Source organism: Microcebus murinus, chromosome 1 (assembly GCF_040939455.1).
Source record: "Microcebus murinus isolate Inina chromosome 1, M.murinus_Inina_mat1.0, whole genome shotgun sequence".
Taxonomy (NCBI): domain Eukaryota; kingdom Metazoa; phylum Chordata; class Mammalia; order Primates; family Cheirogaleidae; genus Microcebus; species Microcebus murinus.
The window spans coordinates 117,333,533-117,405,189 of NC_134104.1; the positions used below are offsets into that span (position 1 = coordinate 117,333,533).

Sequence of the window (71,657 nt, forward strand, 5' to 3'; positions counted from 1 at the left end):
TCGGGTTTCCAGTCCTGGTCCGCGCTCAACAGCCCTAGGCCACTGTGGTCCCCAAAATCTGGGCCTTATGCCACCGCACCGCGGCGCCAGGTAGGCTAAGGTCGGTTTGGATGGCCACGTTGCCTAGGAAACTGGGGCGGGGCTTGGAAACACCAGCTCTGAGCGGTTTTTGCGCAGGCGCGCAAGCCCTTGGCCTCCAACTATCGCGAGAATAGCCTCCCGGAAGTTCCACGTCAGTCAGCCGGTCAGCGGATCGGTGGGTCTCTCAGGGCCTGCGTCTCTGGTAGCAAGTCGGGGCTTGCGGGCTCGGACCGAAGCAGCCATGGTAAGTCCGGACCCTGCAGGAGGGAGCGGGGGACCTATCGGCTACGGGTGATTCCTGGGGCTACTGGACTGAGGGCTGCGGTAAGCAACGGTCTGGGCTCCTGCTACGGCCGTTGCCACTGGCCTTGAGTCCTGGTCCAGTTTGAGTGGTGGAAGGGAGGAAGCGGTGGGGCCCAGGAGGCCGGGATGGTTTGGGAAGGCAACGTCTGCAAGTGAGGGGTCCCTGCCTCTCCTGGGGCTTACGGCGCTTACCGGAGCTCCTGCGGTCTGCAACGGAGTCGCTGGTGTGGGGAAATACTAGAGGCCGAAAACGCTGAACTTGGTAGGAGGCTTTGGCTAAACTACTTCATTTTGCTCTTAAAACAGAGCTAATCATGTATTCCTTTTGGGCTTGGTTTTGGAATAGTGTGCGCTGACCACAAACTGCGAACTTAAACAGAGATGCCCAAGAAAAAATGTATATGGAATCAAAAAAATGGAATTTCAAATGTTTTGGAATCTCAGCTTAGGTTTCTAGGGAGAAAAAGAGTAGCAGGGGCTGTTTGTAATACTGGCTGGTGTGCTTTTCTGCATTTGCAAATACAGTGGGTGGAATAGGAGTCATGACAGCACGTCTTTGTTATCACCCTCACTCTCAAAAATGCCCTAAAATACTTTACACAAGAGTGCTATGATAATAAAAAAATATATGATAATGTGAGAGTATCTTTTCAGCATTTTATATTTAAACATTTTCCTACCTTTTCGAGTTTGTTGTAAAACACAGAATCCAAGATTTTGGAACTTGAAAACCCTAGGGGTTAATAAATCCAGTCCCTCATCTGCAGTTTAAAAAAAAAGCTTTAAGTTTGTATAAGGCTAATTGCAGCAAAGTTGGAACTAGAAACAGGTTGATCCCTTGGGGAAATTTATGAAAGTTATGAATATCCCTAGAAAAATGCCACACAGAAACACACCTTTTCAAATAAAATTTAGTGTGTTTACTCACAGACACCTCTCCCCACCCCTGCCTCATCCATGGACTTTCTCAGGCCCCCAGGTTAACAGTACCTGAACAAGATGGCAAGTCTCTTAATTATACCACTTCATGTTACTAACGACCTGCTCTAATTTGGAGCTGCTGTTCAGTAATGAACATTTTTGAAAAGGCCCTTGGATCTGCCTAATTTCATTTCTTTTGCAGTCTTTATATTCAAAAAATGCATTTTAATAATGCATTGCCCTTTGAAATATTGCCCTTAAATCTTTTATGTAAAATACAAATGTTAATTTGCTCCTTTACCATAGAATATTTACTAGGTGCTATGCACTTTGCTAAACAATTGCCACCTGATTCTCTCAACAGCTGGGGGATAGAGTTACAATAATGCTTATGACTCTAGTCCTGTGTTGTAGTGTCTGTGCTTAAACCTCCATACCCAAATATATAAGGTGCTGTGAAGATAAAGACATGTATAAGTAATGACCATGCCTTTAAGAAGCCACTCTAGAAAGAAAGAAGACATATGCACATAAATGTATCATCCATGGTTAAAATGAAATCTTATAGGATCCCCTAGGAAAGACTACTTCAGGCTAGCATAATCAGAAAGGTCTTATTGGTGGCAGTAGCATTTAAGCTGAGTCCTAATGTACCCAGCTTTTGGAAGATGTAAGGAGATATTTAGACTATGAGCATCTTAATTCTTGTTGTCTCAAAGTGCCTAGGACATTGCCTTATTCAAAGTAGTCACTTAAATGTTGGGAGAAGTATCATCACAAGAGCGCTTGCCTGTGCTTTATAAGCTGAGATTTATACTTTAAAAGTATGTAGTTGTACTGGTGTTGCTTAGAGTTCCCTGGCCCACCTTCCAGAACATCACTTTTACTCAATAATCAATTATTTAAAACATGTATTAAGGGTAAAATGTACACAGTTTGTAAGTGTCCAAGAGTATGAGATGTGCTTGGCTTATATGAAAACTCCCTGGTAGTTCCTGGCACATAATATACATTTTATATCTGTCAGCTCTGAGAAGAAAAAGAAGTTAAAATTTGTGATAGTAATTAATGGGGCAAAATTCAGAAATTGATGAGGTAAAGAAGTAAAATCTCTCACTTCCCTAAACTAGCAAGGAATGCAAAGATGATGGTTTGAAAGTAGAAAATTTGAGATGATAGGAAGAGATAACAGTGGAAACATTTTTGAGGAAATTGATGAGAAGAACCAGAGAACTCTGATCTTTTAAAGTAAGAGAGGTAAAGATTGTTGCTAAAAGTGAAAGACGGGGATAGAAGTAAGAACAGGTTTGAAGTAGTCGAAGACCCGAATTTGATAGAGATCCAAAAAGAGATAGGTAAAAGCCTTGTGAGGTGTTTGCTTTGTCGTAGGAAATTATCTCTGCTAGATCTTCATTTTATGTTCAAAAGTAACCTTAAATTTCTGTCCCATTCATGATCATCACAGAAGATTATGACAGTAAAGATTTGACAGTAATTTAACTTGCCAAATAAGCTTTTAGGTTGTATTCCCCCTGTTGAGGGGGAAATATATTTTAAATTAGCTTTTCTCAACCTGCCTCCAAGGGAGAATTAAGCCTACTTCCTTAAGGCATCATTTTATATAATGAATTAACTTTTGTCCTAGAGTGGCATCCTTGGGAGAATGGAGAAGAAAACTATTAGTTTATTCTGACTTGAGAGAATATTTTTGTTTTTGTTTTAAATTTTTCCAATTTCATTAGGTTTCTGTAATGTAAATCCATTAAAATATTTCAGACATTCCCATTTGACTCCAAAGGCCTTCACACATTATTATTGTGATCACACATTACATTACTGAGGCGTTTACTAATATTTTTGCCAAAATAAATCTACTTTTCTCTGAAGAAATCAATTTAATATTATGGTTTAGGGTTACTAGGACTTCATGAATAACAATTCTTCAGAATATTTCCTGATATGACACCAATGACATGAACACAAAATTGTGATTTAATAGATATTTTAAATATCTATTTATAGTAATAAATAAATAGTATATTTATTTAAATAAATACTATTTAAATATATTTAAATAGTATTTACTAGATATTTTATAAACCACAGGTTTTCAAAGTGAGGTCTATGATCCCTTACAAGTCTCTGATGCTCCTTCCAGAGCTCCACAGATTAAAACTGTTTTCCTAATAGTAAGATGCTATTGGCTCTTTTCGCTATGCTATATTTTGCACTGGTGATGTAAAAGTAATGGAAGATAAAACTGCTGGTGCAGTGGCGCCAAATTGTTCTAACAGTATGTTCTTCATTGCTGCATAAGTTTTTTAAAAGCTAGATGCAGTGGCTCATTCCTGTAATCCCAGCACTTTGGGAGGCCAAGATAGGAAGATTGCTTAAGGCCAGGAGTTCCAGACCAGCCTGGGCAACATAGGGAGACCTTGTCTCTAAAAAGCAAAACAACACAAAAAATAAACTGTTCCATTTAAGAATGTTATTGATGAAAGAGTAAAAGTTATTAATTTTATTACATCTCTACACTTGAGTATGTATCTTTTAACTATTCTGAGTATTGAAATGGGAGTATTCATAAAGCAGTTCTGTGGTGGTTTTCTCAAGGAAAAACACATCTGTAATTAAGTTGTGAGCTTTACTTGAGACAATGAGAAACGGGTTACATTTGATTATTTGGTAAACATTTTTTAAAAACTGAAGGAAGTTAGTTGGTCTCTGATAGTATTTGTTACTGATAATAAAATTAGAGATTTCAAGTAAAAATCAGAAGTTTAGAAAACTATCACTGAACTTTATAGATTTCCAGTGCCTAATGGCTTATCAGTTGACATAGCTGGTGATATTAATGCATGTAATATTTTTTATAAAATGTAGTGATGCATCAACATTTAGAAGTTCTGCATAACTCACTGAATCAGCATTTTCCAAATGACCAATGCTTGATGTTACAAAATCATGCATGAGTGAAAGGTCCATTCAAAGTACAGAATAGACCAATGGATTTTAATCTGAAAAAGTATAAGCAGTTTATTGATTGATATGGTTTCAGATTTCACATTGCAAGTAACTTTTAAGAAACTACCACTTCTCAAGCTTCAAAGAAGAATACCCTATTATTTGAAAAAACTATTAGAATATTCTTCTCTTTCCAACTACATATCTATGAGGCTAGGTATTTTTTTGTTATATATCAACCAAAACATCATATCACTACATATTGAAGGCAGAAGCAGATATGAGAAACCAACTGTCTTCAATTAAGTCAGATTTTAAAGAGTTTTACAGAAATGTAAAATTTTGCCACTCATCTTACTAAATTTCTTTTGAAAACATTTTGCATAAAAATATGTTATTTTAGTTAACATGTAATGGATTTATTTTTGTTACTTGAAAATAAATTACTACATAAATACTTTAAAGTTTTAGTTTTAATTTTTAACATGGTAAAATGTCAGCTATACATACATAAAAGTCACATTAGCAGAAGCTCTTCGGGGTCCTCAAAAAATTTGAAGAGTTTAAAGGAGTCCTTGAACCAAAATGTTTTAGAACTGCTATAAATTTTAAAATTTTAAAGTCTCATTTTTTGTACGAATGAGTAAAGAAGTAGATGTGTTAGACTTGAAACTGTCTGTAATTTAGCAAAGTAAAAGCTGAATTGTTTTGTAGGCCCATGAATGCACTGTTTTTAGTTAACATCTTAAACATGTTTTATTTGGCTTAGCAGTTTAATTTTTTTCATGTTGTTTTTTCTTAGCCTCTGAGACTTGATATTAAAAGAAAGCTAACTGCTAGATCTGACCGAGTTAAGAGTGTGGATTTGCATCCTACAGAGCCATGGATGTTGGCAAGTCTTTACAATGGCAGTGTGTGTGTTTGGAATCATGAAACACAGGTAGGACTTTTTAAGGACCTCATTGGAAATAAAATACTGTTAGACTGTTCATAAAGAAAGAGAAGAAATATCACAGAATCCCATAGTTATTTGCAAACTGCTTTCTCAAATAAATTCGTACAAAGTATTTTAAATATGGAAGAACTAACATTTATGGGGGGATAGTTTGTAGGATAATTTGTTCTAGGTATATTATTAAATATCTAAATAAAACAACTCTGATTTAGGTAGTATTTGCTCTCTTGAAATTGAGGAAACTGATCCTAATAAAAAGATTACTCACTCTAAAGTATTTAATAGTTAAATTTCCATTCAGTGCATATTCTATCTTAAATGTGAGATTTTTTATTTATTTTACCCCAAGTACTCAATGTAACGATATGCAGGTAACTCTCAACCAGCCATACAGATTATAGATTATATTAGGGAAATATTTATAGTCAACTTTTGATTACATGTGAGAGTTTGCATCTTAGAGATTATCTGCCTTAAATGCTTATCATGTTCTGTTTCACCTGAGTAAATAACATATCCTTCAAATTAGTTTATCTCATATTTTCCACAGTCTTTCTAGGTCATCTTTAATCTTTTTCTTTCAGAGTATAAAGCATAAAGCTAACACTATACCATACAGGTTTGTGTCTGCTTATATAGCAATTATCCTCCAAATCCAAAGTTAAGTTCTTGAAATCCAGATAAAATTCACATTTGAGGAATTTAAAATGGCAAAAATAGAATTAGGAAACTAAGGTCAGGAGTAAACCTAAAAACTCCTTTACACTCTTATACTCACTATAATGAAACAATAATGGCTGTGCATAAAACCAAGACCCTATCAGTGACATTTTATCATTTTGCTTTCTGCTGTATCCCAGTACCTATAACATAACCTGGCATATAACAAGTACTCAATAATTATTTGTTGAACTAATCAATAGTACACATTCAATAGTTCAGAATTTCTTTCTCTGCAACTTTAGATCATGTGAATTCCTTTTGCTATGATGCAGATAATATACATACCAATTGGCTTTTTTGGTCTAGTCCTCTATCCAGATGTTTAAAACCTTTTTGATTTTATGTTTTACAGATATGTTGCTGTCCTCTCCCCTTAATTCTTCTTAGGGATTCCCACTATTAGCTCTGTTTGCCCATCTCTCAGCTCTGTCACTTGACTATCATATGCTCTCAGGCCAGGTATATCTCCCTTATCTTTCCCTAGGCTTTACCGTAATACAGCTCTGCTTTGTTTGTGTCATCCACTTTGCCTCCTTTTTCTCTTTGTATGTTTCCATGCCCTTTTACGAGACTATCTGATTACCCTTTCATAATTCATCTCATTGGTAATTTTGTGTTTAATCTCCTTTCCTTCAAGAATGGAGGTTCTGTAAAAACAAGGATTCCCCTAGTCTCATTTCCCACTGTCGTTCCAGTGCATGGGGTACCACCTGACACAATGTCAGGCTCATGGTAGATAGTAAGTCCTTGTTGAATGGTTGATCTATTTTTGGTTCTCTCTGCTTTTTTCCTGTATTTATCACCAACAAGAGTTATTTACCATTCATATATATTGAGAGCATAATTCGTGAGAGAGCCAAAGAGGTTTTTGGACTTAAATTCACATGTGTTTGAATTTCAGATAAGGAGATATATACTGTTTGAGGTGATGGATGCAGAGGGTTTTTACAAAAGCCAGTATTTTATAATTTGAAGCCAACTTGCTGATAAAATTATGTGGGCAGCTGATCCCACATTTAATCCCATTTATTTATCTAAGATGAAGATGAAATTTTTGTCTTCCTTGCATCACAGGATTGTCAAAGGGGTCAAATAAAACTAGATAAAATTGTGTGTGAGACCTATAAAGTACTGTACAAGTATTAGTCATTACTTTCCTAACGTACATTGGTTATTTTTATGTACTGAATGTGTGTAGCTTTCCCTGCTCTTTAGATTGTTTGGCTTCTAGAGCAGGGAGATCATTTCTCATGTCATTTGTATCAGCCATAGAACATATATGGTGTGGAACCAAGACTGTTCTGCTGCTGCTCTGTTGTTAATGCTCAGCAGAACTTTGAATTTGTTGGCTCCTCATGAGCTTTCATGGATTTTTCTGCTCTCTTATGGATTGCATGTTCTGTCTGATCTCCTTGTTGGTGTCATGGTCAGCTGGCAGTAGTTGTACAGGTCAGAGCTGATGTCCCCGTTCATTCAGTCTTTGAAGAATATTTACAGTCTGGCTTGGAAAGTCAGAGTAGCCTCATCAGTTTTGACCCAGCTCCTATTCTTTTTTTTAGTGTATGTGGTTAATCAGTAAGATTGTATTGTGTTCTTAGTTATTTCATTATTGCCTTCTTGTGCAAAAAAGAGGGATTGAAAAATGATAGTTTGAGTGTCAGAATTTTAAAGAGCAGACATCAAAAAGGGAGGACAAAGAGATTCATTTATCTTTGGTCTTTCTAGGGGGGATCTCCTAGTTTTCTGCCTTTATCCTATGTATATAATTCCACTCTGAACATCTTGAAGGAACATATAAATCACTGTGTTTTTATATTTTACTGAAAAGAAATAAATAGCATTTGTATGAAATCATACTGTTAAAGCATGGAAAAGAATTTTACCTTGTTTAGGAGCCATTTCTATGAGTTTTATTTTAAAAAAGAAGAAACTAAGGGCCAATTCATTCAATAAATACTAATATTTATCATGTACTACTTGTGTGTCAGCCATTGTTCTAAGCTCTGGGTATACAGTGGTGAATCAGATTCTTGCCCTTGGCATAGCAGGAAAGATTGACATTAAACACATAATTATGAGTTACTACGTTCCAAAAGGGGAGTACAGTTTTCCATGAGTGGGTTTTCCAGGCAGAGGAAACAGGAGTAGAGGTGAGGCTGGGAATAGCCAAAGATGAGAGGCTAGAGAGGGAGGGAAGGGCCAGAGCACTGAGGGTCTGGGATAACATCTTGTGGACATTTGCTTTCTCTTATCTTCTAAAAGTGTTTTAATTTTAAATCTATTAAAAAAAAAGATGATTGGTGTATTTTTTTTCTCATTTTAATGTTGCGCTTTCATATTTTAGCCTGAGAATATATCAAAATTATAAGTAATCTAAATAATTAGATGCATTAAATGTAGCAGAATAGATTTTTCAGATATTCTCTCATAACTCAATGTGTATATTCTTATTAAAATTTAAAGACATTGGTGAAGACATTTGAAGTGTGTGATCTTCCTGTTCGAGCTGCAAAGTTTGTTGCAAGGAAGAATTGGGTTGTGACAGGAGCGGTGAGTAATTATATGAATCTCTAATCCCATTTTCTGAATTGCTCAGTGATTATGTAAATTAGTTGCAGAATTTTGATTCCTGATTTGTTTTATTAATTAGTGCAGTAGTTTGAAATATGCACTTCATTCCTTGAGCCTATAATATAGTTTTTCATACAGTTTACTTCATAACAGTGATGATGGTCTTAAAATTTCCATTCTAGGATGACATGCAGATCAGAGTCTTCAATTATAATACTTTGGAGAGAGTCCATATGTTTGAAGCACATTCAGACTATATTCGCTGTATTGCTGTTCATCCAACCCAGCCTTTCATTCTAACTAGCAGTGGTAAGAGATGACTTCTTTTGGTCATGTGCATCTCTTTGGGTAATTCATTTTCATCCTGTGAGACATGATATTCTCTAACTTCTGTTATAAGTAGTGTTCTAACTCCAGGCAGCCATTAAACTATTTAGATCCATTACTGAGCTATTGATGCTGCTTGCTTATCAGTAAAATATCAGCTATACTTAGGATTTGTATAGCAGTTGCTCTGTCAAGAAAGACCTGAAGGTCTAGATGTTTAAACATCTGCTAAACAGAAAGCTCATTTGCATCCTGATGAATGAGTTTTTGGCAGGTTGCCTAGTCAGTTTTATCTTTATATTCAAGTTAGTTTGCTCCCTAGAATTATGTATAAAACAGTGGACCTTTTGGAAGGCAATTAAAACAAGTAGCACTGAATTGGTAATAGCTCTTTGAAACATTTTTAAATTAGAAATTGAGATATAATTCAAAACTTTTTAAAACCAATCTTATAAGAGGAAATGCTTGTGCTCTAGTCATTGCCATCATTATTCAGTCACACTTAGATTCTAATCAAACTTTATGTTACTCTTTTGTCATTCTTTAAAGCTCACTGAATTTTTCTTAACGTTTTTCACAAAATTTTTATATTTATTTTATTTATCTCCACTTTAATAGAGGGTTAAGTTTATTCATAGGATAGATAAGGATTTTGGAAAATCTATTTAGTTTTAATTCTATTTCTGCAAGTCATGGAATGTATGATTTGTGTTAGGTTTGCTACCTTAAAAAGCACTAAGACTCTGTGTCTTAGTTCTGAAATGAAAAAAAATAGAAATTGCACCACCTAACTTGAGACTTTCTTTTGGCCTAGATGATATGCTTATTAAGCTCTGGGACTGGGATAAAAAATGGTCTTGCTCACAAGTGTTTGAAGGACACACCCATTATGTAATGCAGATCGTGATCAACCCCAAAGATAATAATCAGTTCGCCAGTGCATCTTTGGACAGGACCATCAAGGTAGGGTGTCTACTCTTTGTGTCAGTTATCATTGTTAATAAAGTATAATTGTTTTAGGCATTTTACCACTGGCTGGCCAGACAGTTACTCTTATCTTAGAAGTTTTTCTCAAAAGCTTATTTTGAGAGTTTTTCTCAAAAGCTTATTTTTAAGTTCCATCTGTCTCCATTCTCTCTTTCTTACTCCAGTTTCCTATATTGCTGTCATTATCTTTCTAAAACATAGATTCTGTCTTGTCAGATCCCAGTCTAAGGATAAAGTCCAAATCCCTTAGTATGGAATACAGGGATTTCCAAGACTAGCTTGGGCTAATATTATGAGATATCTAAAACCCTGGTCTACTCATCATCCTCTAGAGATGCCATGAGTGTTCACAGAACCGTACCTTATTTAACTGTTTCTTCTGCATTCTCTTTATTTTCACATTTTGATTTATTTTTCTCTGGAGAACTACTAAGTTTCAAAGCTTAGCACAAATATTTACTCCAAGAGGCTCTTATCAGACATCTACTTCACCTTTAGATAGAGCCACTTATACTCATCCCATTCCTTCCATTGCTTTTTGCCTCTATTACAGCCTTTCTCACATTGAATTTTTTTTTTTTGTTTGAGACAGTGTCTCACTCTGTTGGCTGGGCTAGAGTGCCATGTTGTCAGACTAGCTAATGGCAACCTCAAACTCCTGGGCTCACTCAAGCAATCCTACTGCCTCAGCCTCCCAAGTAGCTGGGACTATAGGCATGTGCCACCATGCCAGGCTAATTTTTTCTGTATGTATTTTTAGTTGTTCAGCTAATTTCTGTCTATTTTTTTAGTAGAGACGGGGTCTCCCTCTTGCTCAGGCTGGAGTTCCTGAGCTCAAATGATCCACCCGCTGTGGCCTCCCAGAGTGCTAGGATTACAGGTGTGAGGCACCACGCCTGGCCATCACATTGAATCTTAATTAATATGTTTTTGGAAATCATTATCCTCTGAAATGTTGGATGTTTAGGACAGGAACTGTGTGTCACTGTCTTCACCCAAACAGACGTTCAGTAGCACACAGCACAGTGTCTTGCCTGTACTAGATGCTTAATATATGTTGCTGTGAGTGCAGTCATATTCCTTTCAATCATAATTTTTAAAATATCTTGGCTGGGTGTGGTGGCTTATACTTGTAATCCTAACACTCTAGGAGGCTGTGGCAGGAAGATTGCTTGAGCTCAGGAGTTCAAGACCAGCCCGAGCAATGGCAAGACCCCATCTCTATTAAAAAGAAATTAATTAATTAATTAATTAAATAAAATATCTCTATATGTGTAGATTTAAAATCAAATTAATTTTTGCTTACACATGTTTGATTACTTCTGTATAACATTTTAATTAGTTTTCTTTTAACTTACATAATATTTTATGTTTGAATGCGTTAGGGTTTTGACCTTACTTTTTTTCCTTTTCTTAGGATTGTCCTTACTTTTGACATAGGTTGGAAACTTTGAACTTAGTTTTAAACTTTCTTCACTAAATTAGGCTTATCTTAAGAATAAGAATTATTTTATCTTTGGTTCCAGTAGTTTATTGCATACAGTAAGTGGTAAACATTTGTTTATATATACTCTCCAGAGGGCCTCATGTGGTAGACACTCAGTAAAAATGATAAAGCTCAATTCTGTGCCGTGGGAACTTTTGACTGCTTTTCTATATTTTAAATTTTTTAATTAGTAACTTTCTTTTAATATATCTTACTAAATATACTTCTATTAGCTCTATATTAATGTCTCATAAAATCATTTCTTACCCTTAAAGTAGGGTTTTTCAAAGTCTTATGCATCTAAGTTTCCTGGACTTCACTGTAGATCAACTGAATCACAATCTCTAGGGATAAAACCTGGAAATTGGCATTTTTAGAGAATAGTATAGTGATTCTACCCCCTGAAATTAAGTAAAATAAGAAAGAACAAAAACAGGTGAAAAAAAATGAATATTTCTTAGCTTTTCTTTCCTGGGCTTTGGCATTTTATATAATACTTCAGAAGTGTGGTGGATCTGCCTTCTGAGAAGCAAGGCCCTGTATTGACTGGCATTTGCTATTGTTCTCTGAAGGTGTGGCAATTGGGCTCTTCCTCACCAAACTTCACTCTGGAAGGACATGAGAAAGGCGTGAATTGCATCGATTACTACAGTGGTGGCGACAAACCATACCTCATTTCAGGTGCAGATGACCGTCTTGTTAAAATATGGGATTATCAGGTACAGTTTTTTCATAACCTTACATGCCATATGTTAGACCTAGTGTTTCTTACTATTTCTTACAGGACAGTTAAAACTTGGGTTGTTGAACTCTGTTCATAGCATAATAATTTAAAGTCTTAAGAATTTGTAGTTAAACTGTGCTGCTAGAATTATCCATAAAAATGAACACATGCATATCAAGATTTGAAAAATAAAATGCCAGCATATTTATTTTTCATTTATTAATAGAAATTAGAAATTTTAACATTTTAATGTTAAATTATACATCAGCTAGTATCCTTGTTGGCATACTTCCATTTATATTTGAAAACTAGCAGATCAGTAAACAATATGATGATATAGCTAGGGTACAACCATTTTGCCACGTAGAACTCTTATAAACATAGTTACGAACTCTTGTTACCATGCTTCTTATCTCTAAGATTTTCTTATAATTTCTTTGTTTCTGTTTCTCACATAAAGAGTTTCTTTAAGCAGTTAATAAAATGAGGCCTAGAAAACAAGTTTTACCCTTAAACTTTTTCAGATTTTTACTAAATACAGAATAAAAATATTGAAAGCTAAAACAGCACTACTTAGTCCACAAATGGCAGGTGTGAGTATAAAGGGAAAATTTATTATCCTAAGAATTTGGGGGAATAATAGACGAAAACTTACTTGTTTTTTTTTCTTTAATATACACTTATGGTTATCTATTATGTGAAATAATTAGAGAAAAATTCACATATATAACAAGATTATTCTATTTAAAAATTTTTTTTCCATTGGATACTATTTAAGTTGTGATAACTACTATCATTTATAATGTATCTATGCACTGAAAAAATTAAAGGTGGGCTGGTTACTGGTTTATCACTAATAAATAATGTTTTCTGTGTCTTACAGAATAAAACATGTGTGCAGACCCTGGAGGGACATGCCCAAAATGTGTCTTGTGCCAGTTTTCATCCTGAGTTGCCAATTATCATCACAGGTTCAGAAGATGGTAGGTTAGAAGTGTATGTTTATTCCTGTGCTAGTAATTACTCAGTAGATATTTAAACCAGGCAGTGTCTCTGCATTGTAATTGAAGGTTTCTAAGGATTTTGATATTTTTATTAGAGTACTAGACTGAAGCTATAGAAGAGTAAATGGGCATTATTATTATTAATATCATCATCATTCTAATGTGTTTTGATTTTATACATAAATAAGAGGACACCTAGATGTCCTTGAGAAAAACTGAAAAAGCATGTGTTTCAGAGTCAGACAAACCTGGGTTCAAATTCAGGTTCTGCCACTTCATGAATGTGTGGTTTGGGAAAATTATGAAATGGAAATACGTATATTCACTTTATAGCATTACAATGAGAAGGCAAAAAGAAATCATGGGTAGAAAGCATCTGGCACATGGGAAGCACTGTACCCAGGAAATCCTGTTATTATTTCACACTTAAAATCACATTTCTTAGTTTTAGTTTCTTATACATTTTCTATTATTATGTTTATATTGCTTTATAAAATCTTTTAGAGACTGTAGATCAAAAACAGTCACAAAGCTGCCAGGAATTGTTTTTATTTCAATAGAAAGACTTCCATGTGGCTTATTCACCTGACACAGTTCATTGTTGGATGTTTGTATCAAAAGGGAATATTCACATTGTTCTTTTTAGGAACAGTGCGTATTTGGCATTCAAGCACCTACCGGCTTGAGAGCACATTAAATTATGGAATGGAGAGGGTATGGTGTGTGGCCAGTCTAAGAGGGTCCAACAATGTCGCTTTGGGCTATGACGAAGGGAGCATCATTGTTAAGGTAATTATACTATCTCTCTAAGTAGAGGGACATAGGCAAAGCAATTTACCTTGTATTTTAACACTGTCATCTTCCAAGTTACCAGTTTCATTAAACTGGCACTTCTTTCATTAAGCACTAGAGATTAAGGAATGGAGATTTAATGTATTAGTTTATTAAATCTGAAATGTCCGATTTCCACAAGTACTAAGTTTGACAGTTGATGTCTCTGGCATTTCACTTTGACACTTGTGTTATTTTTATTGTGAAGGTACATCCTTATTCTTTCAAACACATGGTTTGGCTTGGATTATCTTTCAAATTTTTTGTTTAGACCAATATTTGTGAAGCCATGGATAAGTCAAAAATTCGCATTATTTTGAAATATGAGTTGTGTTGTGGAACCAATGCAGCACAGACAGCTCAAAATATCAAGTGTTTGGGAAGGATGTGGCTAATGAATGCACAGTATGTCGATGGTTTTCGAAGTTCCATTTTGGTGATTTTAATCTTGAAAATGAACCACATGAGTGACCTGAAACCAGGGTAGATAATGATGAGCTGAAAACTATAGTGGAAGCGAATCCATCTCAACCTACACATGAATTAGCAAGGTTTGATGTTATTATTCCCAACAATATCGGACCATTTGAAACAAATGGGCAAGGTAAAGAAGCTGGATAGATGCATACCACGTGAAATAAATGAGTATCAGAAGAGAAATTGTCTCGAAGCTTGCCTTTCCTTGCTGTCATAAATAACAAAAAGGTCAACTATTTCTACACCGTATTGTTACATGTGATGCAAAATGGATTCTTTTTTTGACAGTTGCAAGCATTTTGTTGGATAAACACTTGGTTAGATAAAGATGAAGTGCTGAAACACAGTCCAAAACTGAATATACATCCAAAAAAGCTAATGTTATCTGTTTTGATGTTCCAGCACTGGTATCTTCCACTACAACTTCATGAAACCTAGTCGATTGATTACAGCAGATCTGTACTATAACCAGTTGGACAAAATGATGAGGATGTTGCTGTTAAGCAGCCGAGATTGGTCAATAGAGACAGGCCAATCCTCTTGCAAAACAGTGCTCAACCATGTGGCCCACAAATAATGTTACTCAAACTATAGACTTTGGACTTGGAAATTCTCTATTATCCACTGTTTTCACTAGACCTTGCACCAATTGACTGCCACTTCTTCCAGGCTTTGGACCACTTCTTGCAAGTAAAAGTATTCTTTAAAAAAATGCCTTAGTGATTTCATTGTCACTCATTCTCTAGGCTTCTTTGCCGCTGACATAAACAAGCTACCGTTAAGATCACAAAACTATATCGATACTTTTGGCACATTCTTTGATTAATTTTACTGCTTCTTGTTTGAGATAAACTAAACTTTTGATTCAAAATCAGACATTTCACATTTAATGACCTAATAGAAAAAAGGGAATAGAGTTCTCTGTTAAGTGGAAAAAAAATATCTATTTTGTTGTGGTTTTGTTTGTTTCCTTTTCATTGCTAAGAGCCATTTGTCATTGTTTCAGCTTGGTCGGGAGGAACCTGCCATGTCCATGGATGCCAATGGAAAGATAATTTGGGCCAAGCATTCAGAAGTCCAGCAGGCCAACCTAAAAGCAATGGGAGATGCCGAAATTAAAGATGGGGAAAGATTGCCATTGGCAGTAAAGGATATGGGCAGTTGTGAAATATACCCTCAGACTATTCAGCACAATCCTAATGGGCGGTAAGCCATCACCAAAATCTCTCTGACCTTCTGTGAACAGGGTTTGTATATCCATGGTGTATTCTATTCCTGCCCTATGGTGGAATAGAATACATGGTGGATGTTTCTGATCATTCCCATTGAGCTCTTGCCTCGACCTCACAATCCTCAACACAGCCGCAGGCAGGCAGCCATGCCAATTGATCAAATTGGCATGTAAGGTGGAGCACATTTGCCCTCCTGGCCCTGTTGTCTGCCACACATTTTTGAACAGTTAAATAGTATTGTGTTTACTTTTATTTCATATGTGTTGGGTTTGTGTTCTTGTGTGCTCCTTTGAGAGCAAAGAGCATGTGTTATAAATGATAACCTTAAAGAGAGTTAGGTCTATTGGGAAAATTTTATTTGACTATGCAACATTCTCATTGTTTGAATGTTAAAACATCCTGTTTATTTTGATAAATTTAACAGTCATTAAAAACTAGATTAAGATATTTTTATTCATTCCAATCAGTTTTAAAATGAAGATAGTCTTTTAATAAGATAATGCCTTCATATGGTATAAATGTCATGAGCAAAGTGCTAAACATCTTGGTGCTCAACAAATACTAATTGAATAATTGGGAACTTCCTCCTATGCATCTCCAGCCATTCTTACCTTCCTGTCCCAATCTCTTTTGTTTATGAGAGAAGGCCATTGCCATAACATTTTCAACAATAAAGCCATATTTATAATTTGTTTTTGGACTTGTTGGCTAGAATATTTTTGTGTAGCTCTGTATTCAAAGAAATATATAACTTTAAAAGATATAAAACTGTATTAGTAATTGACTAAAAATAACACTTGTTGTTAGAATTATTTTACTGTAAAGATGAATTATTATTACTTAACATTGGTCCTCTGTACTTCCCTCCTTGGCTTTTGTAATTTCTAGGTTTGTGGTGGTGTGTGGTGATGGGGAGTATATCATCTACACAGCAATGGCATTGAGAAACAAGAGCTTTGGGTCGGCACAAGAGTTTGCATGGGCCCACGATTCTTCAGAGTAAGTTTTGTCTGTAAGATATCCAGCTTGCCTTGACTGCCTATGGGTGTTCTGTACTGTTCTGTAAAGGAGATTCTCAAGGCTTGGTGTGGGCTGTGTTTCTCTGTTAAAAAACAGTGCTCACCAAAGCTGCCCACTGGAAGATTATAGTTGGAGGCAACTGTGTAGCATGAGCTGTCTTTGCCCTTTCTGTGTTAAGTATTGAGCTGGCTCATTCAAAATGATGTAATAATCCCATTTAACTGGGGTCCAAGCACCCATTTCCTTGATGGAGCTCTAGGCAGGATCTGGCGCTTACCAGCTTAAAGCAAAGTAGGCCCTCAAGTGTACTTTGGCAGGCCTTGGCAGACCTTCCCTGTGACATGGTGTCCTAAGGTGCTGCTGCCTCTTTATGAGCTAATTAGGGGAGATGTTGTGGTTGATGTCATTTTGATGAGAACTTTATTGAATCTTTTTTAAAACTCATTTTTTGTGGTTACCCACCTCCCATATCTAACAAAATGAATTTCTGTTTGAATTCAGAGTGTTCACATTAAAAGCAAGAAAAACCAATTAACTCTGAATTGTTTCACCAGATAGTCATTGATTCTGGTTCCTTTTTTAATTCCTGTTTGGTGCATGTAATAAACATTATGGCTTTGGTGTTTTCAGACCACACAACTCTATTACATCTTCATAGTTTTCTTTGTTTTATTTTCCCCACATTTGTTGCCTCCTACCCCCAGCAGTGGGGTAACTTGGAGCTTCAGCACTGCATAATATGCATTTTTAAAAATTTTATAATAGCTAAAATTTACTGAGATGAGGAATTATTTTGATCTTTTTATAAATTTCCTGAATACACTCATATACGCGTCGTTCTGTATACTAAAAAGTACTTTGTTATCATCTTAAACATCTATTGTTCATTAATTGGCTCACTTCTGTCAATATACCTCTGTTTCGATAGTTCTCCTTTTCAGCTTTATCCACCCAAGACCCTGCTCAGCTTCTCTCCTGTCCTGAGCAAAGCTCTTACCACATCACCTACTCACACAATCTCGAATATCCAGTGACAGCCACAGCCCTTTTTTCCTAGGCAGAGGCCTGAATATAAGCAGTTTTGTAAGGTGGTGTTGAACATGGCTGACGAGTAAACCACTTGTCACAGGTTTTATTTTTTTAAGTCACTTTTAATGAGATATAATTTATACAGAACAGAATGTACCATTTTAAGTGTATAGTGGTTTCCCTTTATCTGTTATTTTTCTGCTGTTTCAGTTATCTGGGGTCAACCTCAATCCAAAAATATTAAATGGGAAATTCCAGAAATAATAAGTTTTAAATTACATCCCATTCTGAGTAGCATGATGAAATCTGTCATCCTGCTTGAGACATGAATCATCCCTTTGTCTAATATCCATGCTGTATATGCTACCCACCTATTACTGTATAGGAAAAAACATAGTGTATACAGGGTTTGGTACTATCCCAGGTTTCAGGCATCCACTGGGAGTCTTGGAACATATCCCCCATAGATGCAGGGGTGGGGGGATAATGTACATTTCAGTGGATTTGGACAGATAAATGTATACAATCCATAACCATGAACACAATAAAATTATGAGACATTTCTATCATCTCCCAAATAGCCCCTATTTCCCTTAACAGTCAGTCCACACTCCTCACCCATCTACTCCTCAGTCCCAAGCAAGCAGTCATCTGCTTTTTGTCACTATATAGATTAGTCATCTTTAGAGTTTTATATAAATGAAATCATATTGTATGCACTCTTGTATCTAGCTTCTTTTGCTCAGGACAATGTTTTCAGGGTTCATCCATGTTGTTGTCTAGATCAGTAACTGGTTCCTTTATTTGCAGAGTCATATTCCATTGTATAAATATACCACAATTTGTTTAATCATCACCTGTTGATGGACATTTGGGTCATTTCCAGTTTCAAAAATGTTTGTAAGCCCTAGTAATCTGTGTAATATACACTATGAAACTCATACTTATTTGTTCAACTGTAAGGAATTCACTGATCTCTTAGGGAAAAAGTACATCACTGAATCTTCAAATATTCATTTTATATATTTGCATAATCACTTAAAAATATTTGAAGATATTTCTAACATATGGTGAAATTGTAGTTTAGTATATAATATGCTGTTTTTGCCTTCCTTTTTTCCCCCCAGATATGCGATAAGAGAGAGCAACAGCGTTGTAAAGATATTTAAGAATTTTAAGGAAAAAAAATCGTTTAAACCAGATTTTGGAGCTGAAAGTGAGTGTTACTTATATAGGATACATTTTTAGAAGTTTTGTAATGGCTCAAAAACATCTAAGCAAAAATTTCTATGTTCTTTTCAGGTATCTACGGAGGCTTCTTATTGGGAGTCAGATCTGTAAACGGCTTAGCCTTCTATGACTGGGATAATACAGAACTCATACGCAGAATTGAAATTCAACCCAAACATGTGAGTTTTCCATCCATTGTTGTTTCTAGAATGTTTATCTTCGTGGTGAGTTCTGGGTCCCTCAGGTAAAGAAGTGTTCTTTTACCCTGCCGTCCCTGCTCCACTGTATTGGACACAGTGCCATTTACCTCAGGATTGCTCAGAAAATCAGGATTGTGGTATTTGAATGAGGCAATAGACATGGGATATTTTTGGAAGCATAAAAAGTTGTACAAAGTCCAAGTGCTATTTATATTTTAAATATATTTTTTAAAAGCATACTTTGAAGACAAGAAGTCAGGAAATTCTTAACTTGGAAAGGCCAGAGAAGCTCCCACACAGTTTAGAAAACCTTTTCCTATTTGACCTGATGATGGCTGCCTAAACATCAGGAGACCATCTCCAGTGACAAAGTATTCTACCTTTAGAACTGCCTGCTACTTTGACAGCTTTCACTGTCAGGAAATTGTCTTTGAAAACAAACCAGCCCCCCTGGGGTCTGGGTATAGAGCATGCATCCTCAGTGGGGGCAGTAGTGTCCCCAATGGGACAAAAATTGGTTCTTGGAGGGGGTTGGAAAAAAACTTACTCTGTTTATGTATAAAGCATAGAGATGTATATGTGTGTGTATCACATATGTATAAACAGATACCCACTGTATCTGTAGTATTAAAATTTCTTTGGGGGAGGTAGTTAGGAAAAAAAATATCTAAAGAGGCTCTTGGGGAGGCTGAGTAATAATGAAAATAAAGGGTGAGATCGACTGTTCTAGAGCAATGGAGAATAGGCTGCTGCTTCTCTAAATCATAACACATCCAGTGTTTCCTGACAGCCCTCCCTCCTGCGTCCCTTTGCTCTTTCTGTTACTAGGCTAAATAGAACAGCCCTGCCCTGTCTACCCTCCCAAATATATATATAAATATACTACATAAAATTGTTAAGTGCATATTATTATCTTGATATAAGAAGATAAATCTTTTAAGAAACAAAGTGTATGTAGTTTGTCCTATCCACTCAGAAATCCAAATCAGTTGTCTGTGTTTTTGTCATGTTGCAGATTTTCTGGTCAGACTCTGGAGAGCTAGTTTGTATTGCCACCGAGGAATCATTTTTTATCCTTAAGTATCTGTCAGAAAAAGTCTTGGCTGCACAGGAAACACATGAGGGAGTAACTGAAGATGGCATTGAAGATGCCTTTGAGGTAATTGCATCAGCACAACTTTAGCTTTGTTTTGAAATGATTTATATTCTTATAGCAGACTTCACCAATTTTAACATTTCATTATAAATTAGGTTTGGGGAGGCTAAGCATTTAAGGGGTTCTGGTGAAATGTGAAAATTAAAATGTTGGCTTGGAGATCAGAATCTGAAAGTAAATATATTTAAAAGAAATTTGTGCTTTGATTTTAGGGACTCTTTAGACATACTTTGATATCTTTCAGTAAGGAAATTTGTAGTTGTCTAGTCTGAAAACTGTTGAGCTATAAGGATTTAAATGAGCTCCCAAATGGTAAAGACAAACTATCCATTGTGGAGATGTCCTAGAAGATTTTATGAAATACTTAATATTCCAGTTTCATGTGAATTAGGAGGTTTTTGACCCAACAATGAGGTTTCACATTATAAATACTAACCTGGGAGTCTGTTCTTAAATGAAAAAAGAGAAATTCTAAGGAAAGATTATTCTTTCTTGAAATAGGATTTTACTTTGTATTATTTTGTATTTGACCTTATCACCCTTTTTGTTACTGACAGATCTCTAATTTTGGATAAGGTAATAATAATCTTTATTTTCTTTCTGCAGGTTCTTGGTGAGATTCAGGAAATAGTGAAAACGGGGCTGTGGGTAGGCGATTGTTTCATTTACACAAGTTCTGTGAACAGATTAAATTATTACGTTGGAGGAGAAATAGTCACCATTGCCCACTTGGACAGGTAGCTGAGTATGATTTTGCTTTTGACCTAAATTTTTAAAGTGTGCTTTTTAAACAAAATCTATTGCTGGCTTGTATTAATAGCAACAGTTGGGTGATTTTTTTTAGTGTTACAGTTTTAGTAGGTTGCCTGTTGTGAACCAAAATTGCATCAATCAAAGGGAAAGATTTTGAGCAAGAGGCAGGTTGGGGAGTGGTGTGTATGTGTGTGTTTAACTGCAGATTTGAGCTTACTTCTGATTTAGTGTATGTTTCTATTATAGGACAATGTATCTCCTGGGCTATATTCCTAAAGACAACAGGCTTTATCTTGGGGATAAAGAATTGAACATTGTTAGCTACTCCTTGCTGGTTTCAGTCCTAGAATACCAGACAGCTGTCATGAGAAGGGACTTTAGCATGGCTGATAAAGTCCTTCCTACCATTCCAAAAGAACAGAGGACCAGAGTTGCACACTTTTTGGAAAAGCAGGTAAGAGGTTTTTTTCTTTTCCTTTTGTTTTTAAAACTAGCAATATGAAAGAATGTTAGTATGGATTTGAAAAACTTAATTTCTTAATCACTACTGATTTCCTGTGGCAGTGGAATTTCTCCTGTAAGTTTAAGGCACTTGTTATAGCATATGGTGCACTCTCCTTATACACTTCCTTCTCCTTTCTCAGTGTTCTTAGTACCCACTTTAAATGTTGGAGGTGATTTACCAGTCTTCCTCCTCTATACACCTCTTTTCCAATGTCTTAGTATTTTCATTCCCTATACTACATTTTTCTCTCTATCCCATCTGCCTTTTTAAAATTGTGATAAAATAACACATAAAATTGATCATTAGCAACATGCCTTTTTCTTAGTGTTTTTAAATATAAGTTATATATGCACAAAGTGTAAAGTGAGTTCTGTAAGGCTTAAGGAAAAAGCAGCCCTCTCCTCTCTGCTTCCTACTCCCTAGAGGTAAATACTTTTAATTATTTTATTTAACCTAATTCTTTTGGTATTTATTTCCACATCTCTAAGTAATAACTTGCAATCTAACAAGCAGTATAGCCATTTCTTCATTTCTCAGCTTTGGCATTTCTTCTGAGTTTCTATTCCATTGAAGAAAGATTTAGCTTTCTTTTGCCTCACTGCCACTTTTATTCCCAACTCTGGGTTTATGAAACCTGATTTTTTTCTCTGTGGAAACTTCTTGGGTCTTGTCCCTGTTGTTTGGAAATGTTATAATGATGGTGGGTCTTGGTGTAGGGGTTAATTTTCATTCATTCTGTGGATATTAAGATGAGCTTTTTAAATAGGAAGCTCATGTCTTTCATTTCTGAGAGATTCTCATGAATCATTCTGTGATTTCCCTCCTTCGATTTCTATCTTCTCTTTTTCTGGAACCATTTTTCAAATGTTGAACTTCCTGCACTGGTTTTCTTACTTTGTTATTCTCTGACTTTTTAGCTCTTCTTGTTTGTCGATGAAAGTTTCTCTTATCTGATAATATGAGTGATTATTTGGGGGCAGGTTGTTTTTAAAGTTTTCTTTTACATGGTATGCGTTCTTCAGGTTCCTTTTATTGATTTGTTTTGATCTCTGTCTTTCCTATTAGAGATTTTCCTTAGGATCTGATTATCCTTGGGCTCTTATTTAAGAGTGGAGGTCTAAGAAGCAAATTAAAAGATCTGAATTTGTTGGGGGGGGTGGAGGCATAGACTTCACAATATATGATGTGGTTGGGCCATTTGATTAGGGATCCTCAACTTCAATATTTTCATTAAATGTATTTAATGATCACTTAATGTACCAGGCACTGTTCTAGCTGACATATAGCCCTCATGGAGTTGTCACTTTAGTATTTTTAGGTCTCTCCCCTTGGGTTGTTTAGATTTTACAGAGAAGCTCCCCAATCAGCATCATTCTGGAGGCTGAGTAGAAGACAGCTTGGAGTATTTAGTATTTCATTTAGTTTATATATCCATTTTCATAACTCCTATTTTCCTTTTGATACTCAATATTCTTCCCTCCAGGTGTGCTGAGTATCTCCTAGACTGGATACCCCCTAGTTTACCCTCTCCAAAGAATAAGCCTGTCTTTGTGTGTAATGGGGTGGGAGAAAGAGAAGTGGATCTGGGTTATTTAATTCCTTGTAGGCCAGGTTTTTTTGTTTGTTTTAGTACTATCCTTCATCAGATACCTTTGGGGGTTCTGAGGTATGAATCAGGTTGTTGCTATGCTGTCCTCACTCCTGATTTAGGATTTTTTTCTCTAGTATTTTAACAAAGTGTTTATATTCCTCTACCAGCCTTCCAGCTTCCAAAATTTTGATAGTAATGTTTCCTCTCCCTTTCTGTATATCCTTTGGGAGTTCATGCCTTTAAAAAAAATCCTTTTACTGTGATTTTAGTGGGGACTTAGGGGAAATCAAAAGTGTGTAAGTTTAGCCCATTTTATGTCATCTGCTTTCTGCTTGCCTATACTTGTCTAGTTCTAAAAAACTTCTATCTTCCGTTCTTGGGTTTTATGTTGTCTGCACCAGTGTTAGTGAAAGAAAAAAGGAGTAACTCAGATTATTTAGAATCTGGGAAGTTAGTACATTTCTCACACAGTGATAAGTTGGTCCAAGGCTTGTGGGTTACTGTTAAGCTGATTTAACATTTCCCCTCACAACCATGCTTTACTAGCTTAAAAAAACACACACATTCTCACACACACTGAAAAAGCCATCTTAAAGATCCAGTCAAACAGAACTCTTGAAAGCTGTCCAGCTACTCCATCCTGATCATGTCATTGCTGAGCATTCTTCCTCAGTCTGATGAGAGGTAAACTAGCCCTGAAATTTTCGTCTAACACACTACAATCCTACAGCTGAAAAATTTGCCCATAAGGCAGACTCCATCAATAGTTTGTCTTATGAGAAAAGCTAATTTTAATTATTATGATAGTTGGTTTAAAGGCTTATTCTTGTTAGCTTAATGGAGCATGGAAAGGAAATTTTAAACATCTTGTCCTTTAGGTTAGGATACTTGCTAATAATAAACTGATCATGAGATCAAAAAGGCATCATCGGTAATGACAGCTGATCAGTGTCTGGACCTGAATACAAAATGTTTGCCAAATGACCTATAGGTAATAGAATATTGCAGAATTTCATATTTGACTTCCTTTTTTTTTGCCCATTTACTGCCAGTAACCTCATCTGTAAAGTGAGGGACTGGATTAGATAATCGCTAAGGTCCAGATGAGTAGCTTACCAACAGCTAAGTTTACACCTCTGTGCCTGGTTTTCTTCTTTTGAAATGATTCTTATTCAATCAACTTTCTAAAATCCCTTTCTTATTTCTGTTTACATTTCCAATTTTACTAGTTGTTTTACTTGAGTTTATCTAGCATTGGTCAGTTTCCATTACCCTAAAAAACAGTAAGCATTATGTGGCTGAATACTTTTTCTGCCGGGTTTGCTCTTACCATTTAATTTAATGACTTTAAATTTTTTCTGTTTTCTCATTAAATAGTATTTTGTTAACTGTCACTTTTGTTTAAGTAGTAGGGTTTCTATGTCAGCTAGGTATTTTTAGTTTTAGAGGGAAATGGAGGATTTGCTTTGTAGATGTGTGTGTGCTGTATATACCTACTATTAATACATATACACAATTTTGTGTGTATATATATATATTTTTTTTTTTTTTCTTAATCTGTTTAGGGCTTCAAGCAGCAAGCTCTTACAGTATCCACAGATCCTGAGCATCGTTTTGAGCTTGCTCTTCAACTTGGAGAGTTAAAAATTGCATACCAGTTAGCAGTAGAAGCAGAGGTATGTACTAATTCATGATTTTTGACAACTGATGGGAAATATCAGTAGGTACTTTGTGTGTTTAGTATGTTTTGTTATTAAAGCTTTCTCAAATGCAAATTAGTGACTCATTTTAGTGAGGTTATTGTCTCTGGTCTTTCTTAAAGGTGTGTTATGTTAATCTTTGCATAAATTACATGGATTATATTGGACATAGTCTTAGCACTCTAATTTGTTTAAGAAAAATCATTTTCCTATCTTAAGTGAGATCTGTTTTACAAGAGAAGGAAAGATGTAAAATAGTTGGTAAACTAGTCTGGGAACTCTAAGAGTACAGATAAAGCAGTAATTTGCCAATATCCCAAACTAGCAAGAAAGTTGTTGGCTTTAAAGAGGGGTTATGACATTTTTGAAAGACAATTTAATGATATTTCTGTATCTTTGTATATTTAGGCCTCTCAATTGTGGTTTAAGTCTAGCATTTACTGGTAAACTAATTTCAGTGGGCAAAATAAATTTTAGTGATGTTAAGATCATGAAAATATACAGCATTTTATTTGATTCTTAGAAGCTATAAGTGAGATAATATTGTTAAATATTTAAGGACATAAAAAACAATTTTGTATTCTTTCAAAGAAGTGGTATTAAATCACTTGTTAAAAATAATTATAAAATAATTACCTTGAAACTCTAGTTAGATGTTTTTGAGTTTCACTATGTAATTAACAAAACAAAAATACAATTGGTTGATAATTATTCATGTGTTATTAAAATTGATTTGCGTTTGAATTCATTTTGTATATGTGAATAATTTCCATTTTGTCATTATACATTTTGTAATGTCATTCTTATTTTGATTGATAGAGCCAACTTATTAACAAGCATGGCTCTTCCTATACATATATCTTCCGTTGTCAACACAGTAATGTTCCAGTTAACAGAATAACAATGTTGAAAATTTAAATGTTTATTTCCAAAGATACTTTAACTTGGAAATTCTTTTTTATAGTCAGAACAGAAGTGGAAACAACTTGCTGAGCTTGCCATTAGTAAATGTCAGTTTGGCCTAGCCCAGGAGTGCCTGCACCATGCACAGGATTATGGGGGTCTGCTGCTTTTGGCCACTGCCTCTGGAAATGCTAGTATGGTGAACAAGCTAGCAGAGGGTGCGGAGAGAGATGGCAAAAATAACGTGGCATTCATGAGCTACTTTTTACAGGGCAAGTAAGTATTAATCTAAGGTCCAAAAGACCTTGATGAGTATAGTAATTAAAAGCAGTTATTTCTACATTGACTTTGAGGATGGTTTTGGGAGAGGAATGTGAAGAATGAACCCTCCTAAGCCCTGGAGGGAGAACCCAAGGATGGCTGAAGGTGTTGAATACTGGGGACCATCAGAGAAGGACAGTGCTACTTTGGTGGCACCTCAGCAAAAGTCTCTCTTAGCATATTTAGTGTAAATATTTGAGATAAATGAGCTATTCAGGGAGGGTCAGGTGGGAGAAATGTTAAACCCCTTTCTCAACAGCCCCACAAGTTAATGGCCAAGGCATTCTCTTTTATGACTGCAGGTGGCTATTGAGCTGTTCCAATTGGTACCTGAATGGCAGTAATTTTACCCAAATTGGATAATTTTGATCTATTTATGGCAAAAATAAAGGGGGATAAGGATGGCAAAAATAAAGGGGGATAAGGATGCCAGCTACTTTCAGATTTGAGCCCAGCGTAAAGCATAAAAATTTCACATTTTTAAGTCTCACAGAGTTAGTGCAATCCAAAGCATATGGATGTTAGTTGGCTGTATTATGAAATAAAACACAAAAGTATTTATTAACCTTGTCCTACATACTTATTTTTAAAAACCCATACTTCATCATAAAATTTTGAATGTATACCCCAATACATGTGAATATATTTATAAATTTAGCTACCTGTAATAGCTCCACTATTCCTTATCCATAATTCAGAAACCCAGAATTATTCTGAAAAGCTTTTTGTAAGAAATTTGATGGCAAAACCTGAACTCTGACATACTATTTTTAGTTGCTTTTATGCCACATGATTTTTTAATCACATTTAATATTCATGTATTATTGCAGAAATATTAATATTTGTGGCTTTTAATGCTGAGAATGTTAGGTAATATACAGTATCTGTGCTGTATCACCTTTGTAAAATCCAAAAATATATGAACTGTGAAACACATTGTCTGCTATATAAAACTTGCACAGGAAAAAACAAAAATTGAAGAAAAAATGGAAACTTTGGTATTCTGCTGAGCACCACTGGATTGTCTGGCCCAGCCTATGTTGCAGGCACTACCCTAGATAGTCCCACTTGTGAAACTGAATTTCCACTTGCACATATCCTGAAGCCCTTAAAATTTCATAATCTAACCTGCCTTAGCTCCTCTTGAAAAGCCCCTTTAGGTTCTTCTGAAGAGTCTTTAAAACTAAGTAGATTGAAAGTGGTCATGAAAGCTCTTATTCTCATACCCTTGGAGTCTGTTGATTTTGTTAAGTAACAACCATTAATTAAGTAATGGCTCAGTGACAGATGTGAGATATATGTATGAGGGGGGTTGGGAAAATTTTGGCTTTGCAACACTAAATCCACATTTCTTTATGGTGTTAAGTGCCAGTGTTATAGTGTTTATTCTTGGTAACTGTACCTCTCCTTTTTAATCTTTAGGCTTGATGCTTGCCTGGAGCTCTTGATTAGAACTGGACGGCTGCCAGAAGCTGCCTTCCTGGCCCGAACTTACTTACCCAGTCAGGTTTCAAGGTATAGACTTAATTTTAGGAAGAAATGTTTCAAATAAAATCAGAGCACAGTTAACTTAGTCTCCCTTTGGTTTCATGATATCTATAATAGGGTAGTGAAACTCTGGAGAGAGAATCTGTCAAAAGTCAATCAGAAAGCAGCAGAATCCCTTGCTGACCCAACAGAGTATGAAAATCTTTTCCCTGGATTAAAAGAAGCTTTTGTTGTTGAAGAATGGGTGAAGGAAACACATGCTGATCTGTGGCCAGCCAAACAATATCCACTTGTCACGGTGAGTGACTGGAGTGCCAAGCTTCATTTAGTGTGACAGCAGGGTGGAATGCATTCATGCCTTCAGGTTTTGAGCTGCATTAAATACTTTATTGTTGAATTAAGAGCTAATATCTGGGATTTAGGCCAGGTTCATAGGTGAATTATGATTTCAAAACATCTCATTTTATTACTTTATTCTCTCATAGCCAAATGAAGAGAGAAATGTTATGGAAGAGGCAAAAGGCTTTCAGCCCTCCAGATCTGCAGCTCAACAGGTCAGTAGAGTACTTCATGTGATAATTTGGCTGAGATTGACTTTAACCACTTCGGTACTGTGCTCACCAGCTGAGAAACCTTGCCCACAGCTGGCACTCAAAGTCCACACAATAGTTTGTGCTGTGCATTGATGACAAATCTGTTTTACTCTTGTGTGATGAGGAAAGCTTTAAAGCACTGAAAGTTTGTTTTACTTTACAGGCAGCTTTACTTGTAACGTAAATCAGAATAGGTAACGTATACATATATGTTTTTATTACGTTATTTTTAAATGTTCACAATTTTATTTTAATAAATGAAAAATTAGAAGTCATATCACGGCTGTCGGCTAAAGTCGACACTCCGCTGTGGCAGCTGTTGGCTAAAGTCGACGTGCGCATTCATCTGTGGCTATCGACTATAGTCAACGCTGGTACCAAAGTGGTTAAGTACCACCTCCCACTTTCTAACCCTGATCATCTTCCTCGTGGGGGAAAAGTTTAAATTCCTGAGCAATTTCCTTTGTTTTCATATGTATTACCACTTTGGCTTTCAGGAACTTGACGAGAAGCCGCCTTCTCCTACTCCAGTTATTATAGCCTCCCACACAGCCAACAAAGAAGAAAAGGTAGGTCAGATATCATACCCAAACCTCCACCCACCTCACCCTTTTCCCTGTGAATATCTATAGCATATATAGGCCTCTGTGGTTTAAGTGATATAATCAGTTTCAGAGCAGGGGCATTGAAGTAGGAAGGTGCCCTTTTGACTAGTAAGAAAATTTTAGTTCTCACTTTGGATCATGAACCACAGATAACTTTTCTTTCACACAATACTACGTAACTTCATCACCTTCTTCCTTTTGTTTACAGAGTTTACTTGAACTAGAAGTAGATCTGGATAATTTGGAATTAGAAGATATTGACACAACAGATATCAATCTGGATGAAGATATTTTGGATGATTGAATGTAATGTCTTCCATTTACTCAACAGATCATTATATAGGTATTGATCATTACCCTGACCACAATGCTTTGGACTGTGAGGAGCTCCTTAGATTTTTATATGCTGTGGACCACTGGGAGCATAATGCCTCCTTGTGTGCAGAATCACTGTGCCCTCCTTGTTAACTAAACAGACAATGTGGGGTGTAGGCTTTGGCTTTTTTCCTATTGTCATCAGACTATATTGGATAAAACCTTTTGAATCAGTGACGATACTTCAGTTTCCTTTCTGAATAATGAAAATAGGCTTCTAGTTTTAGAAGGCTGAGCCAAAACTACACCTCATCTAGGGATCAGCCCCATATTCCCTTTCTTTGCATAATTAAATCTACATTTTCAAATATCAATCATATTTTTCTTATCACTGAATATCCATGCTATGATTCTCTAAACTTCCCTCCCATGGACATTTATTTTTATTCAGTTTCTTCTCAAGGTGAAGATAACTCTTTGTAAATGTCCTAGAGAAATATAGTAGGTTTCTGTTCACCCTTTGTAAGTAAAAAGGGTGGATCGTTCCACTACTGACATTTAAAAAAAAAACTCCTCTCCCACTTTTTTTTGGTCTCATTGCATCATTCCCTTCGGTCTGCAGCTTGGGTGGAACACGAGTTCATTGTCTAATAGCTACCCATTTCTGAAATCAGGATCTGAAATCTGTTCCTCTAACCTTATTAATAGTGGGGTTCTGTCTAAATTACCTGTTAACCTATTTGGTCACAGAGAAACAGAAGTGCACAGGACTTTTTTTAAACTGTATATCTAATGCAATTAAAAAATTCATATCCAGGCACTCAAATATATTTCCCAATTATCCCCTTGTAGCCAAGGAAAGTGAGTAGGGTTATAGGTTTTTTTGGTATAAAGAACTACAAATCAGTACCTTTTAATCTTCACATTTTTAAGCATTCAGTTCAATATTAACAAAGTTTGTAAAATGTAAAGGTATTTTAAAACTATTTTCAGGAAGCGGCAGAATGGCTAATGAATGCTTCTTGATAAGTTTGCAGGGTTAATTCTATATATGCTCCCTTCTGTGCTTCTGTTTTTGCAAAGACCTGTTTAAATTAAAAAAAGAAGTTTTAAAAAAAGTTTTAAAGCCATAGGACATACACTACTTAAAAAGTTTTCAATTTTAAGGCATCATTAGTAGCAGAGTCCTAGTTAAAGTTTCACAATTTTTTTCTGGTTATAAAACAAAACATAGAAAAACAGTACCTAAAGCAGTACTAATTCTAAACACCAAAAGTATCGTAATATGGCTGCCATCTTTTAGCATATTCTCAGAAAACAATTAAGGCCCTAACATACATCCTCCTAGACCAAAATGAAAATCATTAAGTTAGAGAGAAATCTAGAGGATAAGTGTTAGAAAACTAACTTTACACTTTAAAGAATGTTTTCTTCGAAAGCATTTTGCTTTATCTGGCTTATCAAAGAAGATTAGGATTAGTACTGTAGCTTCTCTCTACTCTTCCTAGTGTATCATCACAGGTCATTTTTTTTTTATTATTTTGAGACAGAGTCTCGCTTTGTTGTCCAGGCTAGAGAGTGAGTGCCATGGCTTCATGGCACTTCATGGCTGTGAGCCTAGCTCACAGCAACCTCAAACTCCTGGGCTCAAGCAATCCTACTGCCTCAGCCTCCCGAGTAGCTGGGATTACAGGCATGCGCCACCATGCCCAGCTAATTTTTTCTATGTATATCAGTTGGCCAATTAATTTCTATTTATGGTAGAGACGGGGTCTCGCTCTTGCTCAGGCTGGTTTCGAACTCCTGACCTCGAGTAATCCACCCACCTCGACCTCCCAGCACAGGTCATTTTTAACCTCAGTAAGCCTTGTTTTGGAGAATGCAAAAAATATTACTGGGATAGAAGCTGGTTCCACAAAACCAGGTCTATTCTGAGCATTAGAGGAGATGAAATCATAAACTCATCTCCCTTTCCCTTCCTGAAAAAAATCTCAACTCTCAGCACATTCCATCCATTTAAGTCCATGGTTTTAAGAGGTGTACAATTCCAAATTGAGACTACAACTAAGCTTGGTAGTATCCAAGCACCATCCTCTCCTCTCCTTGACACCTGCCTGTTTCCCCTGATGTGATGTAACAAGCTGCTTTTGAGGGTATGTGCTATTTAGTTCTCTACCCTGTCCTGCTGGGGACTTGATTACCTCAGATACAACTCGGCCTTTTGAGTGCTCCAAACAACAAGGCTGCTGCCCTGACTAACCAAACTTCTCTGGACTCCAGCCGCCACCATGCCCACCACCTACCCTACTTTACTGCACTCTTCCCCCACCTCTGTCCCATCTGTTTCTACTGTCCAGGCTTAAGAAATAAGGGGACTGCAGTCAGCAGTCACACTGATGTTTTTGAGACCATAAATGCTCCATATTCACAAATCTATTTAGTTACCATTAAATATGACCCACTTATGAATTTTTCCCAACTCATTTACCCACCACAAAACAGCCAATGTGGAAAAAGACCCTTTTACCTTAATTAAATTTATTCCCTCAGCAGCCTGATCTTTGGCCTCTTGAGCTGACTGGCCATCTGGATGTAGTAGGTGATACAGCTGGACCAAGCTGGTGGCATCATCAATTCTGAGAATGAAAGGCTTGATGTTATCCAGGGGTTTTCTTCATTTGCATCACGTCATATAAAAGTGTGCACCAACTTCAAACTAAATTGCATTTCAGACTTTCCTCAGGTTGTGGGGGCAAGGTGTTGGGTGAGAGGGGAGAACCTTCAGTTTTACAGTTTCAAAAGCATTTTCAGGAAAATTGACTAATTTAGGCCTCACACAGATTCAGGTGGGGCAAGAATCACTACAGAGAGTGCCCAATTTCTGAAAGTGAATATATTCCTAATGTGGCTACATTCTTTTTGGAAATGGAGCACCATTTCTCACAGAAACAACCTTCCTAATGGTAGATGATTTCCAGGCCAGCCCACTTCACCAGCATGTAATACTTGAATCCGAGAACAGAAATACAACTTCATACCCCATAAGCAGGAGGTTGGTGGTCATAGGGATCTCAAAGTTACTTGTTTTTACTGACATCTTCTAACAAATTTTCATCAAAACTAAATTAGTAGATAAATGCCTCTACTAGAGGCCCCCTAGGAGTCCAAGGAGAGACTCCAGGCCATCTGACTATTCACAGAACACATAAGTTAAAAATTAACATCTTAGTAAAATAAAGCAAATTTGAAAGTATGCATATCAGCCAATTTTTATCAACATTAAAACTTCCCAGCCTTCCCCAAACCAAACAACCACTATCTTCTCAAATGATACCTTCCTACCATTTGCCACTTCAAAGGTTGGGGGGGGAGGTGGTAATATAAAAATAACCCTCCCAAAATGCTCATATTTTGAGGCTCTGCCATATATACTTATTTAGTGAGCTACTGGCTTCTAGTTGGGAGGTGGAGGGCTGAGGATACCCTACTTCAGTGCCTACCCCAGCTATTACTCTTTAACCTTCCCTGCTTTCCCATTACTTGAGCTCAGGAATGAGGGGTAGGGTGACAGTAGAAGCAAGGTACGGAATTCCACAAGCATGGTGTTGTGAGAGAAATGCTCTAGGCCTATCCTAAGGGCCATCTACCCTAAAGGCCATCTCTTGGGAAAGCTGAGAAACCAGAGCTACTTGTATGATAAAGCTTTTGGGGGGGGCATAAAAATTGTTACAAATCTATTGTGCTTGTTATTAACCACTTCGGTACGAGTGTCGACTATAATCAATAGCCACAAATGAAAGCCGAGCATTGACTTTTAGCGTTAATAACAAAACTTCTACAACAGTACTCCAAATCAAGGCAATACAACCCTTGTACTGCATCAGAAAATCTCATGCATTTTAGAGAAAGACATTTTCCAGCACTTTACAATAGTGATAAAACAAAAAGGAAAAATCCATTAAGAAGATGTATGCTCAAAAAATAATAAAAGGCATAGTACTAGATGCTATTGTAAACAATGTAACGTGTAGCCCCATGCTTCGAAATTTATCACACCAAAGAATAAAATTTATCATAAATTTATTGTTATTCAAAAACTTGCCTTATTTATGATATGAATAAAATAAAACTATAATTTTGAACTGGCTTTTCTAATTTTTCATTTATCAAAATAAAATTGTGAACATTTAAAAATAACGTAATAAAAACATATATGTATATGTTACCTATTCTGATTTACATGACAAGTAAAGCTGCCTGTAAAGTAAAATAAGCTTTCAGTGCTTTAAAGCTTTCCTCATCACACAAGAGCAAAACGGATTCATTGTCAATGCACAGCACAAACTATTGTGCAGACTATGAGTTCAAACCTTGCCGGCTGTGGGCAAGGTTTCACGGCCGGTGAGTGCCATACCGAAGTGGTTAATCTAACAAAGTACCTCCCCAATAAAAGATAAAAATAATTCCCTTTCAAGCTTAGGCATGTGGCCTGATAAAGAGCTTAACTAGGTTTCTACCTATTAGAATCATGTTTAGGGCTTCCTTGGGTTCAGGCTGAAGTGTAATGGCTGTGTCCTACAGAATCATTTAAATTCAGCTTAATGCCCAATCCATATTTGAAATTAAGAGCAAATAAATTTATATTTTCAAAAGGACTTTAAAAGAGTTTTAATACAAAACCAACAGTGGGACTTGAGTCTGAAATAAATGTGCAGAATCTAAATTCTGGTGTGCACTCTATTCAGTGGGGTTGTGCACCCTCTACTGTCTGGCTTGTGATTTGCAGTAAGCTCACTGTCCTGTTCACAATTACCAGAGGGGAGGTTTTGCACAGGTACAGCAGGTAAGGTTATACTATAAGAGCATATATTAGTACACCACAATAAAGAACTTTACTTTTCAAACTTAAACATTTCTGTGTTGCTCTAATATTGTACAAAAACATATTGTTTTAATAATTTCAGAATGATTACATTTGAGAAACTCACTAAATAGAAAATTCATTCATAGGAGATAATACACATAAAGGCATGTCATTTGGGCATCACCATTCACCCTCTTCATATGGGATATAAAGGATTTGGATTACACTACACATGCTGGTGAAATGGGCTGGCCTGGAAATTACCATCCTTAGGAAAGCTGTTTCAAAGAGAAATGATACAGTTTCCAAATGTGGGCTGCAGTTCTTAAGAGGATCATGTGAAACCTTCCAGTACCAAATGCCTTACCTTTGTGTGTATGATTCAGGTTACATGTATGATATACTCTGAGTCAAAACTAACAGTCTGAAGGTGTCAATAATCACTAAACCCTCTTCCTGTAATTCAGACTTTAGAGTTTTGCAAGAGCTTTTGTGGAAAGTTGATTTTTTTCACTACAGCCATTCCTTATCATTTTGACCTTCCTAAGCCAACTGATAGAAAGACGCTCAAAAATAATTGGTCTTCAGTTTTATCACAAGTCCTAAAATACAGTATTCTTTTCAGCTAGAAGCCTGGGAGCACAAAAGCTTGACGCTAAAATAAAACGTACATTCTTTGTTTCAGACTACTTTGAAAAAGACTTTTTGATGCCCTAAAAATCTTACAAAAGCACGGGATATCAAAAGCAAAAGTATTTTCATAAGGTAAATGATGACTTTTACTGAAAATCCCTAGAAACAGTTCTACCAGAAAACAAACACCCACAAGAACTTATGTCTACTTCTTTACATTTCTTATTTAATTTTTGTGTATCTGGAAAAGTTCACTGACACACAGGAGCACTGGTGAGCCCTGGATAAGTCAATGTTCAAGGTATACAGTACAGATCCAAAGCCACTTACTCTTTCAAAGAATCTACCCTTGTTTATGCAACACAAAAGCAAAGACTGGGAAAACTGAGTCATGCTAGAAGCATATAAATTGAGGTAAGTGAAAGCTTCAGTTTCTCACTGGGCAATACACTGTTAGCATTGGAAAAATAGCTTAAATACAGATGAACCATTAGGGTAATAAGAATGGTTCTTTTACTTAATAAGATCATACTTACAAATCTCTCTGAATTTGGTCAATCAGCAAACCATCAATTTTTTTCTTATTCACAAAATACCAAGCCATTCCACCAAAGTGTCTTGTTGAACGCAAAAGGTCATACTTTCCATGTTTATCTATATCTTCGTAGGTCTGGTGATGAACCTATCCACATAAAATACAAGTCTTCAGAAATGTAAAAATATAAAGAAGTGAGCAGCATTACTCAATATACACTGACTAGCATGAGTGCTACCCAAGAAAGTAAAACCAGGTCCACATATAGCTGCCTCCTTATCATTATCCAATAGGTATGATTTAAACCATTCCTTGTACAACCCACCTTAGGTGGGATGGAGGGTTCAAGTAAGAAGAGTTTGCCTAAATGACAGCAAATCTGTACCTTCTCCACTTAGAAAAAGTGTGTGGCAGCCTGGAGCAAGTTCTACCAAACATTTATGGCCATATCAGTTACTTTTAAGCAGCCAAGGACTATTTATTAAGCACCTCTTACATATGAATAGACCACTGGAAATAGTGTATCACCCATTTCTTGGTCACTAGGGAAGAAAAGAAATCAATATTTTTTAACTACTTCTCCTTTCCCCGATCCCATCAACTACCCTATTCCCTCAGCTAACCCATTCCATCTTATTAAGTAATGTTCCTTCAGTTCTCCTTCCATATTGATCTTCCTGAATGAGGACTGATAAGGGCATTCCTCTGTCCAAACAGCTTTCAAAGGTCTGCTGACCAAAGCCCAGAGTCCTTAGCCTAACATCAGATGTCACAGTGATGTGGCCCCATCCACTTTCCAGCTTGATGTCAAGCCACTCCTGTCCATACACATTGCATGTACGAACAAACCAGATGATTGGCCATTCCTCAACATATTTCATCATTTCCTACCTGTTGCTCGTACTGTTCTCTATACCTGAAACACCTCACCTAACTCCACCTGCCACGATGTTCTCTGCCCTTCTAGAACTCTCTTTATGACCCCTATGAAGCCTTTCCTGAGAGTACTTTGTAACCTTCTCTTAGTGACTAGCATTTTAAGCCCAAGGAGATAATTATCTGCATATTTACCTAGCACTCTTCCCCACAATCATATCTGGACTGCTGGCTTTGACACGGCACACCCTATCCTAGTTCATGGAATCACCTATAGTACTCATAATAATACCTTAAACATAGAAAGTACTAATGAATACTTACTAAAGTTATAAGGCACACATTTAGTAAATATAGTAACTTTGTTCCTATATGGTAAATTGAAAAGAGAATAAATTTTGTCACAAGTTCAATTCTAACTTCCCACTTACTAGCTATGCAACTTTCAGCACATCTGTACGCAAAAGATTTTCAGACTTTCCCTTTCCCCTTTATCAAACCTTACAACCAAACTCATTGTGTTAGATTAAAAATCTTACTCATAACCATATTTAATCCTATTATCTTAGAAACTATAAAATATACGTACCTTAATATACTCAGCAGAATCTGGCTCAAATTGGGCAACACAGAGATTGAGGATATCAGCATGCCGGTCCTGGCTATACACAGTCTAAAACCACACAGCAGAATTGGAATCAGATTAGAATACAAAAGTTCAGCACTCGTCTTGATGCTATGATAGGCCTGCCCATCCAAATATAGGTCACGTCTGTGCTCATCAAGAAGCATAAAGAAATAACATGGGCTTTGTAATTGTTATACCTGGATTCAAATCCTAACTAAGCCAATTATGAAAGAGAAACCCTAGTCAAGTTACCATTAGAAATGTTTATGTGTTTAACAAGGCCAAATGCTGGGTAGCACCAGAGCTAACTAGTGCAACTAAGAAATCACTAATTTGAAAATATAAAACCCAAGTCACCTTACCTTAAGATTTTCTTCCTTGAAAATTATTGGTGTCAAAACTCTACGACCTTCTTTTGGGAAATAAATTTGTATCATCCGGTCCCGTTCTTCCCAAGAGGCTTTGCGTAATGTGCCACTTGGTTCTCTGACGACAATAAAACGCTCCTTAAATAGGAAACATAATCAAGGATGAGTTTGTGAGGACTTATTTTTAGTTCCTGTGTCCCATTATAAGAATAATTTGCAATCAACAATATAAAATGCAACTAGGAAACATAAAATGCAATCATGCGTATGAGTTCGATGTTAATTTTAAACCTCAAAGACTTGGCAAGGTTTGACACTTCCTTCACTAATCACTGCTGCGAATCTGACAATCAGAAATCTAAAATAAAAGTATTTAGTATGTACCAACTGTGGTGCTAATGTGAGTTCAAGACACTAAATGGTTCAACTAAAAAAAAGCTAATCTGAGATACATCTAAATCCATTTTAGAGGAAAGAATTACTATAAGACCTTTTCAAATTATTTCATTTCTTCATCTTAAAGTCTCACCTAAACAGATTTTACAACTTTATAATCCATTTTTAAAGTTCCTGGGATACGCCAGCCATGTGGCTCAGGCCTGTAATCCTAGCACTCTGGGAGGCTGATGAGGGAAGATCGCTTGAGGGCAGGAGTTCAAGATCAGCCTGAGCAAGATCGAGATCCTATCTCGACTAAACATAGAAAAAATTAGCCAGGCGTGGTGTCTGTAGTACCAGATACTAGGGAGGCTGAGGCAGGAGGATCTCAGGAGGAGCCCAGGAGTCTGAGGTTGCAGTGAGCTATGATGATGTCACTGAACTCTAGACAGGGTGACAGAGCAAGACTCTGTGTCCAAAAAAAAAAAAACGTTGGGATAAAAAGGAACAAACCCAAGAATGCAGGGTCTTAATTCTACACCAAGGCTGACTGGCCCACCTGTCTCTGGTCTCTCCACTCTTCCAACTGACAAATCTGAGGCCATATGACTACTTCCTCCTCTGAATTCCATCCACTGTTAATACCATTCAACCGGCAATTTAACACGTGCACAATTCTTGACACTTCTCAGATATTGTCATATAATTGGAAAAGGGCAAAAATATGCATTGTAATTCTTTGCAATACCCACAGTGACATACATGGAGCTTTGCACATTGCTGATAATTAATAATGTATAAATTAACCAGATGGTACTAACTCTCAACTTCTCAGAGGTATAGGAGTCTCTAAATGTGTTCTGAGCATAGTATTATTAAAACTTTCATCAAGCACAGCAAATAGGAAAAAAAAACCAGCAGATCCAAAATAACAAGCCAAAATAACACACTTTTTTCCTCAAAAGGATTTTGGTAATTGGAGAAACCTGAATTCCAAGTTCCTCTCTCCCTTTCAAGTTATAAAATGCTCCCATAACCAGCCTTCATAGCATTGTAAACATATATTAAAGCACTGCACAATAAATTCTAATTAATGAAAACTCTGTGATCCTTATTCATTACATCAGGTATGCAGATGGCTGGTACACAGACAAGGACATAGCTCAAATCCTGTCTTCTAATGTATGAAAGATTAAATAATATGGGGTGGCCCTTCTCCCAAACTCAGTATTCTATAGTATTCTAATGTACTTTGTGGGCTGAATTATAAATTACTCTCTTTTTCTTCTTTGCTTACAAAGGCTCAAATACCAAACTGATATTTTTTTAAGTGTTATTGGCAATCCAGGAAAGAAGAGCCAGAGAATAACAACTACAACAGAAGAAGTGGTGATGTCCAAAAAAAATCTGAGAAACATCTGTCATTCTTACTGAAAACTGTGGAAAGTGAAAATCCTTTGGAAGCCTGAGTTTCTTGGCATCATCAAGGAATTTACAGACAAACACTCCATCATCTCAAAAGGCTTCAGTTAAGGAAATCAGTCTAACTTAGGCAAAAAAAAAAAAAAAAAAAAAATCCCTTTCTCCCATTGCCTTGTAGATGCTTGTCCATTTGTGGTTTGGGGGTAGATTTCTGTCTGTTTCTATACCCCTTTTTCTGTCTCTTTGCAGTCAACAACTACAACAGAAGAAGTGGTGATGTCATATGTGTAATGTGTAATATATTGTGTAATATACTGTGTCTATAATCTGTAGGGAAACAGTAACATAATGATGTGGGGCTGGTTTGTATTTCTCATCCTTCTCACACTATATCTTCCAGAAGGATCTCACCCAGTCAAACGAATCCTGGTTTGGAAGAGACAGCCCAGTTCACATAGTCCCTCAAGCCTATCCCTACATGGTATTCAAACAAAGAGCATTTTGCAATTAGATGTATACTTACTCGATGTGGTATGCTGTATGATATATCAGTAAACACATACTTGGTTGTTTCTGTTCCTTCCAAAATCTTATCTTCAGCTAACACATCATTTATTGGCGTTCGTTCTTCCAAAACAGGTGGCATTTTTAATCGTACTTTAGCTGCCTCAACTGCCCGTCTTGTAGCCTAATAAAATAAAAATATTTCTAGAGCAAAGCCATGAGATTACATACCAAAAGGATCATCTGACAAAAGCAGATACTAATCAAAAAATGCTAAAAACTGCAAAGAAAATAAGCTATAGCCACATATCTGTGACTGAAAAGCCAAACTTGGACTTGTAAGCCCTGGTCTTTGCCTCTGTGGTGTGGCTGAGAGCTACAGGCTCAACTGTTATCAAAACTGCAAAGGAATGCTCTGATAGAGCCAGGCTTCAAAAGCTGCCTGAAATAAAGGATTGCATTTATTGGGTGCTTACTCTGTGCCAGTTATGATTCAAATACTCTGAATCTATTTGGCTCATTTAATGCCCACAACTACTTTATGAGCTAGGTGCTATTATTATCATCTCCATTTTATGGAAGCAAAAATAGAGGCACCCAGATGTTAAGTAAATTGCTAAGAAGTTGCAGCACTGGGATTTGAACCCAGGCAACCCAACTTTAGAGCTCATGCTCTTAACCACTAACTATACTGCTTCATGCCATATTGTTAACAGTGGTTACCTCTGAGCGGTAAAAAGGGGACTTTCACCCTTCATGTGATCTACTATTAGATATTTGAATTTTTTGCTATGACTATAAATTGCTTTTGAATCAGAAGATAGAGTATTAATGCTTGTATAGTCATACATCAAAGTGTTTTCCACAAAGGACTGAGTACCCATGGCTCCAGGAGGACACTGATGCCTGGAGTAGGATGCTGTTCAGCAGGATCTCATAATCTCACCAAAGCTTCAGCCCCAAGGCAGCTCACAGGAGATGTTTCTCCAGGAAGGAAGCTGGAGCAGGCAAGGAAAAGGAAGGATGCTCAGGCTGGTTTGAGAGCAAAGACAAGACTCTCTGGACACCCATATCTGATCCATATTGCCCTAGTCTGCTCAATTCTGGCCACACTCCCTACCTGGCTACTATAACATTTTTGCTCTCAGTTCTGTGCCTGGTACTCCCCCTCACTAGTAGCTGTGGAATAACAGCTATAAACATTGGAGGAGCCTCTGGAAATCTTGTCTAACCCCTTAAAAAAAACGTATTTTAACAATGTGCCTGCATTCACATACCTCTTCCAACTGTGCCTGGGTCATTAGCTTATAGGTTGGTGGCTTCAGCTCTTGTATAGCTGGCTTAAAAGTCTTCTTCAAGTTTAAGCCTGTCATCTTGATGAGTATGCTTTGAATTTCCTCATCCATAAATGTAGGTTTCTTGATCTCTGAGTTACCAGATTCTGCTAAAATAGACTTTAGTAAATAAGAAGCTGGCAAAAACAATAAGCCAACAAGACTCCTAAATAGAAAAGTAACTTAACAATAGGAACCATTAGCACAATGGCTACCTTGGCATGGCATAATGGTATTAATAATACCTATGAGATTCACTCATTCATTCCTTCATTTAAAATTTACCAAGCATTCACTTTGCTAAGGATAAATACTCGGCCTCTACCATGACAGGCTAATGGAAGAAGCCACAGGAAAAAGTACTGTAATAATAATGGTAATTATTATGGTTGCTAACATTTACAGAGTTGTCTCCTATATGACAAGCATAACATACATTTTCAGGAATGCTTACAGCAACCCACAAAATAGCTATTGATATCCCAATTTTATAAATGAGGATGCTGAAGCCTACTCAAAGACAACTAGCTATTAAGTGATACAGCTGTAATTTAAGCCAAGGTTTATCTGACTCTAGAGTCTAGGTCATTCCCAATCTACCATGATGCTCCTCAATGATGTAAGTGCTACATAAAAGGGAGGCATGGGTGCTTATGTGATTGCAGAGGAAGGAACTAAACATAGCCTGGGAGTAGAGAAGGGCATGACAGGGTCAAGAAAGCTTCCCAAAGGCCTCATCAGGGCAGAGAAAAAAAGAGAAGGAAATTCTAGGTTAAGGGGCTGCAGCTGGGAAAGAGAGGCTTAGATAATTGGGCATGATACCAAAGAGGCCATGCGAGGTCATAGAAGAGGCTTAAACAGGAGAAGAGACTCAAATCTCGGCTCTGCCTCATGCAGTTTGCTTATTCCTTTGCCTAACTTCTATTTCCATTTCCATTAGGAAGGAAAAAGAAAAAGCCATTTGTTCCCAGTCACCTTTTCTCTGTCAGTCCTGTAACTAACTGTTGGTGTCCCTTAGGATTCTGAACGATGTCCTTTTCTCCCTTCAAACATTCTCGATGGATGATCTCTCACCTAGCCTCCCATGACTTTAATTATATTTATATTCTGGAAACTCTAAAATCTGAATTTCTGGCCAAGATCATCTTCCATCCGATTACCTAATGGACAGCTCACATGCACTTAAATATTGCCAAATAAAAATCAACCAACACGGCCGGGCGCGGTGGCTCACGCCTGTAATCCTAGCTCTCTGGGAGGCCGAGGCGGGCGGATTGCTCGAGGTCAGGAGTTCGAAACCAGCCTGAGCAAGAGCGAGACCCCGTCTCTACTATAAATAGAAAGAAACTAATTGGCCAACTAATATATATAGAAAAATATTAGCCGAGCATGGTGGCACATGCCTGTAGTCCCAGCTACTTGGGAGGCTGAGGCAGCAGGATTGCTTGAGCCCAGGAGTTTGAGGTTGCTGTGAGCTAGGCTGACGCCACGGCACTCACTCTAGCCTAGGCAACAAAGCGAGACTCTGTCTCAAAAAAAAAAAAAAAAAAAAAAAAAATCAACCAACTTTCTCTTGTCTCAAGCCTGCTTATCTTACTGTTCCTTATCTCAGCACCACCCAGTAAGTCATTCAGGCCAAAAACCATACAGCAGGCGTCCTCAAACTGGCCTACAGGCCACATGCGGGTGTTTTTGCCCATTTGTTTTTTTACTTCAAAATAAGATATGTGCAGTGTGCATAGGAATTTGTTCATAGTTTTTTTTAAACTATAGTCCGGCCCTCCAACGGTCTGAGGGACAGTGAACTGGCCCTCTGTTTCAAAAGATTGACGACTGGCGGGGCATGGTGGCTCACCCCTGTAATCCTAGCACTCTGGGAGGCCAAGGTGGGCAGATTGCTCGAGGTCAGGAGTTTGAAACCAGCCTGAGCGAGACCCCGTCTCTACCAAAAATAGAAAAAAAGTAATCGACCAACTAAAAATATATATACAAAAAATTAGCCAGGCATGGTGGCACATGCCTGTAGTCCGACCTACTCGGGAGGCTGAGGCAGCAGGATTGCTTGAGCCCAGGAGTTTGAGGTTGCTGTGAGCTAGGCTGACGCCACGGCACTCACTCTAGCCTCACTCAGGGGCAACAAAGTGAGACTCTGTCTAAAAAAAAAAAAAAAAAAGACTGAGGACCCCTGCCTTACAATCATCCCTAACTTCTCTCTTACCCTCCAGATCTAGCCAATAGCAGCAATAATAACAACAGTAATGATAACAGCTGATAATTACTAGATAGTTACCATGTGCCAGTACTTACTTACTGAGCTAAATATTTTACATACTTCACATTTATTTAATCCTCACAACAACCCAATGAGGTAAATAATAACCATTATCCCCATTTTACCAAAAAAAAGACCCAAAACAAAACAAAAACACTGACAGGAATATACTGATCAATATCCCTCATAAACCTCTCTTTAATCCTCTATTCCCACTGTCAGTACACTAGTCAAGGCCATCCTTATCTCTTGATTTAGCCTCCATGTCTCCATTCTGGCTCCACTATAGATCATTCTCCACAAGAGCAACCAGCATAATTTCTTAAAAATGTAATTAAGATCACTCCCAAGCCTAAAATTCACAAATGGCTTCCAACATCACTTAGAAAAGAAGGCGGCCTGTTTACATCATTATGTCCCCCACTAGATGATGTGCTCTCTGAAAACCAGAACCCTGTCTTATCTATGGCACCCACGGTCCCTTAGAGTGTCCAGCATACAGTTGGTGTTCAGCACTACTCTCTCCTCATACAATGTCGCCCATTCGTCCAGCTTTAGTTAACATTTGTACTCGGATGTTCATCAGTTTATACCTAACTGCATACTGAATACCTGAATCTCAAAGGCACCTCGAAAAAAAATTTTTTTTTAAGAGACGGAGTCTCGCTATGTTGTTCAGGCAGGCCAAATGTGCCCAAAACAGGTTTAATTCTGCCTCCTTTCCCACCTCCTGACCTCATCTACTCCTGCCCTCCCGCAGGCCACCCTCGCCCCCCGCCCCCGTTTTTTTGAAACCCGATTCTTGTAATTAATTTCCTCCATCTCGGTACAAATGGGACAACCCTCCACTTAACTACTGAAGCCAGAAACTTAAAAACAATCTTGATTTTTCCTTTTAAACCTAAGTCCAAAACCATAGCCAGGCCTCATCAATCCTAAATCCTAACCCCAGAGACCTGCGTTCAGTCTCATTTCTGGACACCTGCTTACGCTGTCCCCTCTGCCTGGAATGCTTCTTGGTTTTTCCTTAGCATGGTTAACCAGGTCTTGGCTTTGGCCATTTTTTCCAGGAACCCAGTTTGAGTGCCTCTGTTACGTGCGTCCACTATCTCAGCCCGAGTCACATTGCACTACCAATTCCCAATGAGCCATGAGTTCCCGGAAAAAGTCCGTATCAGTATCACTTTGCCATATCCCCTAAGCTTAGCACTGTGCTCTGCATGGAGCAAGACTCAGGCATTGTTAGTTCAGTGAGTGAATGAATGAACAAATGTAGGCGATGACAAACTCTATAGGTACAGAAGCAAGCCGACTAAGTCTGAGGACGCGCTGACAAACTCTATAGGTACAGAAGCAAGCCGACTAAGTCTGAGAAGTGCCCCAGGGGGCACCGAGTGGTTTTCATCAGCCAGAATCAGGTTCTAAGTCTCCCGGGAGAATGCCCCAGCGAACGCCCAGCAGATCACTTACCCGCCTCGGAGCCGAACCGGCAGCGTGGAAGCCCCACTTCGAAAAGCGGGAGCAGCGGCTGGAGCAGAGCATCGGGCCGGGACTGGGTTCGGACCCGGAAACAGAGCCGCTCCGAACCCCGAGAACCTCTCAAGAGGCTCCACAAAGACACAGGTGTCCTGAGGGTCGCCATGATTACCCAAGACACTTGCGCCGGAAGCGGCTGGGAGCGACTTCCCGTTCACGCCCAGGTCGTGCAGCATTCTGGGAAATGTAGTCTAATTGAAGGCGGGAAGGACGGAAGCCTTCTGGGCCTTTATATAATAGATTGTTTCTTATAAACCGCTTATTCACAAGCAGAAGTTCGTCTCCCTCCCTAAGCATAGAGCTTAAATTAAAACTTACACCCCTATGAAATTTAACCTGGGCCTTTTATTCTTTTGTATGATTATAAATAATATGTTTCTACTTCATGCCCAAAACTTTTCTCCCATTCTCAGGTTTAAATTCCCAAACTTCTCACACACACTCCAAATCTAAATCCTGTTTTCAAGCCCTGATTACCACCACCACCAATTCATCCATTTTATTCTGTCTTATAACTTGCTCCTCTCCTTTACAGCCCTTTTCACAATTTGTGATTATTTTGCCCATTCATCTGCTTATTTATTTTTCTCACCCCATGAAGACAGTGATTCTACAGATTTTATTGCAATATCACGTGGCCTAGTACATCTATGTGCACAGCAAACATTTGTTGAATAAATGAATAAATGATTGACTAAATGATTCTTTTTGTTCTTTCTCAACTGTCCAGGACATGCATGTCTTATCCTTCCCTAGACTATAGGTTGGTGCCTATGCTAAGCATATCCCAAGGCCTGGCAAAAGAAGGTTATTAAGTAAACACTTGTTTGAATTAGCTGAACCAATAGACTCACCTTGTAACCTCATCTCTTTTTTCCCCACTCCTCATTAAGAATGCTGTTTATGAACTAATTCCTGATTTTGGTAGGGGAAGGGGAGGGTTTGGCACCTATTTGAATATGACTGTTGCCCTGCTCTTTCCAACACTTTCTCTCACACCTATGCAATAGCAAGTGTCAGGGAGTGGTAGCAGAATGCCGGCAGATTTCTCCTAGCCATGACTTTTCCCTGAGAATTGACTATCTACTACTACTTTCCCACTGCCCCTGCTGAGAGGGCAGGCCTCAGCGGCTGTGTTTTCCTTGTAAACATCCCCCTGAAAACAGCTGATTGGACAATGGGTGAACACTTACTGCAGGAGGAATGAATCCATTGGCTGCTGTAGTAGTTTCTTGTGGCTACTTTAACAAATTACCCAAATTTGGTGGCTTAAAATAACAGAAATGTATTCTCTCTCAATTTCTGCATACCAGAAATCTGAAACCATTATTACTGGGCTGAAACCAAAGGATCAACAGAGCCCTACTCCCTTCATAGGCACCAGCTGTAAGGAAGAATCTGTGCCTTGACTCTTCCAGTTCCTGGGAACTATAAGAATTCCTTGGCTTGTGGCTACATCACTCCAGTTTCTGCCTCCATCTTCACATCACCTTCTCTCTTTTGTTCGTGCCAAATCTCTCTCTGTTTATCTCCCTGTTATAAGGATGTATGTGATTGTATTTAGGGCCCACTCTGATAATCCAAAGTAATCTCCTTATCTTAAAACCTTTAATTTAATCATGTATGCAAGGACTATGTTTCCATATAAGGTAACATTCACAGGTTCCAGAGATTAGGACGTAAGTATATTTTGGGGTTAGGGAGAGGTGGAGGGACATTTTTAAGCCTACCCATCTGAACAGGCACCAAGTAGATTTTCTCTCAATAATTCAAACTTAGATACATATTATAGAAACTATAATTGATGGTGAAAGTTTGAAGTAAATAACTATTTAGAGTTTGGGCAGAAGCAGCCTTTTTCAACGATGTGCTTATACTGATAAGTGAGCAGAGAAAGCCAGTCTGCAGAGAAAGTTAGGAAAATGGAGCAGATCTTCAGAAAGAGATAAGAGATTGTGCAGAGAGAGATGAAGAAAGGTGCTGTCCTGGCCAGAGAGCCTTCTGCTTTCCTTTCACTAACCTCCTTTACCTGGTCTACAGTGTGTTTTACTGACCTGGAGTAACAAAGATTCCTGGTTAGCTATAATCTTGGACAGATGCCCATATCTTTCAGAGCCTCCATACCTCACCTGCAAAATGTGTATAATGATAATACTTATCTTGCAGACTTTAAGAATAAAATACTTTCAGGATCTGATTCCTGGTTTCATAAAGGGGATGTGAGAAGGTTGTGTGGCAATAAGTTGGTTATGTTCTCTTTTTTTAGACATGTTTCTCAGAATGTAGAGTTGGTTACCTTCTGAGGAAGGTATTCAGAGGTTCTCTGGTTGCAACAAATTTTTCCTGAGTAAAACAGAGATGGAAGTGATTGGAAAGGTGTTGACTATCTCAGAGTTAAAGGAAAAGTTGAACAGCCAAAAGTTAACAGCCAAAGCTTAGGAAGGAGTTTAAGGATGGCAGCTCCAGGGGCTCCAAGAACTCATGAAATCTCCCAGGAGGCTCATGAAATTTCTCCATGAAATCTCTCTATCAAGTCATAATAACTGGATTCCGATACATGCTTTCTATCAAATCCAAGTTCCTAGTGAGAGAGGCTGATTGACCTGGGTGGGGTCCTATTCCCCCATGGAGAATGTGGAAAGGTGACTCCCTGACTGACAGCCACAAGACTATCTGGCTGCAGCTACTGGTAGGATTGATCAAGTTATACCTTTACCAGCTCTGCAGAGCAACAGTGGCATCCTATTAATTGTAAAATGAAAGTATAGTGATGTCTCAATTACTCAACTGTCAGTGATTTAGCAGGGTCTAAACTTTTGTTTTCCTAAAGAGATTAGGGTTTTTCCCTGAGCTTTTCGAATTCAAGATGGGGTTTGAGGATAGAAGTCAGGGAGAGGTATGGAGAGAGGAAGGACAGGACCCACGGGAGAAAGGTGACAGTCGGGACAATCCAAGAACGCCTGCAGTCTCCAGCAACACCTTTGCAACTTCTATATGGTCTCTAATACCGTAGCCTAGAAGCCTCTCCTAAAGCCCACATCTGCCTCATTTTTGTCTTCACTCAGAGTTTTTTTTCCCCCTTCCCTCTGTTCAGAGTCCAAATCCCTCACATGTTCCTACACAAACACAAATTCCATGGCCAAAATTCCTATTTGTGTGCTAAGGAGAGACTGGTTTTAAGGGAAAAGGCAAAGATCTAGCAATGAGAAGAGACAAGTGATGATGTGAGATGGAGGAAGCTTCTGGGAATGACAATCCCAAGTAGAGACATTGGCAATAGCTGGGAAGGAGCCTTGGTACCAGGAGGTAGGGAGTTAAAGATGGCATGTGGATAAATTTGGGGGAGGGAATCAGAGGGTCTTCCTTCCTCTCTGCTCCTCTTTTTCTGAGCATTGGAAAGCAAAGTCACTGGCCAAGAAGAGGCAGGGCTGTGTTGGGAGCTTCAGGAGAAGCTCCTGAAGAAGTTTGAAGTGTCTGCTGGGGCTGGGCACACGGGTGGGGTGTGCCCACTGAGAGGTAGGACAGTCAGTAGCAGGGCAGAAGGCAAGCCAGGAAACTATTTCTACTAATTCCAGGGAGGAGGTAAAAACATTTGAAGACATGCCTGGAAGCCTATGCAAGGCTGCTTCTGAGCAGGAAAACCTTGAACAATAGTGGGGGCAGTGATGGCATGACCCCTTTTCCTCTCACTCAGAGTGCACTGTCTTCTTATCAGTCTTTTTTTTTTTTTTTTTTTTTTTTTGAGACAGAGTCTCACTCTGTTGCTCAGGCTAGAATGCCATGGCATCAGCCTAGCTCACAGCAATCTCAAAGTCCTGGGCTCAAGCAATCCTCCTGCCTCAGCCTCCCGAGTAGCTGGGACTACAGGCATGCACCACCATGCCCAGCTAATGTTTTCTATATATTTTTGGTTGGCCAATTAATTTCTTTCTATTTTTAGTAGAGACGGGGTCTTGCTCTTGCTCAGGCTGGTCTTGAACTCCTGACCTTGAGCGATCTGCCCATCTCGGCCTCCCAGAGTGCTAGTATTACAGGCATGAGTCACCACGCCTGGCCCTTATCAGTCTTTTTGGTCTTCATGGCAAATTGGTGAGACAGACAGTGCAAGCACCAATATTTCCATCTTCTATATGCACAAGCTGAGGCTTCGGAGTTAAGGGTCTTGCCCAAGACCACCCAATTTATTCAACACAGAGACAAAGCTAAACTCTGAGGTCTCTGGCAGCTATTATAGTGGAAAAACTCTGTTGCACATGTGTTCCATGGGGTGAAAAACACATTGAGACTTCCAGAAATTACATAGACTGTCTTCTGAGCCAGAATGTGTCCCAAAAGAGATGGGGAGATGGTGGGGGTGGATGAATCAGTTCCTCCTAGCCTGGAGTTATCAGTTCATCTCCAATTTTCCACATGACACTGTCTTTTCTTCTGGTAGCATCCACTGAACCTCAATTCTACACCGAACTGAACACTCGAAATAGAAAATGATTGCCAGAGGCCAAACCACATCTGTCTGTGATGACAGGCTGACCCTCTGTCACACAGGGACATAAATGTCAAAGGCACTGTGGCGGGCTCCTTCCTGCCATCCCAGCTGCCCCCGCAGTGACTTGGGCCCAGAGCAGCACCCCATGTCACAGCCATGGTGGATGTGATCTGTAATAGATGACACTTGGCTCCCCTGCTCCCGAGAGCTGGCTGCCGTCAGGTTTGGTATGTGGAACATTTTGTCTGAGGGACGTGCTGGCCTGGGTTGAAAGTAATTCCCATCAGCTCAGAACCGGGTGGTCTGTCACAAGGTTATTTTTCAATTTGATCCGGACTCACGAAGTCCTTTGGACTGATAGCTTGTATTTCCAAAGGTTAACAAGCCCATCAGAAATTTCTTTCATGGGAAAATGTGATGTATCTGATTGCCCTGACTCGCATGCAGTCCTCAGATCAGAGGCCTGAGCATAATTTCACCTTAGACTCAGGATTCCAGTGTTCTGAAGATTTCTGGGGCCTGGGCTGAAAGAGGCTGGCAGTAGGATGCTACTTGTGGGAAGCCAAAACTGGAAGGGCAGAAGGTATGTTCTCAGGGTACCCTAAGTGTGCACCTGTGTATACGTATGTATACATGCACACGTGTGTGTTCAGCTGTATCTGTCATGTGAATGTGTGTGCGCATATGCGTGTGTTCAAGGGACATGTGCGTGCATGAATTTATGTATGTATGGTTGAGCATGTGCGTGTGTGTGTGTGTCTGTGTGTCTTATGTTTGTGTTCAGGTGGACATACATGTGTTTGCACATGTATGGAGGCATGTATGTATTCACACATATATGCCTGGGCATGGAGGCAGTTTAATAGGAGGAACACAGGCTTTGGAATCAGACAGACACCTTGTTCAAATTCTAGCTCCACAACTTATTAGCTGTACAAACTCATGTTACTCCCACCTGTTGGTTCCCCTTCTTTAAGATGTGATGATAAGAGCTTCCACACAGGGCTGGGGTGAGGGATAACAGACGTGAAGCAGACAGTGCTCTGGCACACAATCAGTGGCCACTGGGTGGTAAATAGTATTATTGCTATTACTATCATTATCATCATCATTCTTATCTCATTTTGTTCCCTGGCTGGGTGGCATTCATTCCTCCTCCTTTAGAAACTGTCCAGGGATGCAAACATTTCAGAATGAAATGGATCGTCCTGATCTAGCAGTCCAGAGAAGTGAGTGACCAGACCAAGTCCCCTCACTCTCTGTGACTTTCACTATTTCAGAAAATCACAATTTCCCCATCAGCTAAACGGCACCAGGAAACACCCTTGCTCAATGAGTTTCTTCCTATAGCTGGTATGTCTTGTAGGGATGAAAGTAATCAAACCTTTGTTGGCCATCTTCTGCACACTCAGGCTTGAGATGAGCTCTGTGGAAAATATGAGAAGAGAATATACATATTCCTGACCTCAACAATTTCCCAGTGGTTTTTTAAACAAACAAACACACAAGTAAACAAACAGGTCTATTCAAGTGTAACGGGCATGCAACAAACTGCAGACACACATAACAAACATATAATTTGATAAATTCTGACATAGGTACATGCCATATAACTATAGCCACAGTCAAAATAATGAACATATCCATCACCCCAAAAGTTTTTCTCATACCTCTTGGTAATCCCTTCCTCCTGCTCTTCCCACATAACTCTATCCCCCTTGCAGTCACTGCTTTCTTTCACTATAGCTTGCATTTTCTAGAGTTTCATATAAAAGGCATCACAAGTTTTTATTCCTTTTTACCTGGCTTCTTTCACCTAGCATAATTATTTTAAGATTGACATATGGTGTCATATGCATTAATGGTTTGTTCCTTTTTGTTGCTGAGTAATATTCCATGGCATAGATGTACCACGATTTGTTATCTATTCATCTGTTGAGGGACTTTGGGGTTGTTTCCAGTCTTTATCTATTGCAAATGAAGTTCCTATGAACATTTGTGTACAATTCTTTGGATAGATGTTTTCATTCCTCTTAGGTAGATATCTAGGAATGGATGGTTGAATCATATGGTAGGTGTACATTTAAGTTTTAAAGAAACTTCCACGTTTTTGAAAAGTAATTGTACCATTTCATATCTCCATCCACAGTGTATGAGAGTTTTGTTTCCTCAGCATCTTTTTCAATACTTGATAAAATAATTCTTTTCAATTTTAGTCATTCTAATAGGTGTGTTGTGGTATCCTATTATGGTTTTTAATTTTCATTGGCCTAATGACAAATGATGTTGAGCATCTTTTCATGTGCTAGTTTGCCAGTCATTTATGTTTTTCAGTGATGTGTCTATTCAAATCTTTTACCTACTTTAAAGTTGATTTATGCTTTCGTATTATCAAATTTTGGGAATTCTTATATATTCTGGATACAAGTCCTATATTAAAATGTTTCCAAATATTTTATCCTATTTTGTGGCTCACTTTTGTATTCTCATAACAACATCCTTTAAAGAGAAGTTTTTAATTTTAATGGAATCCAATTTATGGGTCATGCTTTGTTTAACCCAACATCACAAAGATTTTTTCCCATGTTTTTGTCTATAAAACTCATAGCTTTATATTTTATTTTTAGATCTATTGTTCATTGTGAGTAGATTCCATCAGATGTTTTATGTAGAGAATCATGACATCTGTAAATAAAGTTTAATTCTTCCTTTCAACCTGGAAGCTTTTTATTTTTCTTTTTCCTTTTTCTTTTTTTTGGAAGAGATGGGTGAGGGACCTGGTCACGCTGGCTAGAACCTTCAATACAATGTTAAATAGCAGTGGAGCGGATATCCTTGTCTTGTTCCTGATCTTAGAGGAAAAGTATTTTAGTATTCCACGTTAGCATTCACTCCTTGTGTTTTACAGTTCTATGGGTTTTGAGAAATGCATAATGTTATGTATCCACCATTAGAGTATCATTCAGAATAGTCTCACTGACTTAAATATTCTCTGTGCTTCACCTATTTCATCCCTTTTTGCACCCTTGAATCTCTGACAACCACTGCTCTTATTACTGTAAAGTTTTGCCTTTTCCAGAATACCATGTAGTTAGAAGCAGATAGTGCGTAGCCTTTTCAAACTGGCCTCTTTCACTTAGCAAATAACATTTAAGATTCCTCCATATTTTTTTTTTGTGGCTTGATAGCTCATTTCTTTCCACCACTGAATCTATATTCCATTGTCTAGATGTATCACAGTTTGTTTATCCATTCACCTACTAAATGACATCTTAGTCATCGTTGTCATAATTTGACAATTATGAATAAAACTGCCATACACCCGAGTACAGGTCTCATAAGGGAAGGGCCTTTGGCACTATACCTTCTGTAGTCACCACAGTGTTTGAAACATAGTAGGAGCTCAACAAATATCCATTGAATACATGAATAAATAAGTGAATAATGATAAGTAGAATTGGGAGAGAAGGGCTCAGCGAGTGGCACTTACACTGCCTTTGAAAGGCACTTTATTATTTTACATTATGGCCTTTTCATTTGCCTCCCAAAATGACTTGATGAGAGAGGAAGAGCAGGTTGCAGATGAGGGCAGCGTGGACAGGGTGGGCGCGAGGCAGGCGGCACAGGAGGTGGCGGGTGGGGACCCTTGGGAAGTGCTCTGGGCTCGTGGACAGCGCCCCACTCCGCGTAGTGGGGGACGCGCGTTCTCCCGCGGCGCTAGGTGGCGCTGTGGGACCGCCGTGGGCAGCCGACGCTGGCGCGGGGCCCTTCCTGGCGCGGGCAGCTCGGTGCTGCGCACCTCCTGACTCACGCGGAGACAGGGCGCGTTCTCCCTTTGCACGCAGCCTCATACTACCTGCTCCAGCGGCCCCGCGAACAGAGAGACCCTCCACCCCTCCTCTCTCCGCTTCCTGCCACAGAGGCCTGGGGTCTCCCAGGATGGAGGGGGTGGCGGGAGCAGACAGGAGCACCCGTTCTGAGAGAGCGACTTGCTGCGAGGACGGTGACTAGCCCCTGAATGCCAAAAGCCCACACCCGGGCATGCAACCCTTCTTTCTAAGTCTGGAAACTTGGTGATAAATCTCTGCAGCCCCATCTTTGGGGAGACTTAACTATTCTACAAACGTCTATTTAGGAGGCGGGAGGGCCACAGCTCCCTCCCATCTGGCACTAGGTAAGCCCACCTGTGCCCACAGGCCTTTGCAATGTGGGGTAGAGGACGGTGGGCGTCAGAAGCCCATCAGATCTGGAAGGCAGGCTCAGCCTCCACAAACCGGTGATTTAAAATCAGTGGCCACTTCTCTGGGGGCTCATCTGCAAATTGGGGAGAGTAATGGGTACTTCATAGGGTTGCCATGAAGAATAAATGATATGTCTTGTGGAAGTGCTTTGTCTGTTGGAAAGCTTTAGGCACCTATGAGATGTGGCTATCACAAGAAGATAAAGTTGGACAGCCTTGGGACGCGTACAAAATGGCTGGTGTGGGCAGCAAGTGCCAGGGAGGTCAGAGGAGGGTGGAGGGGAGACGCGGGCCTGGAGCCAGCCGGTGAGGATTAAGCGGGGAGGGGTGGGATCCACAGGAGCACGGTGACTGGAACATGCCGGGCGTGGGGCCTGGCCCATATGGCTGGAAGGCGAAGACAGGGCCAGATCAAGGGCATCTTCAGTGCCTGGACACTGAATCTGAAGCCAGTTCCACAGCCATCAGCAAACTTCTACAGATCCCCAACCTCAATCCAAGAAGGGGCAGCCCATGGAAAGATGCCTCCCGCAGCAGTGAGAATGGGGAGACGGGAAGCCAGCTGGGGGGCTCTCGTAATCATTGTGCATTTTACCCTGTTCCTAACTGTGAGGCACTTAATCGGGAACACCACTCCTCCCCTAACTTCTCCTGATCATTGAAATGGGCCTGAGGGTTCAGGCTCACTCATCCTTTCAGTCTTAGAGGACAGGACTGGCCAGGCTGCCTGTAGCAAGAGGCAGCGCTTGACGGATGATCCGGTGCTGTTCACACACGCGTTCCCATCTGCACGGGCATCACAAAGACTGTCCCCAAGGCTTCACCTCCCACCTCCCAGCCCAAGACCTGTCTGAGCTGTTTCAAGAGAGAAGCTGGGTTATGGAACGCATGCTAGCCCCCTGCCTCCAGCACACACGCACAGACACGCCTGGGGAGCACAGGGTGTGCTGCGGCCAGCCAGGCCTCCTAAGCAGAGTGGCAGGACCAGCTGTGGGGTCTCCCTCCATGGCAGACTTGTCATCATCCTGGGGACTGTGGCTGGGAGAACTTGGTTATTGGCCAGAGGTCTTGGTCAGTGCGTTCTTCTATTGGGGAGTAAAGGAAGCACATGAAATCGCTTTGCCTGTCGCTGATAACCTTTCTGAAATGCCAGCATTCACTATGCATTTTTTGGTGGCTTTGGGTGAAACGTCCCTTGCATGTTAACTCTGAACCACAGCAACAGAAGTTCTGTGGAAGGAGGAGAAGGGCAAGACATTGGGGGGAGCTGGCCCAAAGACATACGTGGGGACTACCTCTTTGGAGGAGAGCTTGAGCCTCGGTTCATTGCTGTGCATTGTGATCCTTCCCCTACAGGGAGCAGGCAGAGTCTGGGGCGATGGGAAACTTGGTTTGCTGGGCTCTGGCTCAGTAAGGTTTATGTTCTGGACCCAGGAGCAATGTCAGGTCCAGTGACTTTCTCCTTTCTCCTTTGTAGCCTGGCAAAACCCTTGGGCCAGAAAAGAGGCTAAGAAGCCAGCCCCCTTGTGTGCCCCATGGACACAGAAGTACTCTGTGCTTCAGTTTTTCCATCTGCAGTATGGGGAGAGTGATGCCTGAAGGCATTTCCCAGGGATGTGTGAGGATTAACAGATAGATAGTGTAGAATTTGGGGAAGGGCAATGCACCATTTAGTTAAGGTGGTGTTTCCCTCCGCTCAATGGAAAAAGGATATAATCTATTCTTACTACGTTCAAGCGAAACCTCAGTCCCCGAAGCTGAGTGAGTCTGAGAAACGAAGCCAAGAGCAAACCTGGAGGGCCGTGGCTGCAACTCTCCGTGAGGAGGCCTTTGAAGTGAGGGCCTTCCCTCCCTCTCGGGGCTCCGGCAGCTCCCCCGGGCCGTGCCTGATGAAAGGGAAGACGGGCTCTGTTGTGGTTTGACACATGCCCCAGATGTCAGGTCACAACTCTGGTTAGCAATTAGCTCTCAGAGGTGGCAGCTGTGTGGAGTGGAAATGGCCAGGGCTGGAAGCAGGGTGCCCGGGTCCCAGTGCCAGCCGTGCCCTACGCTATCTAAGCACCCTTGGGGGAGTCGCTCCAACTCCCCAGTCACCTGGGGATGATGCCAGCACACGCCTCCTCCTTAGGGTGACCAGGTTTAGCAAATAAAAATATAGGGTGCCCAGACAAATTTGAATTTCTGACAATCAACAAATAATCTTTTAGTACCAGTATATCCCATGCACTATTTGGAACATACTTATACTAAAAATATTCCACATTTATCTGAAATTCATGTTTAACTGGGCATCCTGTATTTTTATCTGGCAACCCTACTTCTTCTGGAGACTTTACAAGGAGTCACCTGGGTGGTGGGGCTTAAGACTGCAAATGCTTTGAAAGGACAGGTTGGGAGGCATTCTGGAAAGACGGTGGCAGTAACTATAGCAACCAAATTGGCCTTTCACTTTGAGCCCTCTGACGCCCCCTCCCATTCCATCTCTACCTTATCTTCAGTGGAATCTCTTCATTTCTAAAGGGCTCCCCGCTCCGCCAACCCCTGATCCTCCCCTGGCTCTTATGTCTCCTCCTCCCCCCAGCCCAGCCCATCTGCAGGGTCCTCGATAGACCCCCTTGGGTTCTCGGAGGCTGCTGACGTTCTCGGCTCTGCCCGCTTTCAGGTCTTAGTCAGCTGGGGCTGTCACAACAAAATGCCCTGGACTGGGTGGTTTAAACAACAGTCTTTTATTTTTCTCCCAGCTCTGGAGGTTGGAAGCCCGAGATGTGGGTGCCAGCGTGGTCTGCTCTGGTGAGCGCCCCCTTCCCACTTGCAGCCTTCTCCTGGGCCCCCACAGGGCCTCTCCACCGGCCATGCCCATGCAGACACAGAGCTCTCGCTCTCTTCCTCTGCTTGCAAGGCCACAGTCCTATCAGATTAGGGTCCCGCCCTATGACTTCATTTAACCTTAATTACCTCCTAAAGATTATCTCCAGTAACAGCTACACTGGCGGGGTTAGGGTTAGGGTTCGACATACAAGTTTGGGGGACACACAATTCGGTCCGTGGCACATGCCCTCCCGCCCACTGTTGTCAACATAGCTTGACTTTGCTGTGACTGTGGCCTTCAAGGGCAGTGTGGTGCAGTGGGAAGCTCCAGGCTCCATGCTGGCTGGAGCGGGTGCTCTGCCACAGAAGCTGGGGACCTCAGAACGACTGCTTCTCATCTCTGAGCCCCAGAGGTCCCGTCTGTGCAATGGAATGATGTGAGCCCTAACTCAGAAGGTTTCCTCGAGAGGAGAACAACTTGATGTGGGTAAAGCACATCAAGTTGTTACTCGGTGCCTGCACGTGATGGGCATCGAGTAAGCACCTGCTAGTCACCAATGCCACCTGCTTACCCGCCCTTGCTTACCTGCCCCTGCTGGCAGTCACCATGTGGGAAGTCACAAGGGACGGCTCCCTCTCCGTGGCCTCCCCCTACCTGTTTGCTCTGCTCTCAGCACCCCCGGCTGCTGGCCTTGCCAGCTGCTGCCTCCTTGGTGTCCATCTGCCTTCCTGCCCAAACCTTGCTGGATATGCTCTCTGATGGTGGGGATTCAGTCACTGTCATTGTTCCCAAAATGCAGCAGAGAAATCGATGAGCTCACACCACCAATCCATTCCCTCTTCTCCCCAGCTGAGGCCTTCCACAAATCCAGCCTCCTCAGGGGAGCAGGGCTGGTGCCCCAGGCTGGCTCTCTGCTGCCTCCCTGTTGGGGCCCCAAGTGGCTTTCAGGACAAAGTGCATTTGGGGATGGAGATGGGTAGAGAATGAGGAGAAGGGGAACACTCTGGGGTCTTTTGCTTTTGTTCTCTCAGCCAAGGAACAGTCAGGGCTGAGTGTCCCACGGGGAAGGACAAAGGATAAGAAACGGGAGCCTCTGCCCTGCCTCCCCAGGAGCCCTGGCCCATCCCTTAGCCCTGCCGGGTGCTATGTCTCCTCTTGTCAGAAGGGGAGACTAGCCCACCTGCGGGCCACTTCCCAGAATCATTCATTCATCCACCCAGCACACAGTCTACTGCTGGGCTCGTGGCACACAGGGGAAGGCTGCATCCTTCACTGGGGCCTCCAGGACAGAGGGCTAGACACAGAGGACAGAGAGAGGATAGAGATAGGGCAGCCACAATGCAGCGGGAAGAGTGGGGATAGAGGGAGGCTTGGGACACCTGGGACAGCATGGGGGGCAGGCTCCTAATGTAAGCAGATAAAAAGGGGTGTGAAGAGTAATATAAAACGTACACATGCATCAAAATTTAAAAGTTGGCCATCTCAAATGCTGGCAAAGGTGTGATACAACAAAAATGTCACATTCTGCCAGCAAGAGGCACATTTAGTACAACTACTCAAAAAAAAAAAAAATCACTGGCGATACCTGTTTCCCGTGACCCACAAATGCCACTCCTAGGTGTGTGCCCTGGAGAAACACACTCACCTGTGCACAGGAGAGCTGCGCTGAAATGTTCTCAGCAGGTTTACTCACAGTTGCCCCAGTGCAAACATTCCCCATGAGCTATTAGTGCTAGAATGGGAATGAAAAACGGTGGCATGTGCACCCAATAGAACACTGCACAGCAATGACAATGAACAAGGCAACTGCATGTGATCGTAAGGATGAATCTCACAAACACCATGTTGAACAAAAGAAGCCAGACACAAAGGAGTACATACTGTAGGACTCCATTTGTATGAAGTTTTAGAACATACAGAACAAAACTGTGTCATTTGAGGATGCACACGTGGCGGTTACATGTCTAAAAATCAGAGCCAGGATCATCGCCAAGTCAGAATGGTGGTTTACCCCTATCTGGTGGTTTCCCCTAGGACAGAGTTCTCAAGTGGGGTTATTTTTGTCCCCCAGGGGATATTTGACAATGTCTGGAGATGTATTTGATTGGGACAGCCTGGGGCGCAGTGGGCTGCAGGGAAAGCATGCTATGGCATGTACTGGCTGCTGCCAAGCACCCTACCATGCATGGAGCAGCCCTTTCCCCCAACCCCCACCCCACACACACCAAAGAGTTATTCCTCCCCAGATGCCATAGTGCTGATCTTGAGACAACCTGGTCTAGGAGAGAAAGGGAGATGCTCACATGCAGCTTCCAAGATCCTGGCAATGTACAAGGGTGGTCATTTTATGTACATCCTTTCAATTCTACATAAATATTTCATATGCTCCAAAAATAATTACAGGGAATGCAACTGGGTGTTTGGGAGGCTCAGCAGAGTGGCCATGAGACGAGGTCAGCGTCGGCACCCAGCTGCAAGGGGGCCCGGGGCCAGTGCTGTTGCTGGGACACCCCTCAGGAGGGGCTCAGATCCCTGGACAGCCTGACACTGCAACAGCCTCCCAAGAAACCAGGTCATAGAAAGGCTCCCCACGCCAAGACGAGTGAGCTGCCCAGTGAGTTCTCTGGGCTCCGCTCCACGACGGGGCGGGCAGAGGCCACACGGGGCCAGCTGGAGACATGGCCTGCTGGCAGCCTCCCCCACCCCTCTGCTCAGGAGGGCCTGGGGGTCCTGAGCTTCACTGAGGCATCTTGGGTGGTTCCAGGAGGTACATCTTTTTAGGCCCTGGGTTCTACCTGTGGGGGCACCACCCAGACAAGCTCTGAGCTTTGTCACCCCAAGATCAATAAGGAAGGTGGCAGCAAGGTGTCCTGGAATTCAAACTCTGACTGGTGTTCAAATCGTGACTTGCCACTTATAAGCGGCGTGACCTTGCACGAGTTACTTGATTTTGCTGAACTTTAGCTTGATTATGTGTAAAAACGGATGTCTACATCACAATGTTGGCATGAGGAAAAAATGCAATAACGTAGATAGCATCTAAGGCATAGGAGCAGCTACTACACTGTAGCCATGGCGGTGGCCACCGTTGGAGGCAGCACAGCAGCGGGGACCACAGCCCGCAGCAGCCACTGTGAGCCCTTAACCCTGCTGTGTCGCCTGCAGAGGTTCAGGCCTCTTGTGTCCTCAGTCTGTATCCCTGCTAATAGCCCTTGGTACTGACAAATGTTAAAGTTATCAGGCCCTTTACGGACCCGAGGGAAGGACTTGGCCAAGGCTTTGAAAGAGAACTGGTGCTTCCCGAGGTGCAGCCTTTGGAGTGAGAGCTTGCACAGTCACAGGAAAGCAGGGCCCTCAGCTCTGCTTCCACCGTCTCTGCGAGCACCCCGATTTTCTTGTCAGGGTCTGAGCTCTGTTTCGTTTCACCCAAAAGATCACGTGTTACATCAGTCAGGGGCCCAGCAGGCAAGAGACAGCACACTTGAAATGGGGTGATTTCAAGGGAGCTTAACTAATTCACTATTTAGGCAGCATGAGCAAGTTGTAGGAACACCTCAGATCCTGGAAGGGCAGGAGGGTGGAAGGGCTACCAGAAACTGGAAGGGAAGAGTGGTCCCGACAGGGCTGCCTGGAGCGAGCCGTGACTTTCAGTCTCGGGCTATGGGCAGCCTGCCGCCCCCCTGCAGACTCTGCTGGAGGAATGCACGCTGCTACTCACTTCCCGCCCGCCCTTGGTGCCCTGCGGTGCCTATGGTGGCTCCATCCAACAGGAAGACAGTGGCCAGGGGCTGTCCATGCAGTCCCTTCTGGGCAGACTCCTGGGCACAGAACAGGACGGAAGGAGGGAGGGAGGGGTGCCAACAGAGTACCCACACAGGAGTGTTTGAAGGGGCTCTACGTGGGGGCTCTCCTGGTGACGGGTCCCTACCTCACATGTCAGTCTTGTGAAGATTCCCTCCTGTCTGAGTGATATTTTTTAAATTAACTTTACTGAGGTGAAACTGACACGCAGTAAAGCACATGCATGTTAAGCGTACACTTGGTGAGTCTTGGCGAAGGTGTACACCCGTGGAAACCTCGCCAGGATCAGTGCGTAGGACATTCCTGTCATTCGCCACTCTAATGTGTCCTGGGCCCCTTCCCAGTCAGAACTCCACTGCAGCCACTGAGCTACTTCCTATCATTGCAAATTCGATTTCTCTTTTCTAGAGAGTCATGTAAATGAAATAACACAGTCATACTCTTTCATGTCTGATTTCTTTCACTCTGCATGCTTTCGAGATTCATCCATGTTCTTGTGTATACTGGTGGTTCGCTGATTTCATTGCTGAGTTAGTATTTCATTAACTTTGAAAGAAACTGCCAAACTGTTTCCTAAAGCGGCCATATTTTCTGTGACCCACCATCTAGGTATGAGGGTCCCAGTGGCCCTACATCCTCATCAACACCTGGCAGCTTCTATTTAACTGTAGCCGTTCTAGTGGGGAAGGGGTGGTAATGAATGTCTCATTGTTGTTTAATTAGAATTTCTCTGTGACTAATGACAGTCAGCATCTTTTCATATGCCTGCTGGCCATTCAGGGATCTTTTTAGGTGAAGTATCTGTTCAAATCTTTTGCCTTTGTTTTAGTTGTTTGCACACTTATTATCGAGTTATTTTTTTCCCCAATTTATGGCTTTCCTTTTCATTTCTTAACAGTGCATCTTGAAGATCAGACATTTTTTATTTCTCATTAGGGCTCTTCTTCAATGTGACTATTGGGCTGTATAAGAAGGGCCACTCTCCTCACCCCTGCCCCAGCCCAGGGCAACCCAGGTTGTCCTCCATCCCATCAGTCGTCAAAGAAGAGCCTGGATGGAAAAATCACCCTGTGTCAGCTGAGAGAAGCCCAAGGAAAGCACTTTGCTTCTTCCCTCGGCTGAAAGCAAACACCAGGGGCTGCTCTGGGGGCTCGTGCCTGGCACCCCACTGAAGCTGTCGTGTGTTCAGCCGCCCCAACCAAGCCTTCCCTCTGTGCCAAGCCTTGGGCCACGATGGCCTTCACGATGGGCATCTCCTAGCTGAATCCTCATGGCCACCTATTCCCATTTGATGGATGAGGAATTGAGGCACAGACAGGAGTACAAAAAACGTCTTTTTGACAGTGTGAATTTCATATAATGCACCATTAACCAGGCAAAAGAGAATGCTGAGACATCACAGATGTAACAGCAAGAATATATATAGAAGTCACAACTCAATGAAAAGAAAGCAATTCAATTTTTAAAATGGGCAGGTGACTTGAGCAGACACTTCAAGGAAAACATAGGAATGGCAAGTAAGCACATGAGAGCATGCTCAACATCAGTAACCCCTAGGGCTGGGGGGACAGAGACATGGACACTTGGTGGAGGGGCCTACAGGGTTGAGACCCAGACTTCTGAGGGGTCTCAGTGAGGGTGCAGTGGGGCTGGCTGTGGCAGTGGGGAGGAAACTGGCAAGCAGAACTAGCAGCGGCTGCCAGGCGCAGGGCCATTGCTGGGCCATTGCTGGGCCATCGCTGACAGGAACGGGAAGCAGACATGAAGGGGCAGATCCCTTCTCCTTCCTCTGGCCTTGCAGGCTCCCTCTTGTCCCCTTCTTGGCAGAGCCTAACGGACAGCAGCTGGCAAGACAAGCGTGGTGAGTGGAGTCCCAGAGCAACGCAGAGGGATGCTGGTTTGGAGCCGAGAGACAATGGCTTAATAACCGGCACCACAGATAAAGTCATCTGCCCAGAGAATACAGCTAGTCAGTGACAGAGTTGGAATCCAGGAGCATATAGCTGAGGCCAATGCCCAGAAGGGGGTGAAGAGGAAGCACTTGGCAGCTGCCAGCCTGGAGGCCAGGCCAGAGCCTGACAAGTCCGCTGTGTTGGGCACTGGGGCAGGGCAGAGGGCTAGGCAGGCAGCCCCATGGTGGGTGCCAGGGGCCCACCACGGGTCCTAAACACAGAGCCAGGGCTGTGGGGATGCTGAGCTGGGGACATGGGGGTCACGGGACCTGCTCCCCATCTGGGCCCCTATTCCAGCCCACACAAGACAGCAAGGCAGCCCGAGTGGCCTGATGTCCTGGCCCTGGGCTCTGAACCCATGAGACGCCCCTGCCAGCCTGAGCCAGGAGCTCTGATCAGGGGTCCCAAAAAGCAGAGTCCAGGGAGCTGGACAGTCATGCCCCTCTCCTCCTTTCACACACAGCACCTCTTCTCTAGCCAAACCTTCCCGGGACAAGGCCATCAAGATCCCAGATGGAGCATCACTGGATTTATGTGCAGTTTTCTTCGAAAAACTTGCTTCTTTACTGTGGTGACCATGAGCCTGCCACCATTCCACCTCCTGAGTCCCTCCTTGAGTCACCTATTCCTGGAGAGTGGGACCACACCCGGTCTCCAAGGGTGTTGGGAGGAGCTCTTGTGATGGGAGTGCGGGTTGCTTTCCCTGCCCCTGCAAACCTCCCAGTCTGCGGCAGGCAGGCCCATCGTGGGTGGTCAGCAGCGGGGACTCCCCCATTTGCTCTGCCCCTCCCCGTTCAATCTTCCTGCGGGTGTGCAGCTGCTGAGCGGGCTCCCATGCCCATGTGCACATGTGGAATTCCTCTGAGCCAGCCTCCCACTGGGGAGCCCTGCACCCCAAGCTTTCAGGCCCCCTGACCACCCCCTCCCCTCTCTGTAATGGGCCTGCACTGGGTCTCATCTCTGAGCTGGGGTACACCCAGGGATTAGGGGCATTGGCTTTGGATTCAAATAGCTGTGGGTTCAAATCCTAACCCTGCCATAAGCTAGCTGTGGGACGTTGGGCAAAGTACTCAATCTCTCTGTGCTTCATTGCATTCTTTGTCAAACCAGACTAACACTAGCATGCCCACCCTCACAGGCTTGTTCAGAGAATTGGACGAGGCCAGGCATGACAGCCCAGGCACGGTGCCAGGCGTACGGCCAGCGCTCAAGCAAGGGAGCTGTTGTAATTAGAGCTAGCTTCAGATTTGGGACTCCTAGTGTCTCCTCGGGTCCTCCACCTCCCTCTCGGGCATAAGTACCTCCTGTGCTTTACAATTTCCCACACTAGCGCTGCAAGGAATGGCACGCCGTCGTCCATGGCCCCTCTCCATCCAGCTCTGGCCTCACCAGCCATGCCCTGGCCCTGCTCAAGTGTGATCCTCTGGCTTGGACAAGAGGAGTCATCGACCCTATCATGGACACCTGGGCCCTGGGCCCATCCAGGTGCCTAACCGCCCAGTTGGCCTGTGGTCCTAGCTGGCTCTCCCCACACGCCCGGCATCCGTGGGCTGTGGGACGCCTGCCTCCGCCGCTTTGATCAGGACACGGGCCGCTCAGCAGTTGGTTTGGGGCCATCTCTGTGATGCGTTCTGACAGCCCTGGCCAAGCATATGCTTTAAATCCTAATGAGAAAGGGCCTTTTAAGTGGAAAGGGAGCCCAGGGCGGCCTTCAAAGGGCTCTCTGGACAAATTAGGGTGTGTGGAGACCCCTGGCTCTGTGTCCTCCTGCTGCTCTGTGTGCAAATGCAGTGCAGCGCAGGAGAGCAGGCCCTGGCCTGTCCTTCAATCCTAACCGTGACAGCGGCATTCAGTCCTGGCCTAACTCGGTCTCCCTCCTGAAACCTCTCCCCGGTTTCCTCATGCCCTGACCCCCCGCCCTCCCGTGGTCCCTCTGAACCGCTCCGCCCTGGCTCCCCGTTGTAAGCCGCCTTAAGCAGACCCTGCATTCTTTCTCATGGCTTCAGAAGGAGTTAGATAATTTGTAACTGACTCACCTGGAAAAACTTAATGAGATTTCAACTCGGTACTTCTGAAAAATAAATGATATCCAGCCACAAGGACTTAAGAGAATAGACAGAACATTCCAAACAAAAAGATTCCACCTTTTCATTCTTCTTTTGTTATTAGTCCCCCTGTTCCAGTTGATACAAACATATCATCTAGATGCAACTGCCACCCTGGGGTCACAGCTCTCGGGCTGACAGCAGGGTCAGCCTCCTCCCTGAAGGTGCTCCTAGCCAGACTGGGCGTCCAGGAAGGCAGAGAGGGAAACCTCACTGGGGCTGGCGTGTCCTTCTGTGTTTAATTTTCCCATAAGTCAGCTCTGATTATGGGGGATGGCCTCATGTTTCTTGTATTCGGAGCCGAGTTCTGCGAGCACCTTGCGGGGGCGGGGAGCCCCCCGGCTGGCAGGCGGGGGCCGAGGGGAGCTGCTCACCAGGTCACCCCCAGCACACACGTCTGCTACCTATCAGATCTCACCGGAGGAATGACCCGCGGACGCTGAGCTCATCTGACAGCCTCATCCTAATGAGACCCAGGGCTGTTCCCAAGCTTGTGAGGGAGGAGAATGGAGAGGAACCCACGACAACCTGGAGAAACATCTCCAAGAGAAAAAGGGTGTCCTCTCCCCAGTCTGCTCTGCTGTGAGACATGGCGACCCCAGGCACTTCAGAGAAGCAGATGCCTCGTGCTCTATTCTCCATCCAGGACAGTTGTTCTCAAATCCCTGAGGCAAAGACGGGGACTTTCAATTTGATGGCGAGTATGTGTGGAGCCCATTCTTCCGATCTGTGTCACCTGACTTTGGATAATGGGCTTAAGCTCAATCCAGGATAATATAAGCGGTGCTAGATCACTGTCGTTTCTTAGAATTGAGTAATATTCCATTGTAAACATATACCAAATTTTAATAATCCACTCATGAATTGACGGGCAAAGGGTGGTGGTGTTCACCAGGGATTCGGGTGTTTTGGGGGGGTAGACCCACATCTGAGGGATGTGGTGAGCATTGTGGAGGGGAAGGGCATACCTCTAACCCTTGCTAGAGAGAGGCAAAAATATAAAATGCAACCAAAATGTTTGTACTCTCATATTTTCTTGAAACAAACAAAAAAAAGACGGGGACTTTTCAACATTTACATATGAGGTTCGGCACCTCTGTGCTGAGGAGGAGGTACAGAGGGGAGGACTGCTCCACCTCCCCTTTGAAGTTTCAGCCCAAATGCCATCTCCTCCAAGAGCCCTTCCTGCACCACCCAGTATGAACGAGGCTCTCTCCCCAGGCACGCCTGAGGGACCAAACTGTCCCACTGTCCTTCTTAGCACGTGCCACAGTCTGGCACTTTTCCTGTTGATTGATGAATTGCTTCCTTGATTATGTCTCATGCATTCCATTAAAATATAGCTCCTTGATGGCAGACCTTATCTATTAATACTTTGTTCTCTACTGTATCCTAGAATGCTAGGAAGTTTGATGAGCCTAACAGAAGAGACTCACTGAATATATGTTAAATATGTGATAGAAGAAGAAGAAAGAAGCTGTGCATAGCAGCTGATTTGAAATGCTCCCAGCAGCCCACATCAGCAGCCGGGGTGGTGCAGTAATGATCTCAGCTCCACCACCTGCCAGTCAATGGGAACAAGGCTCAGTTCCCCTGTAAGTAAAATAACAGAATTGTTGGGAGGATTGAGTGTGGACTGCCTGGTGAGGGTCAGGGGTGAAACAGTGAGGGCTTCGTAACATGTAGCGTCTTCCCCACCACCATCCCCACCACTACCATCCCACCATCATCTTCTACACTGCAGCTCAGCTGTGATCCACTTCAAATGTTCTTTGTTGTCTCCTTTTAGCTTTTGTCACAAGAGGCTTCCTGCCTCAACTCCCTTTCCTTGCCTGGTCTCACTTGAACCATTCGCAGACAACGTTGGTTTCTTGACCAAAAGTCCTCCTAAACTTTCTCTCTGCTAATAGAACCCTGATTATATTATAGTTGTCTTTATTTTATGGAAGGTGATCCCAGAACTCGGTCTGGGAAGTGGACACATGAACCAGCCCTAGTTAAGCTTCTGGAAGAAATTTTCCTCCCAGAAAAGAGAAGCACATGAGTCTGACTTGAATACAGTCGTATAATAATGTGATGTGTGGAGTTGTGGCAGCTATGTTGTGACCAGGAGGTAACATCCATGGTGACAAATATGCTGACACGCTGAGGATAAGAAATCGACAGCTGAGTCCTTGATGACATTCTTGAGCTACTGGACTGACTTCAGATCTACCTTTCTTCAGTCTTACTGTTAAGAATTTATATTTTCTAAGTCACCCTTAATTAAGTAACCTAAAGCTATGACAGCAAACATGGTTTCAGACTATCTACAAAGCTCTGACCTGGCTCTCCTTGCAGCAAGCTGTCCTCCAGCCAGCCACACATGCTCCCTGCAGGACACCAGCTAAGGGGGCTACTGGAGAACCCACTGCTCCCTCTCTCCACCCTCCCCTGCAGCCGAAGGGAAGCACACTGAAGTGCCCCTGGAGGGTGTAGAGAAATTGAGATGGAAGAATAAGGAACAGCAAAAAGATTCTCAATTGAAGGGAGGAAACAGTGGGGTATAATTGTTTTCAAAGACATCCTGTTTCCAGTTATTTAAAATGATGATCTTGAGAGCGAGAAAAGGTAGAACAATTTTACATGTGAGATAATGGGCCCTCAGCACAGATTTATGGCCAAATCTGAGATTAATCTTGTCTCATGGTCAATAATTAAACACATTACTCCCTGGACTATGCCCCCAAATGAGGCTTTCTTTTGTTCTCTATACTATATTATCTGCAGAACAGTGGAAGGAAGCACAGAGCCATTGAGTTGAACAAATAAAGGAGCCCATTGTCTTTCAGGTAGATACTCAGTTCATCTTCCCCCTCCCCTTACCTTCTTTTTCCCAAGACAGCTTCTAGAAGTAGAGTGAAGACTCTCTGTCCCACTTTAGAGGAGAGAGGGTCTCAGGAAAGCAAGAGGTAAGCCCAGGAGCTGTTCTCCTGCCCCTCCTGCCCTCCCCTGGTGGAGCTCATGGCTGGGAACTTGTGGTCTTTCTTTCAGCACAGTTAGTGCCCACTGGGCCCCCTGGCCTGGCCTGGCCCTGGCCACATCCTCAGCACACTGCAGTCCCTGTGTCTCAGCCACATGCACCGGCTGGCCTTGGCTAAGCCTCCCCTACCCTGTTCTCCCCTCTAGGGTCACCTTGACCCTCACAGCGGTAGCCCCATGGCAGCTCCGACTCCTACTTCCCACAGATCCCAGTGGAAGCTTGTGGATCCAAACCAAAGAGGAGCCAAAGGAGACTGTCTACTATGTGGTGGTGTCCTTGCCCAGCCCTGGCTGACTCTGTCTTTGGGGCAGTGGCATCATGTTGGAGGTGACACTTCTCTAAGAGGGATCAAAATGTCCTCAGTCTACCTCCTCGGAAATCATAAATAAGCCCTGAAATCAGACATACCCTCAAACTTATCTGTATCTTATTGCAACACGTCTCTTGGGTTTCCTGGGGTGAGGGTTCGCAGGAAAGCAGGATGATGCAGTCCGACCACTTTCCCTCCCCTCTTCTTTCCTTCCTCCCCATACTGAAAGAAGCTTTCCTTCCCCTTGCAGCCAGATGGCATCTGTCTGTCACCTGCCCTAGGGAAATCTACCTTCTAAGCTATACCTGCTCTCTTCTCTGAAGCACTACGCTCACGGCTTTCCTCATGGGTAGGTGGGATGGGATCTCAGAGATAAAAAGCCAGCTCACCCATACTGGAATATATGTCGAAAGGCATTTAACAATGGTATCCCAGCTATATGCATATCTGCACATTCTTCAGGGACCCACTTAGTCGCTGCAGAGGCAAAGCCTGCTGTTGCCCAGTGGCTTTCCAGCTCTTGGACAAGAATTCATTTCTGAACGAGAAGCCATGGAGAGCTCTCCCCTGCTGGGCTGAATTCTGCAGATGGCAATGGCTTCCTTCACGCCCCTTCCTCTCCATTTCAGCCAGCCCCTGTTTTCTTGCTGGCCCTCCAGGCTGTGGAGCTCTCACCAATGCAGAGCAGCCCAGCTTGGGTGGAAATCGCCCTGCCCTGCAAGGGCCACCCCAAGGGTGTGAGTGACATGGCTGGGCTGGGCAAGCAAGGCCTCCTGGAAGAGGTGGGCCTGGAACTCAGAACTGAAGGGTGGCCAGGAATCACACCAGGGAGAAGATGGGGACAGCTAGCTCGATAACTCAGAGTCAGGAACGAACTTAGAGACAATATGCACTTGCCCCGGAATCTCCCTGGTGAACCTCTATTTGACCTTAAAGTCCCAGCTCCAAAGGTCTGCAAAGTCCTGCTGACATGTACTCTGTGCCAATAGTGAGAAAGACACAGGCCCTCCTCAGTCGGAGGCACTGGCACCCCTACCAGCCCGGGCTCCAGCAGCCCCCAGCTCCTTCTGCAGTTTCCCTCATGTCCTAGAGTGCAGGCCCATCCCTTATTCTTGAGTAAGGAGGACCCCTCTGTGGCTCTCAAAACTTCATCCCCAGACTTCGGACTGCTTGACTTTGCACCCCCAGGAGGGCTCTCAGCTCCAGTCACTAGCAGACAGACCCATCCTTGTCCTGATTCATTCCATATTCATCAACCTGCTCTGTGGCCTTGGCAATCCTCTAAACCTCTCTGGGTCAGTTTCTTTATTCATAATATAAGGATTATAGTCTGTCCCTTACAAGGTCTGAGGATTACATACTCTCACGCATGTAATGCACTCAGCACATAGTAAGTGCTCAGTTAATATCAGTAACTCTATCTCTTCAAACCTCATCTTGTAAGGCAGATCCTACTTTTATTAATATAAGAAGCTTGTCCTTTTTTCCCCCTATTAGTTCGTATAAGTTTGTGCCAGGTTTCCTGGCAGCCGTCACCAGGTACATCACAAACGAGTGTGTCTACCTTGCAGAGGCCCATCCATCCCTCCAGGCTCTTTGCAGTCCTGCTGGGACTCCTGCACTTGCTCCTCTCTTGTCCCTCATGGGCTACAGCAGAGTCCTGGGAACACTCAGCCCCTGTCATCTCCCAGAGACCTGGTCTGCCCATCAACCTAGTCCTTCCAACTCATCTCCCCGCTCTTGTCCCTGTCCTCTCCCCACCAACATGAGCACACACACATGCACAGATATAACCACAGGCTCACTCATGCACCTTCCAGAAACCATGAACTAAGGTCTGACCATACCAAAATACTTCAAAGACTGTGAAAAAATAGGTTTAAATGGCACTACGGGATGAAGGCACCAGTTCCCTCATACCTGGGATGGCAGGATTAACTAAATGGCATGGAGCTTGTCTCAAGCCAGGAGAATGAGACGCTACCCTGTGTGCTGCAGCCTGCAGGTGGAAGAGCAGAGCCACTGGGAACAGCAGCTCTCTGGTCTGACAGTTAAGGGGCTCAGCTTGCTGCTCTGCCATTTCCTAGCAGTGTGACCTCTGGCAAGTTACTTAACCTCCCTGAGCCTGCATGTTGCACCTGAAAAATGAAGAGAGTAGGAGCCACCTTTGAGTGGGATTATGAGACTTAATCCAGATAATGCTGATATAATATATAAAATGCTGGCACAGAGTGGGCACGTAGCAAGCATTCAATATACAGAACAGCTTCTTATTATCATTATCAGGCACTCAGAGACTGGGGAGAAATGAAGGTGACAGCAGCTAAGGACAGCTGTGGGGAGAGCGTGGACCCTGAACTGCCCTCACGGGGGGTCAGGGAATTGGTGGGAAACAATGTGCAGAGGAAACAGGATTTACACATGCGTGGTCTTGGTTGGCAGAGGGTTTATCCTGCACCTAGGAAGACAGTCAGAGGACATGCTAGTTTAGGGTAAATCCTATTAAAAATTCTCATCCCACAAACTCATTTGGAACTAGCTGGACATCCTGGTATCCATGAGCATCTTGAGTATGTTTCAAGCAGCATCAATCTGCAAAGTGAGGAGGCTCAGGCCCAGACTCCAGGTGAGAACCCTAGTGAAAGACCTAGTACTGCCCCAAACCACAGTGGAATCTAGAAGAATGGGAGCTTTGGAACCAACAAACCCAGGTTTGATCCCTGCTCCCCACTTACTGGCCATGTGACCTTAGGCAAAGCAAGCTGCCTCTCGAGCCTCTTTTATGAGATGCACCTAGCATGGTGTCAGGAAAACAGCAGGTGCTCAATGATTGCCAGCAACCATAACTCCGGTGTCAGCCCGCCTCCCAGTTCTGTTTCCTGCCTGAGCTTTTAACTCCCTTCTCTGAGGATCTGGGCCCACGTGGTCACTGTCCATGATGTTCCTCCCCTCAATGTGAATGCTAACGTTCCTATCCTCTCCGGAAGAATTCAAAGGGCCCTGGAAACTTGTTTATTAGGAAAAGCTGTGGGAGTCTGTCCTGCTTGGTGGAGGCGCTGACCTCTCCCATCCTTTCCCGCATATTTCTCCCCAGCGACATCTTTTCATGTTCCCTGGCTCACGTGGGTGAGTCCCAGATCTGTAAATCCCGACCACAGAAAGCTTGGCAAAGTGTGTTAGGTGTTTATTGGAAGGGAAAGGAGGCAGATGATCAAAACATTGGCCGTGGCTCTAGTCTCTGGAACTTGCAAGAGCAAGTTTTAAAATCTATGTTTGAAGCATTTAAATAGATTCATGGAGCACTCTTTTTTTTTTTTTAAACCATAATGAGAATAAGATTGTATAATACTCCTCAGTGGCAGTCAGATCTTTGGGCTGCCTTCATATGATAGTGCCAGATATCTGAATGAAAACAGAGAAATGCAATTCAGTTTTCAGCTTCCCTACTGACACAGAACTTCATTTAGACACAGCCCCACCGACACAAACACATAGGCTGTAGTTCTCTGCACACCCCCATGCTGATTCATGCCTGCCTCCATGCCTTTGCAGGCACTGTTCCCACTACCTGCAACTCCATTCCACTCGCTTCAGGGAACATTTGTTGCTACTTGGTGCCAGGCTCTGGGCTGGGCACTGGGGACAAAGAGATGAATCAGACACAGTTCCTGACCTCAAGAATGAGTGAGGAAGAGAACAATGGGTCTCCCCCTAACAGAGGTCTACTTTTCCTTTAAGACTCAGCTTGTCTCCTAATCTGGCAAATCTCCCCTCTTGCCGAGCTGGTCACTCCCTTTGTCCACACTGTACCTGTACACTCCCTCCATCGCCCACCCCGACACCAAAACCCATTTTCTGGGTTGTTTATCTGGCTGGTGGTCTAAACTAGAGGTTTCGGATAATTGACATCATTTCTTCTCTTCCGAGTCTCTGGTGCTCAGCTCCTAAGCCACCGCATAGCAGGTTCATTAGGTGTTTGGTGTTGTTTTGAAGCTGAGGCAGCTAAGTGGCATTATGAGAGCATTGAGAATGCCACACCTGACCCCACCCACAGGCCCTGTTGCTTCGAGCATCTGAGCCCTGAAAGATCTGGGTGGGATTAACCCCTGGATCCCAGCCTCATTCCAGCAACCATGGTTTGGTGGTGGTATTGGGAGGGGTTATTCAATCAAGGAAAAAATATGCTTTGAAATGAAAACGCTTCCCTTTCTGATCTGCCTGGCTCCGCCGTGCTCCCTGCCCTGCCTTCTTAGTATGCATGTATTCAGCCCCCATCGCAGGACTCACCCTCGGCATCCTCCCCACCCTGACGGGCTGAGCTGGGCTCCCTCGCCTTGCCCCCTCCCGTCCTCTCCCAAGACAAATTGCTTACATCTGTCAAGGCTTTTCTGATTAATAGAGGAATATGCCACGGGATGTCATCAGAGGTTCAGAGGCTTTTGATCAAAGGGGAGGGGGAGCTGGGCCACACATCCCTGCCGGTTCATTTATCAGGTCGGTTCAGCACCTTTCCTCCCCAGCGCCCCCAGCAGAGCCCCCCCACCAGCCCGTGTCAGCTCGCACGCTCCCTCCCCGCGGGAGGAGAGC

General features: G+C 41.8%; 2 protein-coding genes and 1 non-coding gene across 4 annotated transcripts; 2 read left to right on the forward strand and 1 right to left on the reverse strand.

The window, feature by feature from the left end:
* The first annotated feature begins 204 nt into the window (after positions 1–204).
* On the forward strand, positions 205–29,369 carry COPB2 (coat protein complex I subunit beta 2). Its single transcript, XM_012749134.3, has 22 exons — positions 205–325; positions 5,072–5,209; positions 8,411–8,497; positions 8,701–8,827; positions 9,660–9,808; positions 11,891–12,037; positions 12,926–13,025; positions 13,693–13,835; positions 15,361–15,560; positions 16,475–16,585; positions 18,763–18,851; positions 18,938–19,044; positions 20,081–20,224; positions 20,828–20,958; positions 21,221–21,428; positions 24,636–24,746; positions 25,735–25,949; positions 27,417–27,509; positions 27,600–27,780; positions 27,968–28,036; positions 28,573–28,644; positions 28,889–29,369. Exons 1-22 carry the CDS (start codon positions 323–325, stop codon positions 28,982–28,984), a joined length of 2,721 nt encoding a protein of 906 aa, XP_012604588.1. The 5' UTR covers positions 205–322; the 3' UTR covers positions 28,985–29,369.
* A 56-nt stretch (positions 29,370–29,425) lies between these two features.
* Positions 29,426–29,555, forward strand: LOC142875448 (small Cajal body-specific RNA 24). Its single transcript, XR_012922801.1, has one exon.
* A 347-nt stretch (positions 29,556–29,902) lies between these two features.
* On the reverse strand, positions 29,903–44,502 carry MRPS22 (mitochondrial ribosomal protein S22). 2 transcript variants are annotated; one of them, XM_012749139.3, is made up of 8 exons: positions 44,280–44,502; positions 40,481–40,644; positions 39,223–39,387; positions 36,894–37,037; positions 36,493–36,576; positions 35,029–35,174; positions 31,523–31,631; positions 29,903–30,080 (listed from the first exon to the last, which is right to left on the reverse strand). In XM_012749139.3, the coding sequence occupies exons 1-8, from the start codon at positions 44,449–44,451 to the stop codon at positions 29,985–29,987; spliced, it is 1,080 nt and encodes a 359-aa protein (XP_012604593.1). In that variant the 5' UTR covers positions 44,452–44,502; the 3' UTR covers positions 29,903–29,984. The 2 variants fall into 2 exon arrangements, with proteins under 2 accessions (XP_012604593.1, XP_012604592.1); XM_012749138.3 differs by having other exon boundaries at positions 40,481–40,647; positions 44,280–44,501.
* Positions 44,503–71,657: the final 27,155 nt, after the last annotated feature.

What these genes read in the sequence shown, in the direction of transcription:
- MRPS22 (XM_012749138.3), bottom strand. Translation starts at nt 44,451, where the DNA reads ATGGCGACCCTCAGGACACCTGTGTCTTTGTGGAGCCTCTTGAGAGGT. An exon ending in CATACAGCATACCACATCGA is followed by an intron (nt 37,038 to 39,222) that starts GTAAGTATACAT and finishes TTCCTATTTAAG; the next exon opens with GAGCGTTTTATTGTCGTCAG. An exon ending in GACCAAATTCAGAGAGATTT is followed by an intron (nt 31,632 to 35,028) that starts GTAAGTATGATC and finishes TTTCATTCTCAG; the next exon opens with AATTGATGATGCCACCAGCT.
- COPB2 (XM_012749134.3), top strand. An exon ending in TTTCATTCTAACTAGCAGTG is followed by an intron (nt 8,828 to 9,659) that starts GTAAGAGATGAC and finishes CTTTTGGCCTAG; the next exon opens with ATGATATGCTTATTAAGCTC. An exon ending in AGCTACTTTTTACAGGGCAA is followed by an intron (nt 25,950 to 27,416) that starts GTAAGTATTAAT and finishes TTTAATCTTTAG; the next exon opens with GCTTGATGCTTGCCTGGAGC.